Below are 72,089 nucleotides of genomic sequence, written 5' to 3' on the forward strand. Positions count from 1 at the left end.
GTTTGAACTCTGATAGTCGTAGGTTGTGTTTCCTATATCGGCTTACCTATTTTCAATTAACAATAGTGAAATTATAAGTAATTTATGTTGATTACAACTAATAAACAATGCATGTCGATTACAAGTAATTATCGTAGGCTACGATGTTGATTGGGGCTCACCGGTGGTTATGCTTGCTGCAACAAAGAAGACCCATGGAAGCGGAGTTGTTGTTATTTAAAAAAAAAAAAAGAGGAATTCCCCAGAAAGAGGAAAAAAAAGTGAAAAGGAGAGGGTATCAAGTGCACTACCAACCTTTTTTGTTTGGAAACTTGTAATAACGGAGGAGATGGCTCTTCTCATATTCGACAAAGGCTTGTCAGGGTATTAGCTTTCCTGATTGGTGTTTAACCTTCGAATATGTCGATGTGCTTCATCTGCTTAGGATTGTTAGTGATCACTTTCCTATACTACTCAACACTTGACGTTCTGTCCTTAGAATCCAGAGGAATTTCAAATTCGAAGATTTCTGGTGCAAACATCCTGAATTTCTAAACTATGTCTCTTTTATTTGGTCTCAAAATACTAGTTTTGTTCTTCAAAATGTTTAAAAAATTCTCAATTCTTTTCTTGTAGTCTGGAGTAAGAGAAAGATTGGTTGTATCAAAGAAAAAATCAGAGAACTTAAAACAGAATTACTTATGTTCAATCTTTAAGACCTAATAATTCTACTTTTTGCAGGGAAAATATTGACCAATCTAAATGAGTGCATTGCTATGGAGGCTTCTTATTAGGAACAAAGGATGAAAGATTAATTGGGCCAGACATGGAGACAAGAATACAAGACAGTTCCATTTGTATATGCAAAAAAGGAGAAAGAAGAATAAAGTTGAATTTCTACAAAGAGAAGATCAAACTCGGTGCATTAATGTGGAAGACATTCCAATTACTCTTATCAATCATTTCGAGGGTATTTTTAAGCAACTAGAATCCAAGCAGTTAGAAAGGAATTTATTGAACTCTGATTACACTATGATTGGTGATGAAAGCAGCAGAATTTTAAGGGTACCAGAAAAATAGAAGATTTGGAAGATTCTTTATAATATGAAGTCTCTAGGATATACAGGCCCTGATGGATACCCGGTTCTATTATTCAAACATTCTTGGAAGATTGTAGGTGATAAAATAACAAAGTTTATTCAACATATCTTTCTTACCGGAAGATTACCAGGAACTTTAAATCATACCAATATTGTTCTGATAACAAAGAAATCAAATGCCCTCACTGCTGATGATTACATGCTTATATCTCTACGCAATGTGTTATACAAGGTGGTGGGAAAATTAATACCAAATAGATTGAAATCACATCTACAATACTTTATTTCTTAGTCTCAGAATGCGTTTGTGGAGGGGAGACAAGTCACGGACAATATGGTGATTGCAAAGGAGTTGTTACATTCAATGCACAAATGTGAATCTAAAGAAGGATTTTTTGCTCTTAAAATTGATATGTCAAAGGCGTATGCCAGTGTTAATTAGTCTTTTATAGAGAAGATGTTACAGTTACTTGGTATTCATGTGCATTCATTACGGTTAATCATGAATTGTGTTACTTCTGTAAGGTTTTCTATACTTCTAAATGGTGCTTCAAATGAATACTTTGTGGGAGAACGGGGTTTGCATCAAGGGTGTCCGTTGTCTCCAACTCTCTTCGTTATATGCTCTTAGGGCTTGTCTTTGTTGATGAAGAAATATGAGGAAGATGGTTTATAAATATCAAGGTTTAAAAATCAACAAATGGGCACCAATGATTTCACATTTAATGTTTGTTGATGATTTATTCTCTATCGGGAAAAATGACAGAGTGAATGTTATCAATCTAAAAAAGTTGATCAAATAATACTCAGATTGGTCAGGCCAGCAAATAAACTTCAGAAAATCTGGAGTAGTGTTTGGTGGAAGCGTGGAGGAATTCAGGAAAGCAACAATTATGTCTGATTTGGGTGATAGAGAGACGAGGAATAATGAAAAGTGAAAATGTGGGGGGTACAACAACCACACCCAAGAATTCGTTTGGAAATCTGAGATGACTTACTCAAATATGTTTTCTAGAGAATCAACTAGACAGTCAGACTCAATCTATAGAAAAGTATATACGAGAGTTTATATCTCTAACTCTCAATTCAATCTGCAATCAGCAAATAAAAATTTGCGAGTCCGATTGAATATAAGAGGAGTAAACTTGAACGGTACCAAAGACCAATGTTCAAGGATCAATCAATCTCAATCAACAACCAAAGGTTGGATTTCCTAATTGATCGATACAACGCACAACCTTGATATTTCAATTATATAACAAAATATAATGCGGAAAAGAAATAACACAGACACCAGAATTTTGTTAACGAGGAAAACCGCAAATGTAGAAAAACCCCGGGACCTAGTCCAGCTTTGAACACCATATTGTATTAAGACGCTACAGACACTAGCCTACTACCAATGAACTTCGGACTGGACTGTAGTTGAACCCTAATCAATCTCACACTGATTCAAGGTACAGTTGCGTTCCTTACGTCTCTGACCCCAGCAGGATACTACGCACATGATTCCCTTAGTTGATCTCACCCACAACCAAGAGTTGCTACGACGCAAAGTCGAAGACTTGATAAACAAATCTGTCTCACACAAAAAAGTCTATAAAATGAATAAATCTGTCTCCCACAGAAATACCCAAGAGTTTTTGTTCCGTCTTTTGATAAATCAAGGTGAACAGGTCTTATATTCCCGAAGAACAACCTAGTATTATCAACCACCTCACAATAATCTTAATCGACTAGCGAAACAAGATATTGTGGAATCACAAATGATGAGACGAAGGTGTTTGTGATTACTTTTTATCTTGCCTATCAGAGATATTAATCTCGAGTCAATTATTCCACTTGTACTCAACAAGATAGAAACAACAAGAATAGATCATGCAACTACAGAGAAAATAGTTGGGTCTGGCTTCACAATCCCAATGAAGTCTTCAAGTGGTTAGCCTACAGGGTCTCGAGAGAAACCTAAGGTTAAAGGAGAATCGACTCTAGTTATGCAACTAGTAACACACAGAAGCGTGGGGATTAGGTATCCCAATTGCTAGAGTTCTCCTTTATATAGTTTTCAAATCAGGGTTTGCAATCCAAGTTACCTTGGTAAAAAAACATTCAATATTCACCGTTAGATGGAAAACCTGATTCAACCAAGCTAATATCTTTCAACCGTTAGATCGAACTTAGCTTGTTACACACAAATGAAATGTACCCTCGTTTAGGTTTATGTAACCGTACCTAAATGTGTACACCATGTTGGTTCAATAATAGTTAACCGAAGTTAGCCATATTATTACTCCCATATCAACCTTGTTCATCTTAACCATAATTAGCTCAAATGACTCAAATGGAACTAGTTAAATAGTTGTTCAATTGCTATATTCTCATAGAATTATACAAGAACACAGTTGAAGCAAAATCAGTTTGATTCACTCGAATCAATTTTTGAATATTATAGCCACGGTTTGCAAAGATTGCATTCCATATTTTATAAATGTTTAAGTTCATGAACATAACCGATTTTAGAACTTTAACCTTCAAGTATGCAAAGGGGTACGCGAACTTCCAATTCCAGCAGAAATATTCGGACATGAACCTTACGCCAGTAAGCGAACGGGTGTGCATACTTAGGTTCCCGGATTTCTTAAGCCAACAGGTACACGTACGGGTACGCATACTATGGTTCCCGGACACAAATAACATATGTGAAAGAGTACACAACATGATATATCCAATAATGGTTAAGTGTTCTAAACTCTTATTTCAATCATTGAAACTTTCTTAGAGGATGACAATAGTCGTTTCCACACACTATTAGCATCAAAGCAATTTTCAAGTTATTGAAATAATCATAACGAAACATTCCAAGTTTACACCAAATGATTGTATCACACAAACCATGTAAGATGTTGCTTGAAAATTTTCACATGATCATCTTTTGATTTGCGTCAAGAATATAAGATGAACTTGGTCGAAGCGAAAGCTTTGCCAACACAAATTCCGAGGAATCTGTAAGCGAGATAAACTCAACTCAAAATCTCAAATGTGTATAATAGAAAAATATATCGTAATACGACTTATGTATCAATATAGGACATAAAGTATAAATAGACTTTCCAAGTGATAGATGAGTTTCAGTCTCCACATACCTTTTTGTTGATGAAGTTTCACAAGCTCTCCATAGTAGTTCTTCGTCTTCAAATGATGAACGTCGTGAAGTCTAAGGCTCAACTACACAATCTATGTCCTAGTCAAGACATTTATAAGTAAACTAGAAATCAAGACTTATAGTTTTGATCATTAACATTGACAAACATGGTTGAGATAGCAACGCATGCGAGTTCGACCGAGCAGTGCTCTAACAAAAAGTATCTGGGTATCTTTCCTTTATTAGCAGACTCAAAAATTCATAGTTTTGATTCCCTTGTGGATAAATTTAGATCAAGACTTGCTGGGTGGAGGCATTACTTTATCTCCCAGGCAAGTATTACAATACTATCAAATTCAGTTCTCTCCTCAATCCTTATTTTCTTCTTCGGTACTTGTTTGATTCCTAAGTCTGTTATGCACATAATCAATAGAATCCAACGCTCATTTTGGTGGGGTCACGAGAGGGAGATGAAAAAAATTACATTTTATAAGTTGGGAGAAAATTTGTAAATCTAAAGAAGATGGTGGATTGGGTATAAGGAATATGGAGATGGTTAACAAGTCATTAATGTGTAAACTTGTGTGGAGATTCCTCACTGATAAAAATACAATGTGGGTTCCATTACTATCTGCTAAGTATGCCAGGGGTGATTCTTTTTGGAATATAAAGGAGGTTAACCAAAGTTCTTCAACCTGGAGAGGAATGCTGCAAGACAGAGAATATATAGAGAATAATATTTGATGGCTGATAAATAGGGGTGAAAACGTGAATATTTGTGATGATCAATGGGTGCCAAATATTTTGGGTAATATATTAAGGAACCTGGATTTCTTTCCATCTTAATATACAATAGTGTCAGATCTCATTGACCAAAACACAAGGACGTGAGAGGTAGAAATATTATAGGATTTATTCCCGCAGGATATTGTGGCCAGGATTACAAATTTATACTTATCCAATGAGAGTTCTTTGGATGATTCTCTCATGTGGTTCAAAACTCCTTTCGGCAAGTTCTCCACCAAATCTTGCTACAAACTGCTGGCATATAATAATTCCTCCTCTTCTTCAATAAATAGTTTCCCATAAAAGAAATTGTGGAAGATCAAAGATATTTCTCCAAAGATATTATTGTTCTTGTGGAAGGTGGTGCACAATGGGGTGGCAGTGAAGGAAAACATAGTGATATTCAACCCTTCATAGATACTCTTTGTCTGTTTTGTTCAGAATGCATGAAATCGGTTTTTCACCTTCTCTTTGATTTTCAGGTCTCGAAAAATATCTTTCATAACTTTCCTTTTATTTTCCCGGATACAGAAGGAGTGAAAGATGTAAAACAGATCATCACTATATGGTTACAAGTTGAAGATGGTGGTAAGACGTTTATTATGGTTCTTGTTTAATGTGGAACTTATGAAAGATGCGAAACGACAAAGTAAGATTTTCAAAGTAAATGATTATGAAGATGGATTGGGGATGATTATCGTAAAAATGTAACCAGCATACCCTCACAGCAAAAAGATCATCAACAATTTCATCATCAGGAATCAAATATATGAGAACTTCCTCCTGATCGCTATGTAAAGATTAATGTGGATGCTGATTTTAGAATGAATAGAGGTGTTGTTGCAGCAGTGGCTCAAGACAGTGAAGGAAGATTTCTGGGTTGTACCACATATTGCTTCTCTGATACATCTATTTTGAAAGCTGAAGTACAGGCACACATTTTGGTAATTAAGCTTGCTAGACAACTTCACTTGGAGAATGTTATTGTGGAAGGAGATGCTGAGGGAGTATCTACTACAATCAATGGGCCAATTAACCAAGTTCCAGCAAGCATCAAGATGAACATCATTAGAGCCAAAGAGAGTATCTTTTAATTTCAAAACATTGTCTTTAAGTCAGTTATAAGAAATGCTAATGAAATAGCACATGTTCTATGTAAATATGCCAAGGAAGTAAATGTAACTAGGAGTTGGTCTACACATGAACCTCCTCTCTGTATCTTACCTTTTCTCATGACTTGATGAGGGGTAATTGATTTGTTTATAAATAAATGACATTTTATCCTTCATTTTTTTTAAAAGATCCTTGAACAATATGTATATAGACTTTTTCTCTTATCTCTTCTACAATCAATATATCAAGACAATAAGTACGTAAACATGATTGTGTAAAAGCGTTCTTAGACGATCTCACAAATAAATATCCAAGATCAATCTAGTCGTATCCAAATGAAGAGGGTCGAATTCTAGCTTCCAAGTATGAAACAAGATATGAATTATAAAAGAACAAGTCTCGTAATTGATCACAATTAATAAGGACTTAAACTACCTAGATTGAATACGTACTACTTGTGGTAATCTTATCATAAAGATAAAACAATATAATGTGGAAAAGGAAAAACACAAAACACCAGGAACTTTGTTAACGATGAAAACTGCACCGTAGAAAACCCCGAGACCTCGTCCATATTTGAATCCCAAACTATATTAAGCCGTTACAGACACTAGGCTACTGTCAGACTTCAGACTGGAATGTATTTGAGACCGAATTAACCCTCCAAGCAATCCAGCTACAGTCGTGATCCTTACCTCTCTTGAACCTCACAAGGATCTAGGCAATTGATTAGGTCAAGGCTTGGGAATCTATATGGAATAAACAAAGCTAACAAACCTCACGAATCCGGAACACTTAAACTCAGTTAGCTGAGAAACCTGGATTATTAACCACCTTTCAAGAATAATCTTAAATCAAACAATGAAAAACAGTTTTAGTTATTTATCTTGAGTAATAACAAAATCCGAGTAAAAGAGAACTTTACGATTTCTATCTATTTTGTTCTTGATATGAGATAACAAGTACCTCAAAGATCAACAAAAACAAGATCATGATTCATGAACTATCAAGGTAAAGATAGTCATGCCTGACTTCACAAATACCTAAGTGATTTTTTTAATTCGTTAACCTAATTATGTTTCTCATAGGAAGCCTAGGTTAATAAAGGATGATTCTAGCATACAACTAGGACAAATAAGTGTCAGGGATTGGAATTTCCAGTAATTGTTTGAGTTTATTTATTTATAGACTTTCAATATTGTATATAACTTGAGATTCAAGCAAATACTTTCTCAATTTAAATGAAATTCTTGTAAGGAGTTCATGTAAGCATATGGGAAGTTCTTCTTGACACTACATAGAAAAATATATATTATGGTCCAGGGTTTTGGAACCGTGTACGATGATAGTTCATGTCAAATATACCATATGAACGTATAAACATAATCGTGTTCATTTAAGACTCAAGACTTAAATCATGATTCACAAATACTAAGTGATTTAATGATTAAAGATGTCTCAGAAGTGTTTATAAGAGTTGTAGCAATGATGAACGTATTTGTGAAAATACTTATGAGCATCTGTTTAATTTATACTGGGTAGGTGTGTATAGGGGGTACACATAATTATGAACTAGTTTGCGAATTCATAGAGCTAGGGTGCGCGTACTAGGTTTGCAAACCCTAAGCTATTCACGAACTTCAGACCTTGGGGTACGCGTACTGGGTATCCGTACCTCCACCCTTTATACGAATTCATAATCTAAGAGTACAAATACCTACTTATGCTCTAGAACTTCGGTTGACTAGGGTACATGTATTGGCTATACGTACCTACCATGTATCTAGAAACTCGGTGGTACTGATAACTCTCATTCAATTGTTTGAAATAATCATAATCTCTATAGAGATGAAAATATCATTGCTTGGGCAATATCTGAATGATCAACTTGAAACAAATATAGTTCTTAACTAAGATTGCTAAGGATCTGTAAATATAATTGCTTGAATCATATTTCGAGATATTTAACAAGACAAGCTTGACTTGGAACTTCTTTTTTGCGATATGAAATCCACTAAAATCATTCTCATAAAGATGGAATGGTAATGATATGAGTAAATATGATGGTTCGGTCTTCACATACCTCTTTGTTGATGAAGTTATCCAAATGTCTTCATCTGATCTTCAGTCTTTAATCTTCAAGGATTATTCAGTGATGTCTGATACTCAACTACCATACTTTATCATACTCTGAGACTTGACCCTAGTAGACTAGAAATCAAGATATAGTTTTGTACATCTAACATTAAAGACAAGCTTGAGATATCAAAACTCGTGAGTTCGACCGAGCAGTGCTCTTACAATCTCCATATTTGTCAATTTTAGTGATAAAACTATCAATACATATGGATACAAAATAAATAAACCTTTCAACTCAAATCCATATTGCTTGATTTTATTTTGGTCTTTCAACATCGTCTTGAATTCTCCGTTCTTCAAGTTCTTGTATGGTTCTGCATATGATCGTTTCAGTGTTTATGTTGTTGAAGTCCCATAGTGATAACAACTTATGAGAATACTCCCAAGCATCTCCAAACAAGTCACTCAACTCAATGGTTGTATAAGAAAATCATACACCAAGAAGATGGAGTTGGCGATTAATATATATGGTTGTTGTTCTAGATTTTGTGGATAAATCTTTTGGAAACCCTCACGAGAATAAACTCATCCACTATGGTCACCTAGGGGTTTAAAAGCTTGTTGCACATGCTAAGTGTAACCGTGGTTACTACGAAACGTGAGTTAGGTTCTTAATCAATAGTTGCAATTTAGTTGTCTGTTTTGTGGGATTTCAATTTTAGTTATAATAAACTTTAACACCTTCAAATAACGTACCAAGATTTGATTCACATCTGAACTACATAAAGATAAGATGTTACATTCAAATATAATCATCCCTCGGGATTATAGTGCCCAACATCTGATGCATAAATATAAGATATTATATTCAAATTAATTATTTCTCAGGACTATAGTGCTCAAAACTTGATTTCAAGAGCTCATAGCATTCATCATGCGGAAATTCCTTGGTTGTTTTAACTGAGCTGCAAGTTTGTGAAAATTTTAAGAAACATAAGTTGGATATGTTATAGTTAAAATATATTAAAAAATAAAACGAAATATCTTATCAAATTCTTATCGGTTCTTCCTACGTCATTTCAGGTTTGAGTGTGTTAACTTCAGCCTGAAATATGAGAAGAGACATGACCTCCCTGTTGATGGTATTGAACCTAGTTTGAAATTTTTTGTTAGTTCTTTCCTTGTCATTATCGTATATAGTACCGAAATTTCAAAAACATTAATCCAGAACCATTTGCGGATTTGATCTGAAGCAACAAGATCATTTATAACATGAATCCATGCTTGCACAAGAGCAAAATCTTCTTCTTTAGTGAATTACTGCATATTTTTTCTAACAAATAAAATATAATGTTTGGACAATTTTATTTAGAGAATGATTTCTTTTATATAGAGAAATGAAAAGAGTATCTTGAATTAAAAAAACTACGGTGAAAATAGTCGTTATAAAAAACGAGTCATTACAAACAAAAAACCATCCATTATGAATAAAACAAGTCGTCGTGAAATTCTAAAAGTTATTCGTATAAAGATGCTCTAAATGAAAGCAGTTTTCATTTCTAGTATATGGACCCGTCCACTGCGATAATCGTATATCATCTCTTGGATATTCGTGTGAAGTCTAATGGTGTAAATCCTATTTCAAAACTAGGGAAGTGAATTGTATTGGTGGTACCCCGCCACCACCTCTCGAATATATACCACGAGTTCGACCCAACTAGTTAAATTTTGGGTAATGTATTATGAACATTGATCCAAACCCACAATTGTCGATAATGACTCTAGCATATAGATTTTTGCAAATATCGGCATACAAATCACTAATATTGCTTGTGCTACCTCGATATCTCCTTATTTTAAACCTATCATCTTCCTTGGGGGATTTTAACTTATGCTCATTACCACCGTCAAAGAAACCGGATTTGTATAACACATAGTCATATAAGATTATACATATCTAATCCTATAACACATACATAATACATGTTTGTATTCCAACATATTGGTTCAATCAACAATAAAAAAACAACACATTGGTGCAATCAACACTCAACTTTAATCACAAAATTCATCATAAAATAAGTAATAGTCAAGGTTTCTTAACTACATCTATATCGTATAACATAAAAAATCAACCTAATATCAACAATTTCATGAAAATTAAAAACTAAAAATTAACTTCAAACCCTAAATTAGAATGACTTACCTCTGATGCTTTTGTGGATAGAATTCAAACCTAAAATTATAATGAGTTACTTTGATCATTTTGTGGGTAGAATTCAAAATTGCAATAAGATTACCTTTGAGTATTTATCAAACCTTTTTAATTCCCACCAACGAATCATACAATATCGCCTTCAAAATCAAAAGGGGCTAAAAAATGATTGAGAGGGTTTAGAGAGAAAAGAAAAAGAGAGTGAAGAAGGAGATGGCTGATCAGAGAGCCTACTGGATGTTTGAAAACTCAGTATCTGCTTAAATCAAGTCCACGTATTGACCAAACGGTTACTGAGTACCCCTTATCCACTATTTACACGTTAGCTAAGCGATGGCATACACACATGATGAGATGCACTGCCCACCCATTTCGCTTAGCTTCAAATAAGCTATATCTAAAGAAAATCCTTAACCCTTCTGCTAGGCCCAGAAGAGTTTGCCATTTTAACAACTTGGGCTTGGATTATACATACACACGACGGACTGTCCTTGGAGGCTTGGACTAATAAAATTGGTCCGCAAGTAGTGGAACCGTGAATTCTATATAAACTAGGACTTGGGCCAAAAAATCGTCAGGTTCCCATTAGGGTTTACAGAAAAACCAAATAAGAAGGAAACCTTTTGCGACATCACTAACTTCATTCTCTTCTTCTCTCACGGCGCAGCTTTCCCTTCTCTAAGGTAAGTTAGGGTTTCCAGTTTAAAGATCTCATTGAAATCGTATTAGTTTTTCGAGTTTCAAACCTTCAATATCCTCTATTACTAATATTTTGATTTAGTTGTGAAACTTGATATTTTCTTGAGTTTAATTTTCTTACATGTATAGATCTATTTTATCTTTTTCCAGATCTGATTATTCGATTGGTAATATCGTAATCCATGATTTTGAATATCTGCGGTCTTTGCTAGATTGTATTGTTTCGATTCAATACTAGGGTTTTAGCATGTATTGTCTTCTTAATCAATAAGCTACATATATTGTTAGAAGCAAATCTATGATAACACGTTTGTTTCTGTATCTAATGTTCTTCATAAATTAATACTGTTTATCCATTCACGTGTTTATAATCTTAGTGTTTTGATGCTGTATTACTTGAGCTGAGTAGGTTATAATTGAAATTTATTCAAGATTTTGAGTTTAGGATGTAGATTTTGATTAGTGATAGCTGGAACTGTAATTTGACCAGTTTTTCTGTTGTATATGTTTTGTATTTCAGGGATTTGTCTGCTGCAAAATCTGTTCATTGATATTTTGTAGTAGCGGAGTTTTGATTTACAGAAACAAAGATGGTAAGCTTTTCCGTAGACTATTTTTTATGTTTCAATTCAATATGATTTTATAACTGACCCAGTTCTGATACTCTTTACTGTTTAATCTGTGCAGGTGAAGTTTACAGCTGAAGAGCTTCGTCGGATCATGGACCTGAAGCATAATATCAGGAACATGTCCGTCATTGCTCATGTGGATCATGGTATGCAACTGTATAGTATCTATGTTGCAATTTAGCTGTAAATCGAATTTGTCCGTGCAGTTGATTAGTTTATCTGATATTGATATGTTTCTTTTGCAGGAAAATCAACACTTACTGATTCTCTTGTGGCTGCTGCTGGTATCATTGCCCAAGAGACTGCTGGTGATGTTCGGATGACAGATACCCGTGCAGATGAGGCAGAACGTGGTATTACAATTAAATCTACTGGTATCTCTCTCTATTACGAGATGAGTGATGAGTCTTTGAAGGCCTACAAGGGTGAAAGAATGGGTAACGAGTACCTCATCAACCTTATTGATTCACCTGGTCACGTTGACTTCTCTTCTGAAGTCACAGCTGCATTACGTATCACTGATGGTGCACTTGTTGTGGTGGACTGTATTGAGGGTGTTTGCGTCCAAACCGAGACTGTCCTTCGACAAGCTCTTGGAGAAAGGATCAGGCCTGTTTTGACTGTCAACAAGATGGACAGATGTTTCCTAGAGCTACAGGTTGATGGAGAAGAGGCTTATCAGACTTTCTCCAGAGTTATTGAGAATGCCAATGTTATTATGGCCACTTATGAAGACCCACTCCTCGGTGATGTCCAGGTTTACCCTGAAAAAGGAACAGTCGCCTTCTCTGCTGGTTTGCATGGTTGGGCTTTCACTCTAACCAATTTCGCAAACATGTATGCTTCTAAGTTCGGTGTTGAACACAGTAAGATGATGGAGAGGCTTTGGGGTGAGAACTTCTTTGACCCAGCAACTAAGAAGTGGACTAATAAGAGAACCTCGTCTCCCACATGTAAGCGTGGGTTTGTCCAGTTCTGTTATGAACCCATCAAGCAGATTATTGCCACTTGCATGAATGACCAAAAGGACAAGTTGTGGCCTATGTTGCAAAAGCTTGGTGTTGTAATGAAGAATGACGAGAAGGAGTTGATTGGGAAGCCCTTGATGAAGCGTGTGATGCAGACTTGGCTCCCTGCAGCTACTGCCCTACTTGAAATGATGATTTATCATCTCCCCTCTCCCCACACAGCTCAGAAGTACCGTGTCGAGAACTTGTACGAGGGTCCTCTTGATGACCAGTATGCTAATGCCATCAGAAACTGTGATCCCGAAGGTCCACTTATGCTCTACGTGTCTAAAATGATTCCTGCCTCTGACAAGGGTAGATTCTTTGCCTTTGGTCGTGTCTTTGCTGGTAAGGTTGCAACAGGTGCTAAAGTCAGAATCATGGGGCCTAACTACGTTCCTGGTGGGAAGAAGGACTTGTACACCAAGAGTGTCCAGAGAACTGTTATCTGGATGGGAAAGAAACAGGAGTCAGTTGAGGATGTACCTTGTGGTAACACAGTTGCCCTGGTTGGATTAGATCAATTTATCACCAAGAATGCAACCCTCACAAACGAGAAGGAAGTTGATGCTCATCCTATCAGAGCCATGAAGTTTTCTGTCTCTCCCGTTGTTCGTGTTGCTGTACAGTGTAAGGTTGCCTCTGACCTTCCCAAGCTGGTTGAAGGTCTTAAGCGTCTGTCCAAATCCGATCCCATGGTTGTGTGTACCATTGAGGAGTCGGGCGAGCACATTATTGCAGGTTTGTCATCCCTTCTGTAACTGGACATGCTTTCTCTCATGTGAAAATGGATTATATGATATATCTAAGATATTTTTATTTTCAGGTGCTGGAGAACTCCATCTTGAGATCTGTTTGAAGGATTTGCAGGATGATTTCATGGGTGGTGCAGAAATCGTGAAGTCTGACCCTGTGGTGTCATTCCGTGAAACTGTGCTAGAGAAGTCTTCAAGAACTGTGATGAGCAAGTCTCCAAACAAGCACAACCGTCTGTACATGGAGGCACGCCCTCTTGAGGATGGACTCGCTGAAGCCATTGATGATGGTCGTATTGGTCCAAGAGATGATCCCAAAATTCGTTCAAAGATCTTATCTGAAGAGTTTGGATGGGACAAGGATCTTGCAAAGAAGATCTGGTGTTTTGGTCCAGATACTACTGGTCCAAACATGGTTGTGGATATGTGTAAGGGAGTTCAGTACCTTAATGAAATCAAGGATTCAGTTGTCGCTGGGTTCCAGTGGGCGTCAAAGGAAGGTGTGCTGGCAGAAGAGAACATGAGAGGTATATGCTTCGAAGTGTGTGATGTAGTTCTCCATTCTGATGCCATTCACAGAGGTGGTGGACAGGTTATTCCTACTGCTAGGAGGGTTATGTACGCATCACAGCTCACAGCTAAACCTAGACTTCTAGAACCTGTGTACCTAGTCGAGATCCAGGCTCCTGAAGGTGCTCTTGGTGGTATTTACGGTGTTCTCAATCAGAAGCGTGGTCACGTCTTTGAGGAAATGCAGAGGCCAGGAACTCCTCTCTACAACATCAAAGCATATCTACCCGTCGTGGAGTCTTTCGGTTTCTCTGCCCAGCTTAGGGCAGCCACATCAGGGCAGGCTTTCCCTCAGTCTGTGTTTGATCATTGGGATATGATGATGGCTGATCCTTTGGAGGCTGGTACTCAAGCTGCAGAGCTTGTGACGGACATCAGAAAGAGGAAGGGTTTGAAGGCCCAGATGACCCCTCTCTCCGATTTTGAGGACAAGCTTTAAGTCTTAAGGTTCTTTTTTGAATGATGAATTGAGATGGTGAGTTGTTCTAAGTGTTAGGCATTAGGTTTAATTATGTTGGCAAATGGATATTAGTTACTCTTGGGTTTGTAAGTGTTTTGGTAACAGAATGATCCAAACTTTAATCATTTAATCTATAATTGTTGGGGCAATAAAATTCCTTTAACTTGAGTGTCTAATGCAGAAGGAAAGTGTCTTCCTGCAGTATTGGCATGGTTACAAAAGGCAACACGGATCTTGCTGCCAAGTGACTGTACTATTCTGGTAATGGATGTCTTGCCAATGAAAATATTTTGATGAAAAGTTGCGCACGAAATCAGTTTAGTGGCCGGTGATGAAGATGGACTAGAGATCTTCAAGTTCTAATCACATGAGGACAAGGTTCTCTTCTCAAGAAAAATGAGGAAAACTGAAAAACTAGAAGTGAGCCATAACTAACCGTTTAACCAAAAGGTTGACTTAATTGACTAACAGGTCAACGAGGACAAACTTACAACCCAAACAGGGGACCCCGACACTAATTAGCTCATAAATTTTCATAAACATAGTCGAATTGTATTTATCAAAAACAGTACTAATTGTAACAGGAAACTAAAAACAGTTATATATAAATAGGCCTCACTGCTCTTATTATCCTCGCGTTTTTAGGGCCACCCGAAAGGATTTAGGGGCCATCAATTTATATCCAGCCAAAGACTCTAGTTAAGGGGTACCCTATATGATATTGAAGTTACATAAATGCCTTTCTGGTAAAACTGTATAAAAACCAAATCAAAAAAATTCTACTCATTTCAACTCTTCTTCTTCCAGTTTCATATTATCTCCTGATTGTGGAAAAAAAAAACTTTCCCTCGTTCTTGTGTTCAACCGAAACATCGCCGCGAATCGTAAAATCAAAACATCGTCGATTCGTTTATAAAACAATGGATAAGGGAAATGAAACCCACAGAACTAGAACCAAAAACGTTGCTCGGGGTATCGATCCAAAGATTGGGATTTTAGCAAGAAATAAAGAAATTGTTGCTGCAAATGAAGAAGAACGCGAAGAAGAAGTACCCGTCGATGTAGTCGGTGGTGGCGATTCCGATAGTCAAACACTTCGTCAACTTCAAATGACCCCAATTAGGTAAGAATCTATTATTTTGGGGTTTATTTCGCTTTAATTCGACGAATCGAGAAAAAAATTTCTAGGATTTTCGGTTATTTATCCAGATTCAGGCGATATTCATGCTTATTTACTTCCGAATATAGTCGTGTTCTTCATTTCTCAAGAACATCGACAGTATTCGGGAGAAATATTTGATGGTTATCGGCCGAATACTGTTGGCCATATCTTCCTGGATACAAACTGGTAATAATCGCTAGTTTAATGAATTTTTTGGATCCCGAATATATTTAAGTAGGCACACAGTATTCGGAAGTACACTCACTACCGAATATATATATATATATATATATATATATTGAAAAAATCTCAAAATTTCTGATATAGGAAAAATCCCATTTTGGGGCTAGTATTTATTCGGAAGACAATATAATGTTTTATACCTCCGATTGTGTAGGATAAAATTTTAGAGTTTCTGAAATCCAGTTGATGAATATTCGGTTGTAAACATGTTTAAATATATTCCGATTGTTTTTCATTCGGGAAAAATATGTGTCTTCTTACTTCCGAATTTGTTCATTCGGGTTATAGTTGTGTACTTTGTCTTCCGATTGTGTAGGATGAAAAATTTAGAGCTTCTGAACTCCAATTGATGCATATTCCGTTGTAAATATGTTTAGTTAGCTTTCGATTGTTTTGTATTCGGGAACAGTATATGTGTCTTCTTACGTCCGAATGTGTACATTCGGGTTATATTTCCATACTTTGTCTTCCGGTTGTATAGTTTGTAAATATTGTTCATTTCTTTGTTGTTTAGACAAAGTCGAGAAAGGAGGAAGAAAGTGACAGCTAGTGCTAGGAGGGAAAGGAGTGCCAAAGATAATTCAAGTGCTCAACAAAGCTTACAAGAACAAAGCAGTCAACAAGGAGTGCAACCAAGTGCTGAACTAAGTGTAGACCAACAAGGCAGTGAACAAGGGGTGCAACCAAGTGTTGAACAAGCCGTTCAACAAAGTGCAGAACCAACTGCTCCACAAGTTACACCCCACCATGAAATTGAACCAGTTGATCCAGTGCCAAGAGTAGAAGAAGAAGGACAACCAAGTGGTACCCAAAAAGCCAAAAAAGGAAAAGATAGTGTAAAGAAGGATATTGCTAAGAAAGCATCACATCTTGTCCCTCAGCACTTGAAGAAGAAGGGTCCAGCAGGCACAATCCTTGGGCTACCGGCGGATGGAGGAAAATTGCTATTTGGATACAAAGACTCATGGGCCAGAGAAATATACGAAACCGAGGTAATAAAATTACTATTTTTTATTAATGTATTGTCTATGTGTTATATCGTAATATTTGTGTTAAGGATTTTTTTATGTACTTTAATAGGATCATCAAGATGCGGTCCGTCTACTCAAACCTACCGCCGCACCAACAAAAATGCTTGCGTGGCCTTTATCCGGTGAATGTGAAAGGTTCAAGTCAATTGTTGCCAACTCGGGGTTAGATAATGCCGCCGAGAATTCATTGTTGGAACATGATCGTGTGGCCATATCGGCGTTCGTGGAGAGAATGTATCCTGAGACCTATACTTTCCATATGCCGTTTGGGGAGATGACGATTACCCCGGATGATGTTGTGCAGATTCTTAACCTTCCCGGCCAACGCACAGCTGTGAAGTTTAACTACACAAAGTAGTTAAGTTGGGCACAACTTTATGCTCTCACTAAAAAGTGCTTAGGTTGGGATGAAGAGACAACAACAACAGAGTTTAGGAGGCATGCAAGTTACAGAACAAGACAGATCAACATTACAGCTTTGATGAATATGTTCCGAGGCACCTTGGAGAAGGAAAATAATGGAACGTTAACTGATGAGAAAGTGAACCACGCTGCCACCGCATATCTCCTTTGTGTATTGGGATGTGTCATATTCCCCAATACTTCTGGCAACCGGATCGACGCCAACCTTATACAACTTTTGGATCCTCTCCATGAAGTCGGTGACTATTCTTGGGGCACGGCATGCCTAGCATTCTTGATGGAAGAGTTGAGAAAGATTTCGAGGCTAGGAACCTGCCAAGTTGCCGGGAACGTGGCTCTATTGCAGGTTTTTTCTTTAACTCTATAACTCACTCTATAGTTATTCGGTAGACAATACATATGATGCATATTCATAACTCCAAACTATGCATATTCGGGAACATGTTACTTAGTTTTACTTCCGATTGTTTAGAATCGGAGTTTAGTCTTGGGGAGTTACTGCCGAATACATAGGCCAAAGTATTATAGGTTACTGAACTCCAAATGACGCATATTCGGTACGAAATGATCCATCTTGTTCCGAATGTTGGTTATTCGATGGCTAGGTACTTATTTTGTTTTCCGATTATATATAATCGGAAATATACTTTTGATATTAGAACCGAATATACAGGTCAGAAAAACTATAGGTTACTGAACTCCAAATGACGCATATTCGTTAGGAAGTGATCCATATCTATTTCCGAATGTTGGTTATTCGGTGGATATGTACTTAGTTTTATTTCCGATTATATATAATTGGAAATAATGTTTGGAAATTACTACCGAATATACACAATCTATTTACTAAAACTTGGTTTCTTACGTATATAGGCATGGATCTATGACCACTTACCTATCCTGAAGTTGGCCGGAGAGAACCCGGGGTGGTGCAAAGGTACTCCTAGAGGAACAAAGTACATATTTAAAGACAACCGTTCTAGGACAAAAGAGCAGCAGTTGATTCGCATGAGGGAGATTTTGGACCAATTGAAGGCCTCCGACGTATTCTTTGATCCATACAAGGAAGATCGAGCCAGTGGGCATATAAATGTTCGGTCGGACTTGTCCCTTTATTTTGGACCATTGTGGCACCCCACAGGATATGTGATGTATAACCCCTCTAGGATGATGCGACAACACGGGTATATACAACATCAACCTGTGGAGGAAATGGGGGATTACTACAAATTGGAGTTGGAGTTGTGCTCTTCTAGTGGTGACAATCTCACGATTGTTCACACAGGCCCACCTACTGTTCTTGATAACTGGGATAAGAGGAATGACTTCATTATCGACACTGGTAGACGAACCACCCGAGGTGATGAAAATTCTCCAGACTATATGAGTTGGTATAACAACGTATCACATCCTTTGGTTATCCGTGAAATCAAATCCAACACTACTGCGGCGGGTTCAAGTTATAATTGTATCATCAAAGACAAACCAGCGTGTTCTTATATTTTTGTTCATTTTATATTATTCCTATAAATCTTAGGTAATTACCGTTTGATGTTATGTCATTACGTATAAAAAACAGGTGAATAGGTTCAAGCGTGTTTCCAAAATGTTAACCACATGCCTGAAGAGCGGAGATCCCATGCCAGCTGAGAAGATCAAAGACGCTAGAGACCTAGTTGATAATATGGATAACGAAGATTATGCTGCCCAGTTTGGGGAGAAAGTCACGAAGAGGCATCCGCCCAAGGTGGCAGTATCAAAGACGGGTAAAAGAACTCGAGCTTCATCGAGCGCTGAAGGTGCTCCAACTGAAGGTGCTCAAACCCGTAGTCGTGCAGGACTGGGAGGTAGTCACGGTCGTAAAGTAAAGAAGAGCAGATAAATGACAATGATTTGTGTTGTACATTCGGGACTTTACAAGGGCCAATATAGAAGGTTAGACAACCCATATTCGGAAGTTTGGGTAACTGAGTTGACTTCCGATTATTGCAAGTTCAAAATTTCAAAAGTATCAGTTTTTCCCAAATTCTGATTTTTGGGCCATCGTACATTCGGGACTTTACAAAAAAAAATTATCCCCCGAATATTACAAGTTCAAAACAAACCATGCCATGGATCTAGGTGGTTCCAAGGGCCAATATAGAAGGTTAGACAACCCATATTCGGAAGTTTGGGTAACTGAGTTGACTTCCGATTATTGCAAGTTCAAAATTTGAAAAGTATCAGTTTTTACCAAATTCTGATTTTTGGGCCATCGTACATTCGGGACTTTACAAAAAAAATTAGCCTCCGAATAATATAGTCGTGTTTAGAAATACCAACCTAAACGGTAGATAAAAATTTAAGTTCACTACCGAATGTCCTTTTCGGAGGAAATACGTGTATCGTTAGCAACCGATTGTAGCGCATCATTGATACGAAACCTCAACGGCCATATTTTCAGAAACCTCAACGGCCATATTTTCAAAAATTAGAGCCGTTGGAACTCTAATCTATATAAGGAGGGGAACCCCTCTCAGTTATTATTGAGTAAAAAATCAGAATGAAAAACCTTTTCCTTAATATGTTCCATCGGGAATTGGTGTACACTAAATTGCATACATTTCCTAATCTTTACGAGATCACGATTGGTGAATTCATGGATTGCTTCTTGGATCGACACAACTCCATTTTGACTACTAATTAGTATTTTCTTTAGTCGACCATGAGACCCCTCCGCAATGCTTGTCGCCTCGTTTTTGAAATTACGATATTCATATGTCCATGCAAACACAAACCTCTCCTTAATCGTTAATCATTGTTTTTTACAATACTCAACCGGTTTTGGGTAGTCCGTGCCGTATTCATCCTCAAATTTCTTCAAGTTACATTCGTAAATTTCCTCGGTCATCGACCAAACGATTTTGTCCCATGCTTTCATGAACATTTTCCAAATAATTCCATCCTCCTTGCACTTTTCTTCAAATAACCTATCCTCTTCCTTACGTTCTTCCACGGTTAATTTACTAATGCCTCATCATCTTCCTTTGACCTCTTGGTACCCTTCCTTGGTCTTTTATCTTGGAAATGATGATGACAATTGGTTTTGAGATTGCATTGAATGTGCCACGTACATTGCAAGTTTTGGGCTTCCGGAAACACTACCGCTATTCCATGCATTAAGGCTTGATCGTTATCCGTTACAATAACCCTTGGAAAATTATCACCGTTATAAATGAACCTCAACGTCTCCAACATCCAAATGAAACTCACATTGTTCTCATGATCCATTAAACCTCATGCAATCGTAAACGTGTTTTTGTCCGAAGGATGGCAAGCAATGTTCAACAACGGCATGTTATACTTGTTTGTCTTATAAGTAGCATCTATCAACAAAATTTGATGAAAGCATTGAGCCAATTGGATCATTTCGGGATGTGCCAAGAAAATACGAACCACTATACCATCCTTTTCTTCCCTTCTCAAGGTGTAGCCGTGTAACTCCGCTAACCACTCCGATTGTTGCATGACCGTTCTACCATCCCATTCAGTCCTTTTGATCGTAGCTAGGGCCGACTTAATTGTAGACAAAGAAGACAAGTTGTCGGGGTCGTCCGCCTTTATTTTACTTAAGATCACACTCGCTTTTTGGATCCGCATAGACCTCACTGTCTGCATTTGATGTTGTTTTAACTTGGCAACCATTACATGTCCAATTAAATCCAACGGATCATCATGGCTGTGATAACCGTTATCAACTTTATACATTTTATACTCTTTACCTTTAATACCATCGGGCTTATAGAAGACAATCTTAAATGGGCATCTTGTCTTCTTGGTATTGCTTCGGTATTTCCTATTCGTCTTCCGTACGTACTTACTATTCTTTCCCTCGTGACTCTTTCGCGTCCCACCTCGCTCACAAATCATTTCAAATCGAGTGTCACTAACATGATTATTTTGAATTACCACGCACATGTTATCTTTTGCCTTGTTCATAAGTCATTCCTTTGCCTCCTTCTTACATCCAAATGTCTAAACGTGCATAAAACAAAACAAATCTAATAAGCATAACCATTTAACATATAAATTTTGAAAAAAAAAAAGTAGTAATGAGTATACCAAATCGTTTGCATAGTATAGGGAAGTGTCGGGCCTCAAATAGAAATCATCAAAAAACTCTTCAACGGCCTGCATATGAAAGCAACAAATTATTATACAATAATCGGAGGTTATTAAATAAGTCAAACTGCCGAATATACTATATTCGGAATCCTATCGGTTAACCAAAACACCCGATTTATGCAAATGAATGTACACAGTTTACTGAGTGCAAAAAATGATATAATCGGAAGCTAAAATATATAGTAAAACAATCGAATATAAATAACCGGGAGATAACTTTAATCGATAAACATCCGATTTTCAAGTTTTCGGAAATTTTATTTTGAGGCCACTATTATATTCGGCAGTCAAATAATGTTAAACTATTACCGATTGTAAAGGATAAGAATACTGAGTTTTGAAATTTTTTGAGGAATTCGTTTTTGGGGCCATTCGGGGGTAAATAACTCTACATAACTACCGAATGTAGATTTTTTCGGAAAACCAATTTGGGGTTTTTTCTCATATTCGGCAGTAAACTACTATCTTGGAACTACCGAATATACATATTTGGTACCCTGTGTGTTATATATTCGTAAGTTTATTCGAGAAATTATCTACCGAATATGGGTAGTTCATGGCATTCAATGCTTGCAATAATCGGTTTTTCTTGTTTACAAAAGCACACAAACGCATGCAAATCGAGTATTTGAGTTTCTTAACACAATACCGTGTTTTACATGCATCGTTAGCTTCAATATCAGGCGATTCTCCATTTTCTTCCATGAAAGGGTCGTCTAGGTTTTCCTCTCCACAAAAGTTTGGATCATTCAACATATACCCCAAATCGTCTTCGCCATGATTCTCACCTTCTTCTTCATATCCATCCATTTTTGTAGTGATAAAATGGGTTTTCCCTTTTTTCCTTCACCTTCTTCTTTATAACTCTAACAACTCAAAAATGAAAAAGAAATGGAAAAAATGAAACAAAAATCATTCTAATACTGCACCGACTACAATCGGAAGTCTGGGTAATATTTTGGCTTCCGATTGAAATCGGAGGATAAAAATGTTATCATATCCTCCGAATATATAAGAGTAATTTTGCCATTACGAATTACGCGAGATAAGGGCTGGCTACATTTTTCCTTTGGGTGACATTTTTTGTTTTATTGTTGACCCCTAAATTCTTTTGAGTGGCCCCTAAACGCGAGGCTTATTATCCACAAAAACTTTTCTTATTCTTTTTCCGATTTCTCGCTTGGTTCAAATTCATCACGACTAACTTTGAAGAATCTACCGAAACCTTTGAAGTACCGTGGTACACATATTAAGACTCTTTGCCATCAATCTCTTGGGTTTGATTCTCATGTTCGGACTCTTGTTCATCGTTGAGGCCATGATTCTCAAATTAGGACTCTTGGCCACTATTCTCCTAGTAACAAGTGTGAAGATTATATCAAGATATGTGATGCCACCATCTTTAATAAAATTTTTGTGGATTGTACCAAATTATATTAGAGCAGCTTCCATAGAAACTAATGACATGTTCTTGAGACAATCTAATAACATATTATCAAGACGTATGGAAGCATCAAGGAGACTTGATTGCACGGTAACTTTAGTGTCTCAATTTAGAAATATATATCTTTTCTTAATTAGCAAGTATTTCAATTGTGTTAGGAAATTTAGGGTTTGTTTGGTTGTGGAGTTATCTATATAAAGAACTCCATATTAATACTATGATTTTATTTGTCACTGTTTGAAGGCATTCCAAACTCAATTTCCAAGGTAAACTATATTAGGCGTTTTGGGACACCAATATCAGTTCGTCTTCTTCTTAACAAGGGTTACCGCACAGACAAAATTACAAGTACAGTGATTCATGATAAAAACTAAGTTCCACTTTAGCCACCACTAGTTACAACTATAATCAACCAACTGCAGCAATGTTAAGATATTAACTACCACCATGCCCTAAAAGAGAATCACTAGGCTTTGAATAAAACAATGTCTCTGCACTCTGTAGAACCACCAACTTTTCAAGCAGTTCTCCGAATATTGGTCGGCGTTCGGGCTTGCTGAATTGACAATTTGTGGAAAATATATAAACAAAAAATGGATGGGTCACAGAAGAATATCAATATACCAATTTCTGTTGAGTAAAGATGAGTACCTTTGCCAGCAATTCTCAAGTAAAGATGCCCATTGTGGGTTCATGTTTTTCGGAATCTCCAGACGTTGTTCCATGAATCCTACAGCTGCAATCACCTGCACAACTCGCATTTGTTACTTGAATGATGTTGCGTTCTACAAAACATCAGTAGACTAATTTTTGGTGTGGGACAAAATATGGCATTGCTGTTGAAGTGGAAAATGTATCTTTTCAGTGTTTTTGCTGTTTCATGATAATAATTCAACAACAATTTGTGTTATACACTTTCTCAATACTCTTAGGTACTTGTCACATTCACATATATTTTAAAGTTTAGGCATTGCGACCAACATCACTACAGATATGGCCATTCAAAGAAGATTGAAAGTTCATGCAAAGTTTTATGTGTTGGTTTTTCTGTGCATCATGATTAATTAAAGGTAAACCACACAAAAGTATCATTAACGTTTTATCATATAATTAAGCTAAGTTTCACATGTGCAGGATGAGGCGTCCCTAACTCATGATGTCAAGTTTGGAGGACACATCAAGCAAGGCATGGATCCTCTTCCAGCATTTTGCATAAATTTAGTTTCTTCCATCAACTAAGAATGAGGGAATACATATAGAAGAGTCTAAACTGTTTTTTACATATAGAACAAGTTAACCCTAGGCATTAAGTTTAATTTACCATAAACTGAAATAGTAATCATGCACAAGCGCTAAGAAACCATGTTAAGGAACTGAATTTCTAACAACGCGGACCTGGCATTAGGTTGAGCAAGAAAATACCTGCACGGGTGTTAGGCCATACCAGGGGATCTTCAGTGTGGCAAGCTCCCACAAAACAACTCCAAAGCTATATACATCAGACCTAAAAGGTTTCTCGCACACGTAAGAGTTTGCTGAGCATCAATGATGGAATAATCAATACTATCCACAAAAAATCTGAAAAGGTTCAAACATACTTCTCATCCACTGGCTCGTTACGAATAACCTCCGGCGCCATCCACTGTGTCTGCAAGAAAGATAGGGGCAATATTAGGTCAATTAAATAACTCAAACAATCACATATAGGACTATTTAAAAACAAAAACCAAAAACAAGAACCAACTGAAGTAAAACTACAAAGTGCAAATGAACTGAAGGCAACATTATGCAAGTATTACCGTTCCCCTCCATTTCTTTGTTGTAAGAAAGGTTGCATGTTTGAGCCGCGAGAGACCAAAATCACCAACCTAGTAGCCGGAACAAATAAATATATGAACTACAAACATTTCTTTTGCAATTTTATTACGTGCATCTAAAAAAAAATGTAAGAAAAGGGAGAGCTGCTCACCTTCACAGTCCAGTTCTCGTCAACCAGCAGATTCGATGACTTCAAATCACGATGAACGATTGGTGGGTTCCATTGATGAAGATGATTCATTCCTCGGGCCTACGGAAGGGTACATGCGAATAATTTGCATAACCAACTTTCTATCATATAAACAATAAACTTTTTAAATAAGTTGTGGCCAAGAAGAGTACTCACAACATCTAAAGCCATGTTAACACGCCGCCTCCAATCCATCGTAACAAAGTTATGCTGAAGCAACTGAAACAGACTTCCACTGAAAACCAACGAAAATTACTATAGAGAAATAAACTAAACAAGAATAACGGCAAATAAAGATGAAAAATGAAAATGAACCGTGGGAGGAACTCGGTGATAATGCAGGGATGCTGAGGTGAAGGCACTGCTCCCAAAAAGAGTAGTAAATTCGGATGTCGGAGTCTCTTCATGAGTAACACCTTCATAAAATAGTAATATAAAGTTTACATTAGATTTATACCTATTCTAGTGGTGTTTTTGGTTTCATTGAAATTCAGTACTGAAAAGGATTAAAAGATTAAAGAATGACGGGAATGGATACATATATTGCTGAAGAGCCATTGGTGTTCTACATCGTTTTATTGATTTTTTTTTTTTTGCACGTATTTATAAACTTCTTCAGTTTCAAAGTGTGCTCAGTAAGAGTCTATTTGTTAAATTGTAACAGACCTCTCTTGATATCATAAACTTGCCTCCTAGTCGACACAATACTTGAGATCAAAAAGTTGTTTCCTAGTTTAAAATTTTAACTTGAGTTTAACGATACATATTAGTTATATAATTACGGATATGGCATTTGCACCGCTTATTGGTCTCTATAATCTACTACTGGTGTACCATTAGATTTAAGTGTACAGTTCCAAAATAGATGCCTACCTGCAGTCGTGTCTTACTGTTACGCTTAATAGCTTTTATCATTTCAAACACAAAAATGATTGCCGCTCATCAAGGAATATCAACCTTCTACAGTTCAGCAACAAACCGTGCCTAGCTCTGAGTTCTAACAAAACTGGAATAATGACTATCCTAATCAAAGTGCAAATAGAGTTGCTGATCATGTACTAAAACCTAACCTGTGTTTCTAGTACATCAAGTCTAAAGTGCAAGGTGCCTCTCAAATTTGGGTGGATAGAGGTTGGAGGACACATGCCTTATCCAAACATCGAAGGTTGACTCTCTTCTAGATAGCACTAATCCGTGAATGAAAATAGTCCATGAGTTATTCTTCCATGACATTGATATGGTTTAAGAATTAGAATGCAATCCATGTAAAAGTGTTTTTCATAATATTGCTGCGGACAGAGAGTGATAGATTAACTACCATTGTAACAAATTTTGTACTTAATAATCTGTAGCTTGAAATGAAACCTACCTCTTGTTGGAAGCAACTTAATAATCCATCCCAGTTCTCGAATTTGAGGAATACCTTTATAGCAACATCCTCCAAGAAAGTAAACGATAGCACGTTAACAAAACAAAAATGAATAGCTCAAAACCTTCTTACTAGTGCCTGCTATATAACAGCTTCCTATAATAGGAAAACAAACAAGATAAGTCATATCCACCCAAACAGGACATGATTGACAAGCCAGGGTAAAAAATTGGTCAAAACTACTATTTACTGGTATAATCATGGAATAAGGTGCAGCATGGTGGAAACCGAAAGTTTTAAGGTCGGGTGTTTCCAGGTCTAAACTCCTTCAGCCTACTCAAGTCTCAAGAAGAACAATAATGGTTATAATTGATGGAAAGACAACATACTGAAACCACAACGGTCACAAAGTGATATTATGAAACATATATACATGCTAAATTTTAGCCCATTTACAAGATGCTGACCATGATCAACAGATTAACAGCGCAGTCGGTTCAGGTTTTTCAAATCCCAGGAATTCAATTCTGGGGTAATCCTTTTCCTACGGAATTGAATTCCATTCCATTGGTTCGTCAATGTAATAGAAAAGGCGAGTTTTGAGGGAATTGGATTCCCACGAAATTCAATTCTGAAATTTTTAAGTTTGTTTGATTCGAGGGAATTGGGTATATTCCCTAGCAATCCAATTCCAGGGGCCCCAAACACCTGAACCGAACGCGCTGTAAGGGTTTTCAGAAGAAACATTAAACATACCAAGCCACACCACAGGCCATGATACACGGTTGCAGATGAACCTGAAACCAATTAAAAAAAAACTAAATACCAGAAGAAGAAAAATCATAATGGAGAAAGCATTAAATATGAACAAAAAAGAATTTGCGATAATGAACACATACCCTGCCCTATTTGTTCACCAAAGGTCAAATCTTCCCACGAGACATCATAATTCAATGAGTCTGCATCCATACCGAAGTTATAAAGAGGACATATACTGCTATTACTAATGGTTACAGTGCCCGTGCTGTCAAAAGAGGATATAGAACCAGAGGCTTCATTTCCACCGAATCGGCTACGTTGCACTATCTGGCTTTCAGGCTCAGTACTCTTCTGACAATTGAAATCATCTTCCTGTTCATCATACAAGATACCACTGGCGGTGGGAATCCTTGTTACGAACCTATGTTGTTTGGTTCCTTCCCATACCCGCGAATAAGTCACCATCTCGTGAGCAATCTTACCTTTACCCTTGTCATCAGAATCTCCGCGGGAGTTTATTGTGGATGCTTCCTGCAGAGCATCATTCCATTTATCCAAGAAACTTGTTTCTCTGAAACCTTGAGAGTTAGCATATAAGCTTCCCCCATGAAGGATCTCATGCTTCGTAGTTTTCACACGAGGTATCAATTTTGAGTACAATATCTTGGTCATTCTTGATGCCTGCATGTTTCATGATTCATAACCAAAATGAGACTGCCATAAAAGAGACACAAAAGACATAGTTAAGATTAAAGAAACGTAGTTACCAGCTTCCATATTTTTGAGCAAAACACAACATGCAGAATCTCCCCAGTGTTAAAACAAGGTGTTGTGAAACCACTTCTAGGCTTCTGACCAGCATTAGTGTGGGCGTCTTCCGGAAAAGGACTTGTTTTAGAGAAAACTGGAGCTATATCTCGAAAGGGCTGTGAATCGCACGATACACAGACAAACCCAATGATCTCACCATTATCATCATATAATGGCTTAATGGTAACAATGACTTGAAATCGTCTCCCTTGTTTGTTCCTGACAGGAAACTGCCCAGTGTAGCATAGCCCAATTGCAACCCTGCTTCTGATTTCGTCTGCTTCGTTAAAGTCTTGATCCTCAATAATGAGGCCAAGGGTACACCTACCAAGCGCTTCTGATGCAGAATAACCATAAAGTTGCTCAGCAACACGATTCCTGTAACAATGTATCCAAAAGAAAATGTAATGATGGATTTCTAAAGTCTGACTACGAGTTCGCAAGTGTATAGTAGAGAATTGCAGTGTAGCATTGCATGACAAGTATAACTACAGATTCAGACAACAATTTCTTCCAAGTTTCTACTAGACATAACACGATGTTAGGCGAAAGTTAAAAGCTCAGCATAATCACAACTTTCTAGAACATATAAAAAATTTAATACAAAAAAAAAAAAAAAAAAAAAAAAAAAAAAAAAAAAAAAAAAAAAAAAAACAGAACCAAACAACAGGAAATAAAAAGCTTACCAGTAATATATTACATAATTGAGATCATTAAAATGAACTGCCTGGCCCATTGACTCCATGATATTCAAAGAATGCATCTCCGTCAAAATTAAACTTTGTGTTATGGGATTTAAAGGATCGGCATCACTATTCTCTCTCAATCTTAATGAATTTGAGCTTGCCGCACACCCTGCCATGGTTCCGCAATAACCTCCACCACCACCCTTTCTCCTTGAACCCGTGAATCTTGATCCCGTAGTTGAATTTGCGCAACATTTCTGGTCACTGTAAGCCAATTTATCTGCAGAATCGATTCTGCAGCCTGTAAGGCTTCCAGGAAGGACTAGTTTCAACATTTCTTGTTTAAGCTTGCTATCTCCTGCTTCAAGATCTTGGGTCTTCTGCAACAATTGCTTGGCTAATGTAGTGTCCATAAGGTTAGAAAAACACTGTAAAAAAAAGCTTAGATAGATACTTAAAAAAAAAAAAAACGAACAGTTTTACGTATATATATTCTTTCTTCACCTTTTATTTGTTATTAATGCTGTATCAATGAACATAGTCATTTATAGGTTACTTATTTTGTTTTTGACAGGTGCTGCCCCTTCAGTAATTGATCTTTCCAAGTTGTATTCTTTTTCTATTTCTCTGAACTCTCAACTCTTAAGTTTTTTTTGTCATCTATAGGTTATGGTTTTTCTGTCTTAACCCTTGCTTATTTTGTTTTTGGCATCTATATTTTCTGTTTGTTTCTTTTTTTGTCTTAACTCTTGACTCTTATTTTGTTTTTGTCACCTATATGTTACTTATTTTGTTTTATGGTTATCTCCAAAGAGACATGTCTCTAAAAACGGTTGTCGGAGAATGCTTCTTGGATAGTTCATTCAACCCATAGATGAAGGTATGCCAACTGAAATGAGAATAACTTTTAGAATGGGTACATATATTTTAAAGAAGACATAACTCTCGCATAAATGGCAAAATAAAAATAAAAAGAGTTGTCATGAAAGCGGTTAAGTGAGCCTATGACACTGTTTAGTGATATTTACAGGTATAAATTTGTTTATTAGAAAGGACCGTGTGCCCAGCTTAGAGTACATACACGAATTATGCTAAAGAAGCTCAATATTTCGGCTTCGACCAATCTCCCGGAAGCGAAGTTTTTGTGGGTGCACGAACCCTGTCGCAGAACGGACCATAAGTTCCGTTCAATGGATCTGGGTAAAAAAAAATCCTACATTTGTTCAATGGCAATTCACATATAAATGACACTACAATTTGCAGGTATGACTAAAAAAACAAAAACAAAAAATTATGAGAATAAAGTAACAAAAATGCACTTCACACATGTGTCCTCCCATCACCTACATAACGAAATTAACGAATAACAGAATTTTTTGTATCAAACACGGTTCAAAATAGGCTCCATCATGGAAGAAAATCAGCATTCTGAAGGTTTATGCTTGTACATACTACAATAAACTATCCTAACTAAAAGTGTTTGGCCTCAACAGGACATTTGACTGAACTACAAAAGTGAATAGCAGCATATTAATCTCTTATCTGACCCTTGAATTTTACAGATAAACAAGTTCAGGAAACAGTAACTGAGAATAAAATAAAATAGTTCATTAATCTAGATATCCAAGAGAGCAATGGGGAAACCACACACCTTGCATAAGCGATCCAAGTTTCTCTCTTCCGGAAGTGAAAAGCCCATATGGGAATTCGGGCAGGTTGTAAACCGAAAACCGAGTACTCAGTTCTTTTCATTATGGACCTTATTCTTCAAGTCTTATAACATCTGAATGGTCCAAGTGATGATTCAAAAGAAATTTACGTTTGAAATCTTTGCACCATCTTAAGAGTATGTACTGAGACAGGATTTCCTCCCCAAATTCATTCAAGACAGATAAAGCATGCTTGCAAAGAATACCTTTGTATACAAATAAACAGCAAGAGGCATCCAACTTGTATTTCAGATACATTATACATAACTTCATACACCTTGTGTTCCAGATTGACCACTAATCCATTCTTTGACAGCGTAGGTTAAAAATACCCTTTCGTTCTAAAACTCCTGGAAACTCCTTCAACAAAGCCTTCCGGTTATCAAACCAAGCTTCGCCATGCCTATAAAATGTTAGTTAATACCCCTCTTTGTCACCACCATCTTTCTTATCAAGTGAATTTGACAGTAGAGTATCACCATCTCTCTGTTATAAAAGAAAACAACCACCATGAATCATCTAAAACCCTAAAAATCATCTCAAGAACCTTAAAAATGATCTCAAAAACACTAAAAATCAACTCAGAAACCCTAAAAAATATGTTAAATGTACTTAAATTAGTAAGAAAAATTATCTGCTAATAAGTGAAATTAGGGTTTAAGATTTTAGTTACTGAACCTGTGAGAAATGTTGCTGTTGTTGTTGATGAGAAATTTGGGGATTGAATTCTTCTTCGTGACTATCCATTTTTGTTGATGTTGCTGCTGCTACATCGAACAGTAAATAGACATAGAACTAAGAATGCCTGGCTGATGCCTGGCTGCCCGTCCCGGCTACGAGGCCACGTAGTCCGAGTACGCGGCCCCTTTTCCTTTCTCGTCATGTCCCGTATTCAACCGGAATTCTTTTGAATCGGTAGATATACCAACTGCTTATACGAAAAACACTAGATTTTTGTGCCCGTGCTACGTCCCGGCGGCTTTGTAAACTTGGTTCACCAATTCAATTTACAACTACAAATAGAATGGCATAGTTATGCACCAACTACAAATACAATGCATCACTGCCTCTTTGTTTGAACCATATTTTTGATTTGGTAAAGCTCGGCTTCGCCTCGCCCCGATATGATTTGATAAAGCTAGGCTTCGTCTTCGCCCAGTCCCGATATGATTTGGTGAAGCCGATAAAGCTCGGCTTCGGCTTCGCCTCGCCCCGTCGCGATATAATTTGGTAAAGCTCGGCCTCGCCCCGTCCCGATTTGATCCCGATGCATTTTTGATTTAACGTCACCAAGCTTATGCACAAAATTGGAACGCCTAAATTCGGTTTCGCTAACAGTTATCGTTAGAATAAGTCATCTGACTCATATCCTTAGTTCATTACACAAAACAACTTAATGTTCCAAGCATGAAAACAGATACATACTTATTTGACAACTTAGGTAAATACCTTAATTACTTTTTAAAATGTAGATTAACATTATCAACTTAATTACATTATTGTCTTTGTTTAGCCAATTCATATGAAATGGTTTTGAAGATCAGCTACATGTTAGTCCTTTTACACACTAATATCTAAACAACCAAGAGCTAAGCCTTATTTTCCTTAGCATCAGCAAGGAAAACTGCATACGCAATTTGCCTGACTATTTTTGATTCCTACACCGGCCTTAACCTCCTCACCAACCCCCCGTTGCATTGCTTCTGCTCTAAGCCTAACTATTTCTGATTCCTTTTTCGCATGGTACTCTTCAATCTCTGTTCGGATCATAATTTAGCTCTACAATAATTGGGTTCTTCGTTCGGATCTTCCACCCTCAGACTCTTTTTTATACTTGGGAAGCTCTAGCGTTACATTCTCAAGCTCTTGTTGTATGTAGATACATACCTACATCTCTGCAGCCTGGATACAAAAAATAAGAAAGCAAAATTATTGCTTGATGATCATTTCAAAAATTATTATATTAGAAGCACACAAAGGAACCGCTCAAGAAAAAGAAAAAAAACATGCAAAGGAAACTTTTGCATCCCAAGTAGATTTCTTCCTCCTTATTGCTCGGATTTTTAAAGCTTTCCAACTGGTGATCCCCCAAACTTGGTTACAACTTCATCAACAGACTTAAAAGATCGATATTTATAATTTTCATGTGCTTTGTAATGGATCAGATAATGAGACACGATTATCTATCTCTGTGCTTTGTATAGATATTTATAATTATTGCTTGATGATCATTTCAAAAATTATTATATTAGAAGCACGCAAAGGAACCGATCAAGAAAAAGAAAAAAAACATGCAAAGGAAACTTTTGCATCCCAAATAGATTTCTTCCTCCTTATTAGTATACCGTGTTTAAGAAGCTGTTTGTTGACGATGGCAGCATTACATATTATTCCATCTGGTGAAAAATACACATCAAGCAAATTATTCATGCAGTCACATGAACTCATCATGTGAAACCGTCCACAAAATTCAATGCGTTGAGTATAGGCAGACAATAAAACAGAAAAGGCATCTTTCTATGAATTATCATGATTCAATCAAGCATCACTATTATACCAGTGAGCACATTCCACCAGCAACTTCCACACCTAGCAGTCGAAATTCATCATACAATTGAACTCAGAATAGAGTCATTCATAAGAAAAACACGAATTGATTGTACCATTCAAGTTTGGATATTATGCATCCCTTTTCAATCACGCAACACAATCAGCTGCAGCCAACATACACTAAAATCAAAGCAGATTCTTATATTAAGAAGTAAAATTCAAATGTATAAAATGACTACACAGCAGAGAGTGAGATCACCAATTTCACTCCATTGAAACACTACAGCAGTATTTCCATGTATGCTCTGCAACAAACAAAGCAAAGTTAGGGAGGCCAAAGTACAATTGGTTATTTTTTGATTAATTTAGCAGTTGGAGCTATGCTGTCTTGGAGCCAATGAACTAACGAAAAATATCCAGTTGGCCAGTCATTTATATTCCATCAAAGAGATGACATTTTATCTGAGAAATGGCAATATATAGTCACACCAACGTGCTCCCACTCTGTAAACTTATTTGACAAAGACGGTTTTGAAAATAATGTAAACCATAATGAAAGCGGTACCTGTTGTGCATCATAGGCTGCATCCAGTGGTAGTTGTACTGCAATAGTCACTAATAAAAAACCATATTAGAAAAATGAACTTGACCAATAAAAGAAAAACAAAGTAATAATAAGAGAAGCAAGTATCAGTTTATTTGTAAAGTACTAAAGAGTTACTTGTATTATTTTGCGGACTTCAAACACATCTTTAACGTGTCTGCACCAAACGCTTGGGGACAGTTCAAATGAAAATATTTCATTAGTCAAGTCCTAAAGTATATACATGATCAAAAACCTCAGGCATACCACGTTTGTTATTTGCTTTTCTTTGCAGCCTCTAACAATTGTCAAGTTTAATTCACATTTCATGTACTTGTATTAGTTGAATTATAAAAAAGTGGCTACCTTCTACTTGATAAGTGTGACCCTAACTTTTTCCCTGGAGACCATTCTTCTCTTTAAAATTTCTTGTAAGCATGTATAAGTACGAATGGTGCATATAAACAGGTTGCATAGCCACCATATATAGGAAGAGGTTAATTGACAAATCAAGATGAAGTAATGCTTGAAAGGGTTATTACGAAAATGCATTCAGGATTATTGAGATAATAAACCTCTGGTTTTTCCTCTTAGTAGTTATTGCACAACAATCAAATTCACATAAACCCATATTGAATCCTAATAGCAGTCACAGATTCTTCGAATTTACTAACCCTAGAAGTAAAAAGAAAATGTCAAAACTCAGAGGAATAAGATAAAAAATTCAAAATCAAACGTTAAATATACATTGAGCAAGATAAAATTATAATCTACAGAAACATTAGAAAAGAATTTCAAAACAACGGCTGGAAACCCTAGAAATAGAAAATTAAAAAGAGAGAAAGAGGATAATACGTTAAGCACAAACTACCTTCCTTTGATCCTCAGATCTATGGATTTTTCAAGCTTTCGTTTTGTCCATCGTCACTGTGTATATCATCTTCAAAAACTTCTCACAGTTTCTCTTTCTATTGTCCGAACCTGTTACAACACTAATGAACCTTAGATGAACCTAAAACTGAATAAGATGACCATAGAACTTCAATAATCAGTAATCACCAGAACCAATTTGATTAAAAAGAGAATCAGTTAAAATAAAAATACCTGAAAAAATCAGTAAACAAACGGCATTAATCTTATCAAAGGGCTTTCACAAAAACACCAAAAACTCCAACAATCCAATGAAAGCAAACCCAAAAACCAAACAAAAATTGAAGACATCAGTTTTACATGCATCCGGATTCTAGAGAAGGAGAACCGAAAGTGGGAGAGCGGCAGACGAAAAGAGATTTAGGTTTAAGTTTTTGACGAAAAGCGTCGACAGAAGGACTTGAACCACCTTTTTCTTTTATTCATTCGTCAAAAGATCTCGGGGATTCGATAGAAGGAGATCATCGAGAGGAAGAGAGACAGAATAAGGATGGTTTTAGGTTTAGCTTCTTTTTTCTTTTTTTTCCATGAGAACTAAAGTTTTTTTTCGTTTCCGAAAAGACAGTTATATGCGTGAGGCGTTTTTTTCATTAAAAACCGCTATTCACTGTTACATTCATATAATTTGAGGAAAAGTGGAATGGAGAATTTTCAAGGGATCGGGGACGCTCACCCAAGGGTGGATATTCTCACCATGGACGCATGGCCTCGCATGGCTTAGGAGTTTAAAGGGTTTGATAACTGCTAAAAATAGGGACACATTTGTCAAGTGAATTTGATCGTAGAGTAAAATTTTAAATTCATCAAATTTTGAATTAATTATTAATAGTTATTTTACAATACATAAAACCACGATTTATAAAGGCTGATACCAACATTACTAAGGGCTAATACCATCTCAAAATTTTAAGCGATCCTGACCGCTGGATCGGCTAAATGGTATCAGCCCCAATAATACTAGTATCCGCCCTTATAAACATGCATAAAACTAGACTATTTTTATGTATTATAGGACGTACGGAATGCCAACTAACTAATACTCTTAATAACTTAGATTATATATATAGTAATAATAACGAGTACATGAAGGTCGTATATGGCAGTGGTATATACTGACCACTAACTCTAACTATTGACTCTGATAGATAGATGAAAGTGGAAAAGGGAGAATCTTATTGCTTCTCTATTTCACAGTGTTTGTTACATTTAAAGTGGGAGACTACGCGGCTATTTATAGCCAAGACTATTAAGGGGGTAACAAAGACAGTCTACACGTGTTCAAAATTTAGGATTTACTTAGCTATTAAGCTGATGATGTTTATCTAGTTTAGGCGGTTAATTCTTAACCGAGAAGAAAATCCGGTACTTGCTGGATGGTTCCGTAAAATGGTGGGCCTTCCTACAAGACTTGTTTACATAACACTTCTCCTTGGACCACCATTTCTAAAATGTTGGCTCGTTAAAACTTTGCCAGAAAAATCCGGTTGGGATAAAAACTAGTCCAAAGAAAAATAGTGCAATACTCGTGGCTTTGAAACAATGGTGAAATGGTTTTCTCCCTTTGTCAAGGTGGTTCGGGAAAACCGTTTGGGACAAAACCCGAACACTTGAAGCTTAAATTTGAGGTGGGTCGCCGCCATGAAATGCTTCCTCCATCAAAATTGCATCAGGAAAACCACTAGGGACAAAACCTGAGCGTTAAAAGTTCATAATAATGCCGACGTTAATGAGCAGGTTGCACCGATAAGATGTCGCCAAGAAAAACCATATACGGTAAAAACCCGAACCAAAATGTGATCATCTGATACCGCATTTTAAGAACCTCTATGGGCATGCATCTCATTAGATGGTGATCACCTTTCTAAGATTGTTATCTCATTAAAAACGGGTCGAGATTGGGTTATACCCAGATTAATTGGGGTATACCCAATTTTAAAGGGTCTCTTTTTAAGAATTTTAGGGGGAGTCCTAATGGGTAAGTTACAAAACTACCCTTACCCTTTAAAAACCTATTACCTTAAATCAGTTTTAATCTTTTCATTTCATCTTCTTTTTCTCTTCTTCTTCTCCTCCACAACCACACCGGCTCCATCACCCCCACCACCATCAAAACTCGTCGATTAATTCATTGAAATCGTCGATTCGAAAACTCCGATTAATCTTCATCAATGGATCCACCACGGCGGAAGGTAACTCGTACGAAAGGCGCTAATCGAAAACCCAATGAGTATAACCCTGGAATTGCAAGTTTGGTTCAAAAGAAAGTGAAGAAAAGAACTGTCGAAGAAGGAGAATTCGCAGCCCCCTGAAACACGAGAAATGGTGCGCTTAAGAAAGTAAGGGCTTACTTAAACTCATTCTAGTACTTCTATTTGATGTTTTCATTTCAAATTAGGTCAGAAAAATCGAAATTATGAATTGGCAGTTGCGACGCCGGGAAGGTATTATGTTATCGACCTTTTTTTTTCCTTAATTGTTCTTGTTCAGGTTGGAAAAGGAAAATAAGAAATCTATGAAAGCTCTTAGTCCTCCTTCAAGACCTCCTCGTGTTGGTGATAAACTCTTGACTTCAACACATCAAGGGGCATATGTTGTGCCGGGAACGCTCAAGATCCGTGTACCGAATGATTCTCAACCACCATCGGAACCCAGTGATTCAGACGATACTCCAGATGAAGACCAATCAATTCCATCTGGTAGAAGAGGTGGTGATGATGATGTTGATGAAAGCACTCCGGCTGCTGGAGGAGGTAACAATGACGATGATGAGGGTGATGAAGAAATGCCTAATGTTGGAGGAGGTAATGATGATGATGATGATGGTAATGGAGATAAAGATAAGGATATGGAGGATGAAATTGTTGAAGAGGCAGAGGAAGAAGAAGAAGAAGAAGGTGATGGAATCGGAGAACAAACTCTATCTATTGTTCAACAAACCGAAGCTTCAACTTCAAGTGAAACCGGAAAGAAGAAGAGGGTGATCACTAAACCAGCTAATTCCCACATGCCTCCCCCTTACTTGATGATTACACTGAAGAAAGGTGAGCGTCCAAGGGGGACCCCAAAAGATGATGGAGAAGTTATTTTTGGATACAAAGACTCTTGGGCATGTACGATCCATAATACTATCGTAAGTAATCTCAATCCGTCTTTGTTCTTTATTCAAGTGTGTAACTATCTTAAATTTGCGTCAAGTGTTTGTATTTCTTTTCATTTTTTTTTTTTTGGTATTTAGGATCACATGCATATCGTCCGTCTCATGAGGCGCCAAGCTTCGTGTTCAGTGACTAGTACTTGGGATCTTGACAAGGAATGTGAGGAGGTAAAAGTGATTGTCAAGAACTCCGGGTTGTGGCCTGCGGTGGAGAGTTCGAATATTGAGCATGATAAAGTTATCGTATCTGCATTATGTGAGGGGTTCTACGGAGAGACCGATACAATGTTATTCTCATTCGGTGAGATGTCGATAACTCCCAATGATGCTCAACAAATTATAGGCCTCGAGGTTGATGGAAAAGCAGTAACTGAGGGATTCAATAATAAGTTTCCTTTCAAGGATATTTACGCATTGACCCAGAAATTGTTAGGTTGGAATCAAATTGAGACGGAGTCTGTTCTTGAGATGAAGGATGGTCGTCTAAGCAAGAAGTTTAATCTGAAGAAGTTGAGGGACAAATTATGGGAGACAAAGAAAATCTTTGATAAGGAAGGAAGGGTGAACCCGGTGCGAATCAATGCTACGGTGTCAGCTTATTTGCTATACGTCCTGGGCAAATGTATTTTCCCCGACAGTTCCGGAAGCTTGGTCGAGGCAAGTTACTTGCAACTATTGGATCCCTTAGATAAGATGTGTGATTATTCTTGGGGTACTGCGGTGGTCTCCTTCTTTAATAATGAGTTGACAAAATATTTTAGGCCACTCAGTAAGCAAGTTAACGGAAACACATGTCTCTTCCAGGTAATTTTATTGTCTAAATCATTTATATTTGCAAAATTCTCGTAAGATAAGATTCTTACTAAACTTTTTTTTTTGCATAGGTTTGGATATATGATCACTTCCCTTCTTTGTTCAAAACCAACTCCTACATCAAAGTGGATGCGAATGTTGCGGTTGATAATCCAAGAGCGCAAAAGTACAGTTTTAAGGGTACTCAGGATAAGGACATGCCGCAAAATCTTATCAAACTCCGAATCGCCATCGACAAATTGACTGCAGATGATGTGTTATTTGATCCGTATCGAGATGCTAGAAATCAAGGTTTAATCCAAAGGACAGATGAAGTTGCATTATACTATGGACCCTTGATGACCATGTATGACGAATATTCAATGTACGATCCACATCGGGTAATGCGACACCGGTTGTGAAGCCACATGGCGTGGTACTTGGGTTGGGCTCGTCCTACTGTGATTAGGGAAATGACTGCTGAAGAATTGGCCCGTAAGAGGTGGATGGCATCAAAAGACCCAGCAATAAGTCTTAAGTTCTTTGTAAGTATTTTAGAGTTGCTCTTACTAATTTAAGATTACATTATCGAATCAGTCTATTAATTGTTTGTTGTTTAATTGAAAATAGAAGGACCAATTGAAGACCTTTGTGAAGGTATTGTGCAGCGTGAAAGACAAAGGAGAGCCTTTGTCGATTGAAGAGAAAAGCAAACACATTGACTATGCTTGCAATGTTTAGGATGCCCATGAATTATTCAAGCAACTTGAGGCTTAAGTAAAGATGGAAGAAAAATCTAGGAGGGAAGCACAAGCCAAGCTGAATGCTGACAAAAAGAGGGCTCGTAGCGGTCGTGGTGGTGAAGGTAGCAGCAGTGGTAGTGTTCCTAAATGGGGCCGTGGTCGTGGTGAATGAATGCTTTCCTAGTTTATTTATTTATGTTGTGATGGACAAATGTTTAAGTTAATGGTGTGGAAAAATGTTTTTTTAAGGTTTATGGGACATGTTTTCGTATTTTGGACAAAAACTGTTGGATTTATAGTTGTTGAATGAATGGTTTATTTAGTTATGTAAAGTTTTGATACTTATGTCGGCATGCTTTGTTTAAGTTACATTTCCGACTGTTCCAGGGCCGTCAAGGTTGTGAATTGTCAGAATGCCGGCTCTGACAACGGAAATTGTGTAGTTACCAGGATCGGCAAGGTAATACGACTCCTACCTAGCCGGCTATTTACTGGCCGGCAAGGTAATATGTTATCAACCATGCGGGCTATTTATGGCAAAAAAAACTTTCTCCTGATGCCTAAAATCATATAAGGTCGGCATGGTGTAGATGGTGGATTTTCGACAAAGGGTAGAATTGTAAAACTATACTCCAAATTCGGCAACCGGATGAGTATTGAGACTCATGTCTCTCATTAAAGCATGAAAGCTCATGTCATAAATCTCTGACTGAGAAGGATGTCTCTCAGAGTACGTGTAGATGTGTAGTCTCTCAGCTGAGGCCACGACACATCTCATGAATACTGAGAAATTTCAGTAATTACTCCGGATCCGACAATCGGATGAGTATCAAGACTCATGTCTCTGTGCATCTAAACTCATGCCACCTCTGATGGAGAAAGTCTCTCAGAGAAGATGAAGATGTGCAGTCTCTCAGCTGAGGCCACGACACATCTCATACTGTATAGAATCGAAAGATTGGGAGGCTCCTAGACAGCATGTCTGCTAGTATAGAGCGACAACGTCTTCGGGATGTAACCAGATTTTCCCCGACTATGCAAGAGGAATATGACGCTCCAGCAAGTTCATATTGCTCAACCCTAAGATAATTAATGCTCCTAGACAGGAAGCCCTTCTAGTATAAAGCCAGCAATTAATTATCTTAAATCGTCTGAATATCCAGCAATATTCTACGAGCCATCGTCTGAATATCCAGCAATATTCTACAAGTCGTCAATTAATCGCCTGAATATTCAGAAATATTCTACGATTCCTCGTTATATTTCGTTACTTCAATCTGTGGTTCTTCCCAGCAGAATTCCACAGGTTAGTAATAAATATTCAACGAAACAGGTATCTGAGCATCGAATAAGCCATGACAAAATGGTGCAAGTGTAATTAGCAGATAATACACAGACCAGCATTCTGAATGCACGAACGGTCATTTTAAAAATACGAACGAACGAGGAACCTATGCAAAATAGGAAGGGAAAATAATAATAATAAAATATTAAACAAAAGCGCCAGAGGACTAGGCTTACCAGCCGGCCAGTCATGCCGTGACTAGTCCCGCGCCCAATTTTATATTTTACCATATTTTTACTATTTTCACGATCTCATGAAAATCCTCTCGTTCGAGCAAATTTCCTTTATTTCAAAGAAATTATCTAAATCACATGATTTTATCAAAAAATAATAAAATTAGGGAAAGGTGTCGCGGGACCGAGCACCAGTCGGCCATGTCTTGATCGTGGCCGGTCCCACACCTCACTCTCCATTATTTTATTATTTCTCTCAAATTATGAAAATTCCTCGATTTTATGAATTTTCCCTAAAATCATGAAAATTACCTAATTTCATGTATTTTTATCTAAATCACATGATTTTATCAAAAAATAATAAAATTAGGGAAAGGTGTCGCGGGACCTCCGACCGGCCGGTCATGCCTTGGCCGTGGCCGGTCCGACACCTCACGTCCCATTATTTTATTATTCCTTCTCAAATTATGAAAATTCCTTGATTTTATGAATTTTCCCTAAAATTACCTAATTTCATGTATTTTCTATAAAATCATGGAAAATATTAAAAAAATTAGGAAAACTTGTGGGACCGGGCTCTAGCCGGTCGGCCATGCCCTAGCCGGTCCCACACGCCCATTATTTTATTATTATTTGGTGTTTGGTTTCCTGATTTCATGAAAACTCCCTGATTTCAACAAAATATCTTGGTTTTCAACAAATCCCTTTGATTTTATGAAACATTATCTAAAATAATCAAAATTACATAAAATAGGGAAGAGTGCCTTGGGGCCCGCGCCCATTGGCCGGCCGGCCATGCCACGGCCATTGCGGATCCCACACTCCCATTCCCTATTTTATATTTTAATTTATGTCTCTCATCTCATGGAAGTTCCCTAATTTCGCCAAACTCTCCAGTTTCATGGAATTTCCCTTAAATCAGAGAAAAATACATAAAATCACATAAAATTGGGAAAAGCATGTGGGACCGCGTGTCAGCCGGACGGCCATGCCCTAGCCGTGACCGGCCCACACCTTGTGATTCCTTGTTTATTTATGATTTTCATCATCTCATGTATTTTTGCGGTTTCAGCAAAACCATGGATTTTGCATATTTTCTCCAAATGTTGCTCAAACGTGCATCAGAAAATATCAAAATTCTCAGGAATGAAGCATGGACACTATGGTGACACGGGAACATCCCCTTGACCGACCAAGGGTGACCCCGAGGCTTGCAAACATCTGGTCCCGCATGTTTTAATGATTTTAACCTAATTTGCTCAGTTGCTCATATTAGGTTCGAACTCTTTCCAAACAATTGGAAGTTCGCTCAAACGACCATCTACTGGTCCCACGACCATCAAGAGTCGGTCTCATGACCTCTTGGTCGGCCCCTCATATTTTCTACATCAGGTTTTATGATTTGTTGCTCACACGAGCATTATTTCAGTAAATGATTAAACCAGCATTTAATCATTCTTTCACCAACTGGTCCTCAAGAGACTTTGGTATTTTTTGCTCATTCGAGCATCTGGGCGTTATATGATGAACCTGTCATCCCATGTAGCCGGTCTCGTGTTGATTTGCAATAAATCATCATTTCGGTAAAATTAGGGTTTTGAATCCAGAGCTCTGCAGAAACGTGATTCTGTGCAGATTCGAACACTCTGATAATTTTATGTTGATTCCATGATTGATATTCATATTTATTTTGCTCGACCCAGCAGTCAGTAACTTAAATTAATATTTTATTTGGTCCAACTACCAACAATTCATCAAAAGAACAATATTTTCTCGAACTAGCAATATTCGCTCGAACCGGCAATATTTATTCAATTAGAAATATTCGCTCAGACTAGCAATATTTGCTCAAATCAAAGAATATTGGTTCAACTACCAATATTCAACAATTTAGTAACACAGTTTTGCTCGTCTTAGGTTATAATGATACCTCGTCTCAGCAGACACATTAAATTCATGAGTTTCGAAACATTTTCTAATCATGTTCAACTCAACGCTACATGGACTCATCGTCCCATAAAGTCAGCAACTGATTCCACAATCACAAGATTTCAATCGTGTCACATGGGGGGATATTAACTAGGGTTTTGGTCTGGTGGTTTACGGCACGTGTGTTCACCCACGACGAGAATGTGAGCAAGTCGTGCAATCAGTTGGAAGAGTCAGCAAAGTAGTGGGTGGAAAGTTAACCAAGTCTCCGCACGACGAGTAATTGGTTTTAACACGATTTCCCCACTTCCCACTATCTGATTCCAGCAACTGTCACACTTCATGGGATCATGATGTTTTCAACTCTGGCATTATAAAATGTCTCTGAATCCTGATTTAAAAAAGGAGGTTTTTCGAACAATCGAACAACATTCGCCAAAACGAGAAATTTCTCATCAAATTTCATACAGACAATCTTTCGTCTACACGAACTCACAGAAATTACTCTCAATTGAGCAAAATTCAATCATTCAGAGCATTTTCACGCTGAATTTACAACACACCTACAATCTCAGATCACCATTGATCTCACGCATTTCTCAGCTTCCCTCCTACAGATCAACCCATCCTCTCTTGTGACCGAATTGACTCTGGAACGGCCATTGTTCTTGGTTTAGGCCGGGGTCTTACAGATTGATCTCTCGAACTTAAAGCACTCCCTTCTTGCAGTGCATCTGTGTGAGGTTCAACATTTCCCTCGGTTCAAGGAGTCTCCACACTGTCGACTCTTCATTTACGTAAAAACCAGCAAATCGTTTTTCCCCACTCACAGATTGGCGACCACAGTGGGAGGTTAATCTCTCGGTTGCGATCTCACGATTTCACAAGACGGATAGTCTTAGGTCTGGGTTAGTTACAGGTTCCAACACAAACGACGCTAGTACTAGCAACAACAACAATGACAATCAGAATATCCCGGAAACGATTCCGGCCTCCAGCACTGATGGTGGTGACATTACTCCTCCTCACGCTGAAGGTCATCCCCTGTTCGGTCGACACCCTGAAAAAGTCAGAGGAAATTCACTACCTACCATTGATGATCTTATCAAAGTGCAGGAGACTCTTGCAAAGAATCAGACTGACATGGCTGCTACACAGAAGGAGCTGTGTAATTATCTCAAAAATCTTACTGATAAGATGACAGAGAAGACTCAAGAAAAGGGAAAAGAGAAGGAGAAATCCTCAGATGCTGCTGATCCTGAAGTAATCCCAATCCATACAGTGGATGATGATGAAACTGACAAAGTTGCAGATTCGTCAGCAAAGGAACCATCAAATTTCATTACTCGGGAAGACTTGGAGCACCTTCTGGAGAACCGTGGAAAATACAAGACATCACATGTCCATCGTCACTAACCTCCTTATCCTGCCGCTACGCAGAGGATTCCCCTTCCAAAAGGTTACATTTCTCCAAATTTTACTCTGTATGACGGAACTGGCAATGCTCGAGAACATGTCTCTCGTTTCCTCGAAGCCTTGGGAGAGCATGAACAAAACCATGTTGTTCGCCTCAAGGAGTTTTCAAAATCCTTGAAAGGAAGAGCATACACCTGGTACAACAACATCGCACCGGGGACTATCAACAATTGGGTAGAAATGATCAACGCCTTCTACAGGAGGTACTTTTTCGTGTCAGAGCAAGTCACTCTTTCTGATCTTGGAAGAATGTTCCAGAGGGTCAGTGAAAATCCCAATGATTACGTGAAAAGATTCAGAGTCCAGGCCCTGGACTGTCATGACCCAAATGTCACAGAGCAGCAGCTGGTATATTTGTGTATCAACGGAATGCTCCCGGTTTACAGAGATCTATTGGAGAATCTTCGATTCCAGACTTTCTCAGAGCTTCACGAAGCCGCGAAGAGATCAGCAACCACTGCACCTGCCCTGTTAGAAAGAGCAAAGTCCACAAAGATTGAGGCATCACGTGACACTCGAGGAAGCATACGCCTGATCAACAAGCAGTACAACCTGCAGCCCTCTGCAAACGCTGCTGAAGGGAGCAAGCGCAAGGCATAATCCCGAACAAGCATACTGCAGCTCCTCCAAAGACGCAAAAGAAGGACAAGCCATAGACACAGACTCCTGGCCACCGCACATAAGCTCCTGATGATGCACCTGATTTCCCTCTCCCCATTGGAGAAGTGCTCGAACTATTAAACACCTGGATCCAAGATGGTGCAATTAAATTGCCATATGTCAGGAGAGACCTAACTGAGGAAAACATGGAAAATCCTCGTTACTGCCGATTCCAAAGGTTCGTCAATCACCCCACAAGTAGCTGCAAAGTTTTGAAACGCATATTCAGAGAAAAAGTTGAGTCAGGAGAACTTAACCTTGGAGCCGAAGGAGTACACAGAGATCCTCTTCCTGTCAGGACTTTCTCCATTTCTGAAGCACTAGTCAAGGAAGCGGTTCAGTCATTGATAGAGCATGTCTGTGAATTTCTCTATCTGTCAAAAGCACAAAGGGGAGACATGTTCACAGCTTTGAACCACATAGTGACCGGGAAACGCCTATTGATTCCAGAAGTACCTTCTGAACCTTCAGCCACCGACAAAGAAATGTATGACTGGGGACTGCTCACCACCGTGCATATTAAAGGAAATGAGTTCAAAAGAGCATTCGTTGATGTCGGCACCGCCGTCAACATCATCCCTCTGAAAACTCTCAGAGCTGCTGGCATTACTCGACAAGAGGCTACTCATGCTCCCATAGCAATCAGGGACCACGAAGGAATCTCCAGAGATGCATACGGCTTCATCATTCTCAAAGTCACAGAGAATTTGGTCTGCACTGAGACCAAGTTTTACATAATTCGAGAAGATCCTGGATATGACATGATCCTTGGAAGAACTTGGATTCATGCTGGAAGGGTAATTTCAAAGCTTTCAACACGCTCTGTCGTTGACAAAGACTCCAAGTTGGAAGAGGAAACAGAGGACACCCCACCGTTCGAGCATCTGGAGGAAGTAAAAACCTTGATGGGACTTACCCGCAAGAACCTGGGGAAAATCCACATACCTTTGTCAAAAGGTTTCGAGCTCAGGCAAGTCTTATTCCTTTTCGTGCTCCAATATTACCAATGTTCAAATATGATGCTTTGATTCAAGGACTTCTCCCTACAAACGATTTAGCAATTACCAAAAGTTATGAATGGACAACTTCACCACGCAAATATTATACCCAATGGTTGGGTTCAGAGCTTCTCAAAGTCGGTCATTCTATCAAGAGGTTTATTGCTGAAGACCTGGCTAAGCACGACAGACAGTATGCTGGGTACTCTCCTCTACATGAGTGCCCATACGTGCCACAACCATGGAATCATCAAAAGATATTCAAAGAGCGAACTACTAAGCCGAACGAATTCGAGGAAGAGAATTTGGTTCTCAAGGCGGCTAAACGAGATCTCCACTCCGCAAGGAGATCCAATTGGGAAGGACCATTTATGGTTGCTAAGTCCATAACTGGAGGATGCTACAAATTGGTCAAAACGGATGGCAGAACCCTGCCAGTAATTCACGAGAATTAGCTTAAGGCGTTTGTCTGAAATTATTGGGTATTTGAGGTACTGAGCGTTTGAGCACTCATGATGTCTGGATTTGGCATTTAGGAGTTTCTTTCATTGTATTTCAATTCCTCCAAAATGTTTGCAATACTTGCAATCAGTATTTGAATTCAACAATTTATCAAAAATTCAGTTCACTTTACTTAAAGGAAAATCTCAATCAAATCCAAAAGAAAATCCTTAGCCATCTAGCAATCCAAAACCAGCTAATATCAAAATCCAAATGAAAACCTCACATCTCTCAGAAGTTCAGAAATTCATGGGATTATGGAAAGGAAACTAAAGAAAACCATCGAAGAAAGATTTCTGCTCCTCTGTCTCATCCAAGACTTTCAGAGCCGCATTTTCCACCTCCAGCTCCCTGGTTAGATCAACAACTTCATTTATCTTTTTCAACACGGCATCACTGGTAGGGAAGGGAACATCTCCCTTTACTGCTTTCCTGATAACTTCAAGTCTTTGACGGAGCCACTTCAGATTGAAGCCAAGATCTTCAGCATTCTTCAAGTTGTATTCCCAATCAAAGAGTACATCTTGAGTAACAACATTTCTGGCAGTAATCCGGATATCATCTATGACACGCAAGATAGCCTCCACTTGTTTCGTCATAAAATGACTGCGTTCTGGATCCCGAGTGACAACAATGTGTTCATACATTTCCCACAGTTCCTTGTACATAGATCCTCCAACAAGCTGGTGATACGGGAGTAACTCACCAAATTGAGGATCAAAAGAAATCCCTGCATTCGGATACTCATGCACTATCATCTGGTTCTCAACTACTGGAGCAGCATCGGTGATCATAGAGACAATTTCAGAAGAAGTAGCTTCCGTTATTTCGGGTTCGGGTTCCACCTTCTGAGGCACAATTAGAGTTTCTTCTACCTCCACGGCATCAACGACCAGCGCTTCATCATCTTGAGGCACAGATATGGAAGTCTTGTCACCGACAACTCCTGGATTGCCCAAACCATCATTACTGGATTCATAATTCCCAACTTCGTTATTCGGCACCAAATGCGAAAATTACATGGGATTAGAATGATTCAAGGATGGAAATCCAATACGATTATAAAATTAAGAAATTAAGTGAACTAACATCATCTAATTTCCTTATCATGCATCTAAGACGTGTACAAGTAGCATCAAAGTCATGAAACACGTTTTCAAAGAAACTCAGCTGAAGAAATTTTACACTTCCCTGTGTTTAATGACGAACTGGGAGCAATTGGTATGGAGTCTAGAGTTGGGTCATATACCATTCTCTTCGTATGGAAGTCCTCTACAACATGTCAAAATATTTTGGCAATTGGGCGAACGAGCTAGGAGATGTGGTCAAAACATCGGGCAACATGCAATCTGAAAAAAGTTCTGAAAGTCTCCTGGAAGTTTACTATTTCGTCTTTTTCAGGCCCTAAACGTGCTCAAAACTTAAAAATCTTCTCCAATAAAGCTTGGTAATTTCTTGGGCTTGAGGATACATATACAGATATTTAAAATCCGACTCCAGGTGAAGATTTTACGGCGTTTTTGGTAAAAACCTGGGTTCTGAATTTTCTGACGACGAAGTTCGACCAAGTTTTTTCATATATACACATTGATTCTCATTCATTCATTCATTCACAAATCATCACTTTCATACTTATATGAAGAGGGTACAGGGTATATACTTACTTTGGAGGTCTCTGAAGTACTCGAGGAATTATGATCGTCCGTATTAACGACAAGGGGTTCATTACTTCTATTTGGCTCCGAATCTTTGGAAGCGCCTTCATCTATATTCTCAGAGGAAGGTCGAACATCAGCACTTTCCGCCTCCATGATGACATCCTCCTGGACATATTATCAAGTAATTAGCATCTTCACATGAAACTTTTATATCCGATGGTAAAGGAAATTACTCACGACGACTTCTTCTTCAACGCTCAAATCAGAAGTCGTCTGCCCAGAAACAGAGAATCGAAGACCGTCAATACTAGACGGAGCAAAGTCCTATAACCACATAACAAATATTGGTTTTGAGATCCTGATAATGCGGGTGGAAGAAGTCACAGCGGAAAAATATCAACAACTCACCAAAAAGGCGACTGGGGACTTTATGATGTTGGGAAACAACTTGCAATTCTTGCTCCTGCCTTCTCCACCGTGGGCAATTGCCTCCGCCTATGAGAAATTCACTTCAATTCGAGGTCTCACAGCACGAACCTCCTGCAAAAGAAATTGATGTAGTAATTAAAGACGATTATACGAGTTGTATGAGGAATATGCAAAAGAATACATACCGGTGAACCTCTTGGATATGTCTTTCGTTTGTCACCACCAGAAATATTCCTTAGTCTGGGACGAGAGGCACTCATCTCAGAAGAAGGGGGATCCTTCACTAAGGGTTGGGAGGCCGTCACATAATCATTAAGACGCTCAAGCTGCTGATCCCAGAATTCCATGTAACCTGGAGTCACGTACGTGGTTTGATCAATACAAGGGAACCAATAGGAGCTCTCTTCATCATGTTTGTGATCTAAACAAGTCTTAAGTTTTTCCACTGATGGTCTTCTCCTTCTGAAGGTTGGAACACATTGGTCCATACCCATCTGACGGGCGGTTCTGTCAATATTATACTCCTCCACCGAAAAATCTCCATACGCTGCTGATATTATGTGACCGGGAGTACAACTCAACATGAAAGATCTTTCGCCATCACTCAAATCAGCACCGGATTTCAAATACTTACTTTCTCCAGCATTGAAAGTCTTCAATTAAGAAATGCGAGGAGGAACCACCACTCAAGGACGAAAGTCTAACTCAGACTCGTCATCTAATACGTCGATGAAGCGTGTCTTGGACTGAATTTGCTTCGTAGACCAGCGCATAATCCTAGCGTTGTCTTTCTCATGGAATATACGTCGAGCATCAGCAGAGTTCAGACTTTGTAAGACACTACGGGGAATGGTTGCATAGTTTCCGAAACGCTCCCACATCAGAGCTTGGAGGAACATCATATTGGCGTAGCATTCAATCTCCATGAAGCCGTTCGAAACACTGGAGTTTTCGACTAAAGAGTCCATGTTAGAATATAAAGAACCCAAGAATAATATACTGAGCGGAATTTGTTCACCTTGAGCCAATTTAATAGCGAAAGGAATTACAAACGGCTTCAACAAGGTACCAGCATCTTCAAACACATCTCTGGACAGCCATAATCACAAGAAAGCAGCAATAGACAACATACCATCGGGTTCATCAAGAGGGGCGTCTCGTGACCACCAATGTGTCAACCAATGAGCGTAACAACCTTTACCAAAAACCTTGTTGATTCTCTCCATCTCAGATGTTAAATTTTTGGAAACTGCTTTCTCTTCCGCCGTCCAAAGTTCTTCAGGAAAGTTACCTGTAATTGGAAGATGCAACAAAGCAACTACATCTTCCAAGGTAATAGTGAACTTTCCCCAGCTGCATATAAACGTATGAGTTGAGATGAACCAGCGAGCAAGAAGAGCTACAATACCTCGTGTGTCATGAAGATATACAAATCTCCAGATGTTTGAACGGCCCTGGTAATTTGTGCTCTATCCAGCATAGCTCTAACAGGAGAAAATCCCAGCATGTGTCTAGACCATCCCGAGAACTTCTCTAAAGGGCGTCGAGAAAGCTTGAATTCAATCATTGAAGCCTGGAATAATCCTCGTTCAAGACAGAACCAAATAGCAGCATGAGGAGTCATCAATTTCTTTTGAGTGACCGTCTTGGGATTTATCAGAAGGCGATATACCGGGGACTTGAGACGATTTTCGGGCTCCTGAACCTCAAAGAAAGCGTCATCTATGTTTGGGACATTCATGATTCCAGGTGTTTCGTCTTCCTTACCAACGGAAGTCTCATCCGTGCATGTTTCCTCTATGGAGATATCATCATCTGCACACCTTTCATCTCTGGAAGCGTCATTGGCTGGAGAATCAGACATCCTCGCAAAGCTGCTGTGAAATCCACACAATGTTTCAGTCATCCGCGAATTCAATAAGATGATGGAATCATGCAAATTAAAATGCCGGTGTCTACAAACGGTAAATCTTGAACTCTTACCTCTTTCAATTTCACTAACAATAGTGGTTGCAATACAAAAGTTAACACACGAAATCAATTCGTTCCTTGAAACCTGCAATAACGAACAACACTTCATTAGTTCATGGAAAATGATTTTCTCATAAAATCATGTACATAATTTTCATAATGTGAACATTCACACAACTGAACTATGATATTTACAATAAGACATGACTTCATCACAAATAAGTTGTATAGTTTGAAGGTTACTCAAAACCCTGTCTTGATTTTACAAAACAAAAATTAATGCAATTTGTTCATATAAATTTTCAGAATTTATCTAATAAGAACAAATCCATGTGAATAAAATACGTCATCATGTTTCACATAAAATATGTCACGGCTACATGTAAAAAAAAATCTATTTTCCTTCGTATTAGTGTTTTATTAAAAACGAAGGTTTATGCTAGTTTTGTGAAAGCTCACACCTATTGTGATAAAATACCAACTCTTATGAAAGCTCATAAATAAAGTTTTATCACTGGACATAAGTTTACATACATAAAAATATATATTCCTTGAATAAACATTATCCTTTAAAACGGAGTTTATTTCGGTTTTATGAAAGCTCACATCTATTAAGGTAAAATCTTGGTTCACATGAAAGCTCATAGACTAAGTTTTATCACTGGACCTAAGTCCACATATATAAAAAAAATCTCTCATAAATCAGGGATTTTTATTAGTTTTCAAAAGTAACGATTGAACGAACATACGTTTGATAAAACAAGGGTTTTCTACAAAAACCACATCAACATATACACATGTATATGATTTTGATATGGTGAAAGCATGAAACACTCATGGAATCATCAAACATCTAAAAAACAAAAATTGGACGCACCTGGTCGGCGCCGGCCGGAAGTTGGCCGGACGGTGCTAGCTCCGGTCGGACGGACGGTGACGCTCCGGCGAAAATCCTTCCTGCTCCTGTCAAGCTCGGACGTGAAGGTGATGAAGAGGATAGTGGTCGTGGGAAGGAGAATAAAAAAAAAGAATTAATCCCTTTTATACCTAATTTTATTTCCAAAACCTAATTCCATAAGGATTTCCCTTTTGGGCCCGACCCGTGAATCCTAAACCAACCAAAGTTCCACCATTGAACCAGCGGTTCTACACGGTTTTATGTTCACTGGATGACGCTCTATTATGCCACAGAGGTTTCCGCTCAAACCATGGTTTGCTCATTCAGTCGAAATCCGATAATATCTTATCTTATGACTAAGATCAATTACTTATTTTCATTTATACCTGGAAAATCACCATTAAATGCTGAATGAGGAACATGATTGTTCCTCACTAAGCAGGGGACTTAATGTAGATGGTGGATTTTCGACAAAGGGTAGAATTGTAAAACTATACTCCAAATTCGGCAACCGGATGAGTATTGAGATTCATGTCTCTCATTAAAGCATGAAAGCTCATGTCATAAATCTCTGACTGAGAAGGCTGTCTCTCAGAGTACGTGTAGATGTGTAGTCTCTCAGCTGAGGCCACGACACATCTCATGAATACTGAGCAATTTCAGTAATTACTCCGGATCCGGCAATCGGATGAGTATCAAGACTCATGTCTCTGTGCATCAAAACTCATGCCACCTCTGATGGAGAAAGTCTCTCAGAGAAGATGAAGATGTGCAGTCTCTCAGCTGAGGCCACGGCACATCTCATACTGTATAGAATCGAAAGATTGGGAGGCTCCTAGACAGCATGTCTGCTAGTATAGAGCGACAACGTCTTCGGGATGTAACCAGATTTTCCCCGACTATGCAAGAGGAATATGACGCTCCAGCAAGTTCATATTGCTCAACCCTAAGATAATTAATGCTCCTAGACAGGAAGCCCTTCTAGTATAAAGCCAGCAATTAATTATCTTAAATCGTCTGAATATCCAGCAATATTCTACGAGCCATCGTCTGAATATCCAGCAATATTCTACAAGTCGTCAATTAATCGCCTGAATATTCAGAAATATTCTACGATTCCTCGTTATATTTCGTTACTTCAATCTGTGGTTCTTCCCAGCAGAATTCCACAGGTTAGTAATAAATATTCAACGAAACAGGTATCTGAGCATCGAATAAGCCATGACAAAATGGTGCAAGTGTAATTAGCAGATAATACACAGACCAGCATTCTGAATGCACGAACGGTCATTTTAAAAATACGAACGAACGAGGAACCTATGCAAAATAGGAAGGGAAAATAATAATAATAAAATATTAAACAAAAGCGCCAGAGGACTAGGCTTACCAGCCGGCCAGTCATGCCGTGACTAGTCCCGCGCCCAATTTTATATTTTACCATATTTTTACTATTTTCACGATCTCATGAAAATCCTCTCGTTCGAGCAAATTTCCTTTATTTCAAAGAAATTATCTAAATCACATGATTTTATCAAAAAATAATAAAATTAGGGAAAGGTGTCGCGGGACCGAGCACCAGTCGGCCATGTCTTGATTGTGGCCGGTCCCACACCTCACTCTCCATTATTTTATTATTTCTCTCAAATTATGAAAATTCCTCGATTTTATGAATTTTCCCTAAAATCATGAAAATTACCTAATTTCATGTATTTTTATCTAAATCACATGATTTTATCAAAAAATAATAAAATTAGGGAAAGGTGTCGCGGGACCTCCGACCGGCCGGTCATGCCTTGGCCGTGGCCGGTCCGACACCTCACGTCCCATTATTTTATTATTCCTTCTCAAATTATGAAAATTCCTTGATTTTATGAATTTTCCCTAAAATTACTTAATTTCATGTATTTTCTTTAAAATCATGGAAAATATTAAAAAAATTAGGAAAACTTGTGGGACCGGGCTCTAGCCGGTCGGCCATGCCCTAGACGGTCCCACACGCCCATTATTTTATTATTATTTGGTGTTTGGTTTCCCGATTTCATGAAAACTCCCTGATTTCAACAAAATATCTTGGTTTTCAACAAATCCCTTTGATTTTATGAAACATTATCTAAAATCATCAAAATTACATAAAATTGGGAAGAGTGCCTTGGGGCCCGCGCCCATTGGCCGGCCGGCCATGCCACGGCCATTGCCGGTCCCACACTCCCATTCCCTATTTTATATTTTAATTTATGTCTCTCATCTCATGGAAGTTCCCTAATTTCGCCAAACTCTCCAGTTTCATGGAATTTCCCTTAAATCAGAGAAAAATACATAAAATCACATAAAACTGGGAAAAGCATGTGGGACCGCGTGTCAGCCGGACGGCCATGCCCTAGCCGTGGCCGGTCCCACACCTTGTGATTCCTTGTTTATTTATGATTTTCATCATCTCATGTATTTTTGCGGTTTCAGCAAAACCATGGATTTTGCATATTTTCTCCAAATGTTGCTCAAACGTGCATCAGAAAATATCAAAATTCTCAGGACTGAAGCATGGACACTATGGTGACACGGGCAAATCCCCTTGACCGACCAAGGGTGACCCCGAGGCTTGCAAACAGCTGGTCCCGCATGTTTTAATGATTTTAACCTAATTTGCTCAGTTGCTCATATTAGGTTCGAACTCTTTCCAAACAATTGGAAGTTCGCTCAAACGACCATCTACTGGTCCCACGACCATCAAGAGTCGGTCTCATGACCTCTTGGTCGGCCCCTCATATTTTCTACATCAGGTTTTATGATTTGTTGCTCACACGAGCATTATTTCAGTAAATGATTAAACCAGCATTTAATCATTCTTTCACCAACTGGTCCTCAAGAGACTTTGGTATTTTTTGCTCATTCGAGCATCTGGGCGTTATATGGTGAACCCGTCATCCCATGTAGCCGGTCCTGTTTTGATTTGCAATAAATCATCATTTCGGTAAAATTAGGGTTTTGAATCCAGAGCTCTGCAGAAACGTGATTCTGTGCAGATTCGAACACTTTGATAATTTTATGTTGATTCCATGATTGATATTCATATTTATTTTTCTCGACCCAGCAGTCAGTAACTTAAATTAATATTTTATTTGCTCCAGCTACCAACAATTCATCAAAAGAACAATATTTGCTCGAACTAGCAATATTCGCTCGAACCGACAATATTTATTCAATTAGCAATATTCACTCAGATTAGCAATATTTGTTCAAATCAAAGAATATTGGTTCAACTACCAATATTCAACAATTTAGCAACACAGTTTTGCTCGTCTTAGGTTATAATGATACCTCGTCTCAGCAAACACATTAAATTCATGAGTTTCGAAACATTTGCTAATCATGTTCAACTTAGCGCTACATGGACTCATCGTCCCATAAAGTCAGCAACTGACTCCACAATCACAATATTTCAATCGTGTTACGTGGGGGGATATTAACTAGGGTTTTGGTCTGGCGGTCTACGACACGTGTGTTCACCCACGACGAGAATGTGAGCAAGTCGTGCAATCAGTTGGAAGAGTCAGCAAAGTAGTGGGTGGAAAGTTAACCAAGTCTCCGCACGATGAGTAATTGGTTTAAACACGATTTCCCCATTTCCCACTATCTGATTCCAGCAACTGTCACACTTCATGGGATCATGGTGTTTTCAACTCCGGTATTATAAAAATGTCTCTGAATCCTGATTGGAAAAAGGAGGTTTTTCGAACAATCGAACAACATTCGCCAGAACGAGCAATTTCTCATCAAAGTTCATACAAACAATATTTCGTCTACACGAACTCACAGAAATTACTCTCAATTAAGCAAAATTCAATCATTCAGAGCATTTTCACGCTGAATTCACAACACACCTACAATCTCAGATCACCATTGATCTCACGCATTTCTCAGCTTCCCTCCTACAGATCAACCCATCCTCTCTTGTGACCGAATTGACTCTGGAACGACCATTGTTTTTGGTTTAGGCCGGGGTATTACAGATTGATCTCTCGAACTTAAAGCACTCCCTTCTTGCAGTGCATCTGTGTGAGGTTCAACATTTCGCTCGGTTCAAGGAGTCTCCACACGGTCGACTCTTCAATTCCGTAAAAACCAGCAAATCGTTTTTCCCCACTCACACATGGTAACAAAATTCTTACCTTGCCGGCCGAATCCTAGCCGGCATGCTAATGACCCAATACGGTTCCGGCGGATACACAGAAGAAAAACCTTCTCCTGATGCCTAAAATCATCAAAGGTCGGCATGTTATAATTTCCTACCCTGCCGGCCATATCAATGCCGGCATGCTAATGACCAAATACAATTCCGGAGGATACACAGAAGAAACTGGTCTCCTGATGCCTAAAATCATTATCAGGTCGGCATGGTAACAAATTTCAGACCTTGCCGACCTGACTTAGTCGGCACACTGGGGAAATAAAACAGTGCCGACGGATTTAAGTTTCAAATTTTTTGCAAGTACAATTGCATTGATTGACTTGTACATATACACTATAACGACCAAATTTGGGCACCATCCTATAAATACACTGTACTTATCTTCACAAAACAACACACAACTATTTGCATATACTCTCCAAAGCTCATATCATCATACACTCCATCTAACTCACCCAATAGCTCTCTACATACATATAACAATGGCTTCATTTGATTCTAATGAAGATTTGGCAATCACCAAATCTTGGTATGCGGAAAAACGACTTAGACGTCAATCCTCCGAAAGGGTGGATTCCACAACCTTTTGGGCTAGGGTACACAACAAATTTAGCCAAGAGTGTGGGAATCCTAATGCAAGAAGTGTTCAACAAGTGCACGATAGGCACCTTGTCATCGAAAACGTGATACTTTCTTTTTTAGCTCTCCAACCTCGGATTTTTAACACTCGGACCTTCACCTTGTCCATTGCGCAATTTGTGAGTAATTTTGTGTTTTTTTTTACGTAACCCATGTTGTTTTATCTTCCAATGAAACACCACTAACAAATGTAAGTTTGTTTTTGTAGCACGAAATCGTGAAAGCGCGCTACTTGGAGGAAAAAGGGGAAGCATTCGCGTTCTATGCAAGCTATCACTTCTTGGCCGAAAGAATCCCGGAGGATAACCCGGACTACTTGGATGCTGTATCGTCTTCGCCGGAGGAAGATTGATGGCTTTAGAATTTTTAGTGTAGGTTTTGTGCGTATACCTCTATGTAAGCCCTCACGAGACTATAACTCGTCCACTAGGGTCGCCTAGGGGTTCAAAGGCTTGATGCACATGCTAAGTGCATTCGTTTTTCCGTTGACAAGGATTAGGTTTTATGTTTCAATAAATGTAGTAACCAAAATTGAATGAATAAAGTGAATTGCATCTATTAGAATTCAGTCTTTTTGGGGGGATAACCAAAGTCGGCAAGGTTATAATATTACAACCATGCCGGATAACCGCTGGCCGGCAAGGTAAGAAAGTTAATAAATGCCGACGATAAGGAAACCGGCAAGGTAATAAATCAATACCATGCCGACTACCTGCGCATTTATACTGCGGTCCATCCCTGTTCTAAGAACTCATGTTTTCCTACATTCAGGTTTTTATCCCACTGGATTTTCCTTATGAGATTTTTTAATCCTGACTTGATTGGGGTATACCCAATAAGACAAAATATGATTATTTTGAAGTAAAACCAAGCCACCCCTTAACCTTGTATTTTCTAAATGGCTAATATGCCCTTGTTTAATTAACACTAAAAATTCTGATTAGGTTAATTAATTGAGTTTAGATTGATTGAGTAGATTAAAACTTAGGAATTGAAGTTATGAAATTTTGTTTTTGATTGAACTTTTGTGGGATGATTTTTGAAAGGAATTTTTTTTTTTTGAGAATATCTCTTGCAACGAAAATGAAGCACACAACCGAAACACTTTTAAAAGGTGATTGCAAATATGTGGTATGAAATCATAATCAAGGAAGAAATCCACACTTTCAGTTTTGAAAGTATTAAAGGTCGGCAGGGTCGACTAATGAAGATCATGCCGACCGCTCTACGCCGGCAAGGTATACGGTTGAAGATTTTCTACGGCTGGCAGGGTATACGAATGAAGAAGATGCCGACTGAAATATTTTTGACACACATGAGACTGTTCATGTTGCCTCGTTAAAACCTTGCCCGGAAAAATCTAGAGGGACAAAAAACCAAGACGAAGGAAAAAGAGTACAACATGTCAAACTGCGGATAACGTTGGACTCGCATGCCTCGTTAAAACCTTAACAAGGAAAACCCGGTGGGACAAAACTGAAAAAGCGGGGGTCTAACAACCACACCCAATATTTCGATTAGCAATCTGTATGGACTAACTCAAATATACTTTTAAGAGAATCAACTATACAGTCAGACTCAATCTTAATAAAAGTATATCAAAGAGTTATATCTCTCTTCTCGATTCAATACTTACTCAAGTAAATAGAAATCTGCGAGTCTAATTGAATACAAGAGAATTCACTTGAACGGTACCAAAGACCAATGTTCAAGTATCAATCAATTTCAATAAACAACCAAAGGTTGGATTTCCCAATTGATTGATTTAACGCACAACCCGTGATATTTGTATATAACAAAATATAATGCGGAAAAGAAATAACACAGACACTAGAAGTTTTGTTAACGAGGAAACCGCAAATGCAGAAAAACCCTGGGACCTAGTCCAGATTGAACACACACTGTATTAAGCCTATACAAACACTAGCCTACTACAAACTAACTTCGGTCTGGACTGTAGTTGAACCCCAATAAATCTCACACTGATCCAAGGTACAGTTGCGCTCCTACGTCTTTGATCCCAACAGGATACTACGCACTTGATTCCCTTAGCTGATCTCACCCACAACTAAGAGTTGCTACGACCCAAAGTCGAAGACTTTAATAAACAAATATGTATCACACAGAAAAGTCTAAGGTAATAAATAAATCTTTCTCCCACAGAAATACCTACGATTTTTTGTTCTGTCTTTTGATAAATCAAGGTGAACAGGAACCAATTGATAAACCAGACTTATATTCTCGAAGAACAGCTTAGTATTATCAATCACCTCACAATAATCTAAATCGTATGATGGCGAAACTAGTTATTGTGGAATCACAAACGATGAGACGAAGGTGTTTGTGACTACTTTTATATCTTGCCTATCGAAGAAATCAATCTCAAGTCAATCCTTATGATTGTACTTAGTACGATAGAAACAACAAGATCAGATCACACAACTACGAGAAAGTAGTATCGGTCTGGCTTCACAATCCCAATGAAGTCTTCAAGTCGTTAACCTACAAGGTCTCGGTAGAAACCTAAGGTTAAAGGAGAATCGACTCTAGCTAATACAACTAGTATCACAAGAGGTGTAGGGATTAGATTTCCTAGTTGCTAGAGTTCTCTCTTATGTAGTATTTCAAATCAGGGTTTGCAATCAATATTAGCTTAATAACAAAACATTCAATATTCACCCTTAGATGAAAACTTGATTAGATTCAAGCTAATATCTTTCAACCATTAGATCAAAACTTAGCTTGTTACACACAAATGAAATGCACGTTTATCTAGGTTTGTGCAACCGTACCCAAACATGTACATCTAGTTGGTTAAACAGTAGTTAACCAAATGGTTAGCCATATGAGCACTTTCGTATCAACCATATTGTTCTTTTCCAAAACTAGTTCAAATGACTCAAATGAACTAGTTAGAGAGTTGTTCAATTGCTTAGATCTTTATAATAGACACAATTGAAACAAAAACGATTTCATTCACCCGAATCGATTCATGAACTTTATAGCCACAGTTTGGAAACTTGCATTCCTTAGTTTATATAAGTTTAAGTTCACGAATAATCGTTTTTAAATAACCAACTTAAGTACGCGGGCTGGTAGCGGACTTAAGTACCCGGAATAAATTTGTAAATAGTTCACAAACTCCAGCAGATTTTCTCGGGAAGAGAACCTACGACAGTACGCGGACTGGGTTCGCGGACTCTGTTCCGGTTTTCCTGATCAACAAAGTACGCATACTTTGGTTTAAAAAATAAGGACTTATACATGTATGAGTTATCACACAATGCTTATATCCAACAATGGTTATATATTCTAAACTCTCATTTCAATCATTGAAACATTCTTAGAGGACGTTATATAGTTGTTTTTCACAAACCATTTTTCGTCAAAGCCATTTTCAAGTGATTGAAACTTAACATGACTTTCGTCACTAGTAAAGATGAACTTGGCCAAAGCGAAAGCTTACCAACACATATTTCGAGAAATAGATAAGCGAGATAAACTCGGCTCGAAATAGCAAATGTGTATAATCAAAGTCTATATAGCAAAACGACTTTTGTCTCAAGATAGGAGATAGAATAGATAGACTTTTGAGTGATAGATAAGTTCAAGTCTCCACATACCTTTTAGTCGATGAAGTTCCACCAGTTCCTTGAGTAGTTATTCGTCTTTGTATGATGATCGCCATGGAGCCTTGAGCTCAACTACACTTTCTATCCTAGTCCGAGACTTAGCTAATAGTAGACTAGAAATCAAGACTTATAGTTTTGATCACTAACATTGACAAACATACTTGAGATAGCAACACATGCGAGTTGGACCGAGCAGTGCTCTAACAATCTCCCCCTTTGTCAATTTTATGACAAAACTATCAATACATATGAAATACAAAAATAGATAAACAAACTTTTGTAGCTTCTCTTCCACATGCCTGATCTTCTTGGTTCTTCAATATTACTAGAAATCTTCGTGACTTCCAAGTACTCCAATGATCCCAAAGGTTGTAAGTTTAGTATCACCGTTGTTGAAAATCCGTAGTCATAACAATGAGAAACAAGAATTCTCAATCATTGTTATACAGTGTCATAGTATTATTATACAACATCAAAGTTAAATTGTATCACAACTTCGACAATAATACTATGGTGATATGTATCACTCCCCTTAGTCAATACTCCGTCTCACATGGAAACCACTCCCCCTTACATAATGATCCGAAAACCATATGTATTTGTAGTGTGAATTACACATTAATTCCCCCCCTTTTTGTCAATAAAATTGGTAAAGGTACGAAAACTAGTGGGATCCTAATGAAATTTCCATAGAGACATTTCATGACCAAAAGCAAGCACATATCAACTTTTTATATTCCATCATATAGCCGAAGCTAAATGCATTCATCAAGGAGTTTATAAAGATACAATATAACCCCTATAATATTCCACAGCCGCACTCCCCAAAAAGATTTGGCAATTAAGCACAAGTTCAATTAAGAACTCTTCCCCATAAAATGTCATTCCCGAAAGAACAACAAGTGCGACCTTACTTTCACAAGAAAATAAGGATTTCTTTGGACATACCAAATCACATACGAATATGAATTTGAATCCAAAAAATAATCAATTAAATTAACCACAAGAAAACCCATGTTTAATTCAATCGTAATACACAACTAAATTACCACAAGTGTGTATCAATTCAATTGGTCATGCTCGACATAAGAGAACTTACGGAGCCGCACAGTATATACATAAAATATGGATCAGGGAAGATCAATACTGAAAAATATACAAGGATTCATTATATTTCCTATCACTATTTGCACAATGACATACAATAGACACAAGCCTTGTAAACAAAAGTTCATCCTATCTTCCATTAATATTTGCATAATGACATAATAGGCTTAACAATTTTGTAATGTGAAAAGCTCATTCATTCTTTTATCAATACATGCATATCGACATATGAAAGACTTAAACTTTTGACGAAGTATGGGATAATCATAGTTCACGGACGCAAACACACATATCCCATAACAAGTTTGCAATATATAAAACCATAAAGATTAATACTGCAAATATCATCTTCCAAACAATTTTTTAGAATTTAAACAAATAAATCTAAAAAAAATAAAGATGAAAACGTTGGACATAGCTATGTGTAATCACAATAATGGCTATTCCAGACTCTAGTTATTCTTCCTAAAAACACAAGAATAAAATTCTCATAAGAATATTTACTAGACATTAAGACCTTTGAAGAATTCTTTATCGTCCCCGAACTCCTTGTCATCAACAATCATTGGGAAATAAGGTTCATGAATATAGGAGTTAATATCAACAAAACTTCTTGACTGATGTCGAACCAAGGCCTTCTGAATCTCAAGAGTCTTGATTACAACAACCTTTATCTGTTGAATCTCCTTTCATGCCTCCTTCAATACATCAAGAACATCAAAAAATTTCTGAGAATTTGAAGGAACAACTCTTGGTTTCCTCACATTCCTTCTTTTTCTTTTCAAAGTTGGAGGCAACGGAGATTTATTTTTTTCCTTCATGATTGATAGCTTGACAATCATATTAACATCTTTTCCATCAGAAGACATAATACTTGGAGTATCCATAAGTGTATGGGTTTGTGAGAGGAAATCACAAGTCAAATCAACAAGCAGTCTTAAGATAAAAGAAGTTTCAGGGAAGGAAAAAGGAATGTAGGGTTACGCAACCTTTAATAGGTTCGTGCACGCACAATTCTGAACCCTAGAAAGAGTAGAATTGTCGAGAATAACCCTCCTTTATTGATAGACAGGAAATTTCAATTTTGCATCAAAACAAAACTACGAAAAGAGAAAAACTTTTCTTAAAGCCTGAGAGGTGCACAACCTTGTCTCTTTTGATCATGCACATGAGACAAGATCTACAAAACAACACAATCAAGTTGTGTTGCGGTGAACAATAATCTGTCCATCATGTTCCTCTTGAGAGAAATCTATAGACCTCTGTATATCAAAACGATTGAACCATACGTTCATCTTTAATGGTCTTGTTTTATCCTTGGAAACTAACTTCTTAGACGAAGATAAAATCTTACATACCTCAGCGGTCTTTTGAACAAGTTTGATCTTGTTTGCTAATCGATTTGCTCTTCGTTGAAGTTTGTTGACATGTCTCAATTTGTGTTTTTACTTGTAACACTTTGATAGTTCATGGCCTTTGAGAGAACAATATGAGCACGTCAACCTTGAATATAACTCAGGCATCTGAGATGTGCAAGCTGCTAGACACATAGTTGAACCTGAAACACTATTCAAGAAGTTTCTAATACAAAGGTCAGCTTTATCTTCCATATTGGTTGAGTTTTCTTCTGAAAGAATATCAAGATTGATGTATGTATTGATACAATTATCAAAACCAATATTTTCACAAAGAAGTGCAACACTGGATTTTTCGTCTTCATTAGAATCATAGTTGTCAGACATTTCATCAAGAGTTGCAGCAAGACCTTTGTTCCCAGTGTATTTCTTTCTATTTGGACACTCATTTGAAAAATGACCAAAGCCTTTACACTTAAAGCACTGAGTGTTAGAGCATTGCTCGGTCGAACTCGCATGCGTTTCTATCTCAAGCATGTTTGTCAGTGTTAGTGATCAAAACTATAAGTCTTGATTCTAGTCTACTATAGCTAAGTCTCAGACTAGGATAGAAAGTGTAGTTGAGATCAAGGACTTCATGACGATTCATCATACAAGTAGAAGAACTACTCAAGGAACCGGTGGAACTTCTCGACAAAAAGGTATGTGAAGACTTGAACTTATCTGTCACTCAAAAATCTATCTACTCTATCTCCTACTTCTTGAGACAAAAAGTCGTATACTATATATAGACTTAGATTATACACATTTGGTATTTTGAGCCGAGTATACCTCGCCTATCTATATCTCGTAATATGTGTTGGTAAGCTTTTCGCTTCGACCAAGTCTATCTTTACCTAGTGACGAAAGTCATGATATGTTTCAATCACTTTTAAAATTGCTTTGATGAGAAATGGTGTAACAAATGTATAACGTCCTCTAAGAATGTTTCAATAATTGGAATGAGAGTTTAGATTATATAACCAATGATGGACATAAGAATTATTGTGGAAACACATTTATGTATAAGTCCTATTCCTTGAACCAAAGTTTTCGAACTTTGTTGATCAAGAGAACCGGAAGAATGACAAGTGCCAAGTACGCGAACTCAGTCCGCGAACTGCCGAAGTTCTCAAACCCGAGAATTTCTGCTGGAGTTGACAAACTACTTGCGTGAACTAAGTCCGCAAACTCAGTCCGCAAACCCAGTTCGCGAACCGGCGAAGTTCTCATCCCAAGAATTTCTGCTGGAGTTTGTAAACTCTGTCCGGTGTCTTAAGTCCGCGAACCTTGTATGCGAACTTGAGAAGGTTATATATCTGAAGATGATTTCTGAACTTAAACTTTTAAAAAGACTAAGGAATGCAGTTTGCAAACCGTGGCTATAAAAGTTCATGAACCGATTCAAGTGAATCAAATCACCTTTGCTTCAATTGTGTCTTGTGTAGTTACATAAGATTTCCTTGAAATTGAACAACTCTCTAACTAGTTCATTTGAGTCATCTGAACTAGTTATGGTGAAGAAGAACATGGTTGATATGAAATGCTCATATGGATAACCTTTTGGTTAACTATTGTTGAACCAACAATGTACACGTTTCGGTATGGTTAACAAACCTAGAAGCGTGAAGTTCATTTGTGTATAACAAGCTAAGTTTTTGATATAACGGTTGAGAAATATTAGCTTGAATCTAAATCAGTTTTCATCGAACGGTGAATATTGATTGCTTTGTTACCAAGGCAAAACCCTGATTTGTAAGACTATATAAAGGAGACTTCTAGTATTGTGCAAAACTAATCCCCACACCTTACATGTGATACTAGTTTGCATACTAGGGTCGGTTCTCCTTTAACCTTTGGTTTTTTTCTTCTAAAACCAGGTTAACGACTTAAAGACTTCATTGGGATTGTGAAGCCATACAGATATTACTTTTATCGTAGTTGTGTGATCTGATTTTGCATCTTATATCATACGAGTACAATCAGATTGATTGGCTTGAGATTTGGTATCTCCGATAGGCAAGATATAAAAAGTAATCACAAACATCTTCGTCTCATTGTTCGTGATTCTACAACATCTTGTTTCGCTACCATACAATTAAGATTGTTGTGAGGTGATTGATTAATCTAGGCTGTTCTTCGGGAATATAAGACCGGATTATCAATTGGTTCCTGTTCACCTTGATTATTATCAAAAGACGGAACAAAAACTTTAGGGTTTTTCTGTGGGAGACAGATTGATCCTTTGATAGACTTGTCTGTGTGAGATAGATTTATTTATTTTCAAAGCCTGCGATTTTGGGTCGTAGCAACTCTTAGTTGTGGGTGAGATCATCTAAGGGAATCAAGTGCGCAGTATCCTGCTGGGATCAGAGGCGTAGGGAGTACAACTGTACCTTGGATCAGTGGGAGACTGATTGGGGTTCAACTACAGTCCAGTCCGAAGTTAGCTTGGAGTAGGCTAGTGTCTGTAGAGGCTTAATACAATGTGTGTTCAATCTGGACTAGGTCCCGGGGTTTTTCTGCATTTGCGGTTTCCTCGTTAACAAAATTTTTGGTGTCTGTGTTATTTCAATTTCCGCATTATATTGTTTGATCTTTATAATTGAAATAAGGGGTAATTTGTGTTACCTCCCCTGTAAAGATTGATAATTTGCATTACCTCCCTGTAGATGGGGAAAAACGATTTGCTGGTTTTTAAGGAATTGAGGAGACGACCGTACGGAGGAGACTCCTCGGACCGAGCGAAATGTTAAACCTCACACAGATGCACCGCTGCAAAGGGGGTGCTTTAGATTCGAGAGATCAATCTGTAGTACTCCGGCCTAAATCAAGACAATGACTGTTCCAGAGTAAATTGGGTCACAATAGAGGATGGGTTGATCTATAGGAGGGAAGCTGAGAAATGTGTGGAATCAATGGTAATCAAAGATTGTGGGTGTGTGAATTCCGAATGCAATAAGCTCTGAGTGATTGAAATTGCTCAATTGAGAGTAGTTTCTCAATTGATGAGTTGATGATCTCGTGTTGTCAGTTTGACGTGAGATTGATGATACTGATGATGATTCCATCATGATTCAGAGACTTATTTATATTGCTGGAATTGTAGACACCATGATTCCATGAAGTGTGACAGTTGATGGAATCAAGGAGTGGGGAAGTGGAGATCGTGTTTGAAACTAGTTGCTCAACGTGTGGAGACTTGGTCGATTTTCCACCCACTACCTCGTGAATTCCTTCAACTGATTGCACGACTTGCTCACATTCCATCGTGTGTTTGAACACACGTGCCGTAGACCTCCAGACCAAAACCCTAAGTGATATCCCCCCAAGTGACACGATTGACGTCTCGTGGTTTGTTAGTCAATTGATGACTTCGTGGTTTGATGGGACGATGAGTCCATGTAGTCGTTGAGTTGAACATGATGTTCTGAAACTCAAGGATTGAACATGTCATGAGACATAGGTACAGTTCTTACAATGAAGTGATCAAGTATTGCTCATTCGATGGATCGTTGAATATTGATTGTTGAACCAATATTCCTCATCTGAGCAAGTGCTGCTCATATGATGAATTGTTGAATATTTGATCGTCTGAGCATGTGTTGCTCGTCTGATGGATTATTGGTAGCATACCAAAAATATTAATTAGAATACTGGTCGTTGAACCGGGCATAATTAATAAAATTAATGACCATGAGGTCGTCATAAAATTATTAAGGTTAGAATCTGGAATGATGATCCTTGAATTCAAAAACCCTAATTTGATCAATTCATGGTTCGTCAGAATTTCAACCATGGGACGAAGGAGAGAGCGACTACGTGGGACCGTGGATCAACCATGTAGTGTCCATATGCTCACGTGAGCAAATACGAAGAACTCCTGAAGAGTTGACGATTTGTTGGTGAAAGAATGATTAAATGTTGGTTTAATCATTTATTCGAAAATGCTCGTCTGAGCCTTAGGTGAGAATACCTAATTAATTATGAAAAGGCGAGGGACCGACCATGGAGTCATGAAACCGGCCCTGGGTTGACCCGTGACCGCCTGATGATCACTTCATGAAAATCCAAAGTGTTTGGGAGAGTTTTGGACCTAATACGAGCAATTGTGCAAATTAGGTCAAAACTGTGAAAATTGATGGGACCGGTTTCCGTGAGCCAAAGAGCCAATCTTGGTCGGTCAAGATAGCGTGCTCGTGTCCCCAAGGCTTCCGCGTCTCAGTCCTGAGAATTTTGATATTTTCTGACGTGCAATTGAGCATCCATTTGTGAAAATATGCCAAAATTAGGGTTTCGACGAAACTGAGGAAAAACACCATGAGATGATGAAAAATAATTATAAAATAAGGAATGAGGAGGCGTGGGACCGCCGTGGTCAAGGCATGGTCGGCCGGTCATGACCACGGTCCCGTGGTGCCTTTTCCTTAATTTTATAATATTTTGATGATTTTATGAAAAATTCATGAATTTTGAGAAATTTGATGAATTTTGGGAGTTTCCATGAATTGAAGGAGTTTTCATGAGTTCAAGGAACCAAAAGATATTAAAATAATAAAACAAGGGCGTGTGGGACCGTGGAAGGCATGACTGGCCGGTCAGGGCCCGGTCCCACAAGTTTCCCTAATTTTATAATGATTTTATGAAAAATTCATGAATTTTGAGAAATTTGATGAATTTAGGGAGTTTCCATGAACTGAAGGAGTTTTCATGAGTTTAGGGAAGTAAAGAATATTAAAATAATAAAAAAGGGCGTGTGGGACCGTGGAGGCATGGCCGGCCAGCTTGAGCCCGGTCCCACAAGTTTTCATGATTTTGTAATATTTTTTAGGTATTTTTGATGATTTGAGGGAATTTTTCCTAATTTGAGAGAAATACCATGAAATCAAGGAATTGATGAATTCAAAGAAAACTAATAATAAAGTAATAAAACAAAGGGGCGTGTGGGACCGGCTACGGCATGGCCGGCCGGCCAAGGCCCGGTCCCACAAGTTTTCATAATTTATATTATTTTATTATTATTTGATGATTTATGCAAAAATACCATGAAATCAAGGAGTTTTTTCATGAAATTAGAGAAATAATAATAATAATAATAAAATAATAAGGAACCATGGGTGTGGGGCCGGTTGGGACCAAGGAATGGCCGGTTGGCCAAGGGTCACGCCCCACACTCCTTTCCTTAATTTTATGGATTTATGGAAGTACCATGAAACCGAGGAGTTTCCTCGAGACGAAGGAAATTTGATAAAATGAGAGAATTTTTATCAAATCATGAAAAATAATAAAAATGCATTAAAATATAAAACTGGCGTTGAATTGACCACGACACGGTCGGTTGGTCGTGTGTCCGTTATCCCAGCACTCTGGTCAATATTTTAATTATTTATTATTTTCTTCTCTATTTTGCATAGGTTCATCGTTTCGTTGTATTTTTGAAATACTCGTTCGTGCGGTGACTGTTAGTGTATCATCGTTGAATACACTTTTACCATTTGAATCGGGGCTTACTTAGAGGTAGCTCAGACGCCCGGTTGTTGATTATTTATTACAAATTATGGAATTCGATGGAGAATAATTCACAAAACTGAGCAATAAGTTGTTTATTATTAATTCATAGGATCAACTGAGGATTCGACTACGAATTCAGAATAAAAAAGTGAGCATTACCATTCCATGGGATCGTAGATTTGACCATAGAATCAGAGTAATTAAGGTTTATCTATTACTATTTATGAGACCAGTTGTGGATTCGATCATGAAATCGGAGTAATGAGATAATATAGTTATTGCTATTCTATGAGATCAAGTCATGGATTCGATCATAGAATCAGAACAATTGTTATTGTCATTCCATGGGACCAGTCGTGGATTTGACCATGGAATAGGAGCGATTGCAATTAAGAATAATTAACTTTGTGGCTCTATACTAGCAGAGCAAGCTGTCTAGGAGCATTAATTATCCTGATACGAGCTTGCCGGTAAGTCATATCCTTTATATAGTCAGGGTAAACTTGTTGTTTGTTCCTGAAGACGTCATCCCTTTATACTAGTAGAGCAAGCTGTCTAGGAGCCGTCCATCTCGTGATGCTATATAGAAATAATCACTGAAAGTATTCAGTATTTATGAGATATGCCGTTGTCTAGTCATGAGACTACATATCTACATGTACTCTGAGAGAAAGTACTCTCCGTTGAGAATTCGATGAGAGACCCGTGTCTCGATACTCACGTCTGATTGCTGAATCAGAGCTTCGTATAATTATGAGTTTACGAATTTAGCCTTTGTCGAAAATCCACCATCTACATTAAGTCCCCTGCTTACTGAGGAAAGCTGTGTTCCTCAGTCAGCATTAAATGGTGATTTTCCGGCCATAAATAATAATACCAGTAATTGAACTTAGTCGTAAGTTGAGATGTTACCGGATTTAGAGAGCATGAGAAAACCACGACTTGATGAAGGCTTCAATGTCATGATTGGAGCATCGTTTGATGAGCATAAATTGATGTTGAACCGCTGGTTTGGATGACGAGTCCGTGGTCGGTTAGGATTCATGGGTCGGGCCCAATAAGGAAATCCTTGTGAAATTAGGTTTTGGAAATAAAATTTGGTATAAAAGGAATTAATCCTTTTCTTTTTTTTTGATTTCTCCTTCACACACGGCCAGCACCTTCATCATCTCTCCCTCACCTTCATGTCATCAACGAGTGGAGGACTTTCCCGCCGGAGCCGATCGCCGCCGACCGTCGCCGCCACCGTCCGGCCAGTTTCCAGCCGGCGCCGACCAGGTGAGCGATTTTTTTTTTTGACGTTTGCTGTTGTTTACATGAATTTCATGAAGTGATCATGTTAAAATCATATACATGTGTATACAATTGATGTGAGTTTTATGAAAAACCCTTGGTTTTGTAAACGTATGTTCGTTCGATCGTTAGTTTTGAAAACTAATTATAATCCCTGATTTAGGAGAGAATTTTTTTTTAATATGAACCTAGGTCCAGTGATAAAACTTAGTGTATGAGATTTCATGTATACCAAGGTTTCATCATAAAAGAAGTGAATTTTCATGAAATTGGAAAAAAAATCCTTCGTTTTAGAGACAAATAATGATGACACGAAGGAAAATATGTATGATGAACTTGTGTCCAGTGATAAAATTTTGCTTATGAGCTTTCATGTAAATACAAAACTTTATCATATGTATGAGATGTGAGCTTTCACAATATTTTTTGAAATAAACCTTCGTTTTAAAGTAACGATGATACGAAGGAAAATAATTTTTTTTATATATATATGCAGCCGTGACATATATTGTCCAAAATATGATGATATATTTTTTTTTTCATGAGTTTGTTTTCATTAAATAAAATCCTTGAGAGTTTATGTATGCAAGTTGCATTAATTGTTGTTTTTTCAATAAATCAGAAATGTGGGTTTTGAGGAACCTTCGAAGATAGACAATATATTTATGATGAAATATTTTATTGTTGTAAACTTCATGGGTCAGTTGTGTGAATGTTCACATTATGAAAATTGTGTCCGTGATTTTATGAAAAATCAGTTTTGAAATTAACAAAGTTTCGTTCGTTTTTGTAGTTTTCGAAGAGACGAACGATTTTGAGGTGTTAACTCTAGTATTACTATCACCATTGTTAGTGGAAGTATAAAAGGTAAGAGTTAAGAGTTACCATTTTTTGCTTGTATTTCCTTGATTTATATATGGACGGCATACTGAAGTAGAATATAGTGTGAACCTTTTCAGCTACTTAGCAAAGATGTCCAATTCCCAAGCTGACGACGCCTCGAGGGAAGAGATGTGCGTTGATGATGGTATCTCCACAGATGAGACATGTATGGATGAAACTTCCGTTGGGGGAGACGAAGACGAAATCCCTGGGATTAAGAATGTCCCGAACATAGATGATGCATTCTTTGAAAAAGATATCCCAGGAGCTGAGCAACATTTGAAATCCCCAGTGTATTGTCTTTTGATAAATACCACAACTGTTACTCAGAAGAAGTTGGTCACTCCTAAGACAGTGATTCGATTTTGTCTTGAACGAGGGGTCTTCGCCTCATCAATCATAGAGTTTAAGCTTTCTCGACGACCTTTGGAGAAATTTGTCGGCTGGGCGAGGCATATGTTGGGTTTTCCTCATGTGAGGACTATGCTCGACCAGGCGCAGGTGACGAGAGCTATTCAAGCTTCTGGAGAGTTGTTCATTTATCATGACGCAAGAGGTATTGTGGCTCTGTTTGCTCGCTGGTGCATTCCCACTCACACTTTCATATGTATATGTGGAGAGTTTACCATTACCTTGGAAGACATGGCGGCTCTGATGCATCTCCCGATCACGGTCAATCTTCCTGGGGATCTTTCAGATGAGGAGACCGTCGTTTCTCATGTCTTGACAGCTGCAATGGAGAAAGCGAATAAGGCTGGTAGTAAAGGATGCTATGCTTCCTGGTTGACACACTGGTGGCCCAAAGACGAGGTTTCTGATAAACCCATCGACGGTATGTTACCCATTGCTGCTTTCTTATGTTTATGGTTGTCCAGAGACGTTTTTGAAGACAATGGAAACTTGTTGAAGCCTTTTGTGATTCCCTTTGCTATTAAGATGTCTCAAGGTGAGCAACTTCCGATAGGTAGTTTATTCTTAGGCTCCTTGTATTACAACCTGGACTCCTTGATTATAGACTCCAGTGTGTCGAACGGCTCTATGAAGATCGAGTGTTATGCCAACACGATGTTTCTTCAAGCTTTGATGTGGGAGCATTTTAAGAATTATGCACCTACTCCACGTAATGTTCTGCAAGGACCGAATACTGATGCGCGCCATACTTTCCCTGAGAAAGATAATGCTAGGATCATGCGTTGGTCCACCAAGCAGCCTCATTCTAAAATACGTTTTATTGATATGTTAGATGAAGAATCTGAGTTCAATTTTCGCCCGTGGGTGTTAGTCCCTGATTATGTTTCTCAGCCGATGACTTTCAATACTGGAGAAGGCACGAGTTTGACGTCTGGTGTGCATCTGAGTGATGGAGAAAGATCTTTCATGTTGAGTTGCACTCCTGGTCATTTGCTATCAGTCACGTTTGGAGAGCTTTCAGTGGAGGAGTACAATATTGATAGAGCAGCTCGACAAATGGGTATGGATCAATGTGTTCCAACCATACGGAGAAGGAAACCATCAGTTGAGCAACTCAGGACTCATTTGGATCATACTCACGTGGAAGGGAGTAGCTACTGGTTTCCTGGTTCTGATAGATTCGTCTATGTAACCCCAGGTTATGTAGAATTCTAGGACCAGCAACTTGGGCGTTTGCGTGGCTTTGTAAGATTTCCCAGACCTCCATTCAAGGATCTTCCTTCGGCTGAGATGATTTCCAGTCGACCAAGATTGAAGTATCTTTCTGGTGATAAGCGAAAGTCGTCTCCAGGATGCTCTAAGGTATGTTTCTTCATATAATCTTCACGAAATTATAAGAACTGTATTCTGATTATATTACTGGATTTCACCACAGGACGGTCATAATATAAGACCTCGAATCGATGTAGATTTCTCAGAGACTGAGGAGGTTATTCATGGCGGAGAAGGCATGCATAAAGGTTATAAGCTGTTACCTAATACCGTAAAGTCCCCAGTTGGTGCTTTGGTGAGTTCCAAATATTTCTCACTGTGACTTTCATTGCTATTAGCATTAGAATCATGAAGCCAACGTTGTTAATTTTGTTGCAGAATTTTACTCCATCAAGTCTTGAAGGTCTTCAATTTTCTGCTACTGAACAAGCAATTGCTGATTTGAATGACGAGGAAACTGTAAGTATTTCTTCACATGTTCAAATGTAGTGCTTCATGGATGAAAATATTGATTGTAAAGGACGTGTACAGGAGGATGTCGTCATGGAGATGGAGAATTATGGAACTCAATCATCCTATGGGAAAGGGAATGGAGGTAATTCCCAATATTCGGAACCGGATGGAAGTGAT

At 38.1% G+C, this 72,089-nt stretch overlaps 2 protein-coding genes and 1 long non-coding RNA gene across 14 annotated transcripts; 1 reads left to right on the top strand and 2 right to left on the bottom strand.

Moving 5' to 3' along the window:
- The first annotated feature begins 10,986 nt into the window (after nt 1–10,986).
- Nucleotides 10,987–14,707, top strand: LOC113318273 (elongation factor 2-like). Its single transcript, XM_026566422.1, has 5 exons — nt 10,987–11,097; nt 11,634–11,706; nt 11,801–11,888; nt 11,988–13,490; nt 13,576–14,707. The coding sequence occupies exons 2-5, from the start codon at nt 11,704–11,706 to the stop codon at nt 14,511–14,513; spliced, it is 2,532 nt and encodes an 843-aa protein (XP_026422207.1). The 5' UTR covers nt 10,987–11,097; nt 11,634–11,703; the 3' UTR covers nt 14,514–14,707.
- Nucleotides 14,708–23,259: 8,552 nt separating this feature from the next.
- On the bottom strand, nt 23,260–31,158 carry LOC113318853 (mitogen-activated protein kinase kinase kinase 2-like). 9 transcript variants are annotated; one of them, XM_026567118.1, is made up of 17 exons: nt 31,021–31,158; nt 30,549–30,828; nt 30,285–30,416; nt 29,715–29,829; nt 28,634–29,013; nt 27,905–28,325; nt 27,278–27,818; nt 27,135–27,175; nt 26,379–26,447; nt 25,325–25,425; nt 25,166–25,244; nt 24,971–25,069; nt 24,801–24,869; nt 24,600–24,649; nt 24,424–24,505; nt 23,653–23,747; nt 23,260–23,557 (listed from the first exon to the last, which is right to left on the bottom strand). In XM_026567118.1, exons 3-17 carry the CDS (start codon nt 30,383–30,385, stop codon nt 23,437–23,439), a joined length of 2,364 nt encoding a protein of 787 aa, XP_026422903.1. In that variant the 5' UTR covers nt 30,386–30,416; nt 30,549–30,828; nt 31,021–31,158; the 3' UTR covers nt 23,260–23,436. The 9 variants fall into 9 exon arrangements, with proteins under 9 accessions (XP_026422903.1, XP_026422907.1, XP_026422904.1 ...); XM_026567122.1 differs by lacking the exon at nt 29,715–29,829; XM_026567119.1 differs by having other exon boundaries at nt 28,634–29,010; nt 30,285–30,828.
- A 638-nt stretch (nt 31,159–31,796) lies between these two features.
- On the bottom strand, nt 31,797–35,584 carry LOC113319532. 4 transcript variants are annotated; one of them, XR_003345575.1, is made up of 5 exons: nt 34,580–35,584; nt 34,347–34,456; nt 33,458–33,507; nt 33,152–33,197; nt 31,797–33,056 (listed from the first exon to the last, which is right to left on the bottom strand). It is a non-coding gene; the product is annotated as an uncharacterized LOC113319532 (long non-coding RNA). The 4 variants fall into 4 exon arrangements; XR_003345576.1 differs by having other exon boundaries at nt 31,797–32,244; nt 32,688–33,197; XR_003345577.1 differs by having other exon boundaries at nt 31,797–33,197; nt 33,458–33,495.
- Between the last annotated feature and the right edge of the window lie 36,505 nt (nt 35,585–72,089).

This window comes from Papaver somniferum, chromosome 10, assembly GCF_003573695.1.
Source record: "Papaver somniferum cultivar HN1 chromosome 10, ASM357369v1, whole genome shotgun sequence".
Taxonomy (NCBI): domain Eukaryota; kingdom Viridiplantae; phylum Streptophyta; class Magnoliopsida; order Ranunculales; family Papaveraceae; genus Papaver; species Papaver somniferum.

Coding starts and splice junctions, on each gene's coding strand:
- LOC113318273 (XM_026566422.1), top strand. Junction 11,889..11,987: donor CATTGCTCATGTGGATCATG/GTATGCAACTGT, acceptor TTTCTTTTGCAG/GAAAATCAACACTTACTGAT. Junction 13,491..13,575: donor GGGCGAGCACATTATTGCAG/GTTTGTCATCCC, acceptor TTTTATTTTCAG/GTGCTGGAGAACTCCATCTT.
- LOC113318853 (XM_026567118.1), bottom strand. CDS start 30,385: ATGAAAAGAACTGAGTACTCGGTTTTCGGTTTACAACCTGCCCGAATT. Junction 28,326..28,633: donor AATTATGTAATATATTACTG/GTAAGCTTTTTA, acceptor ACATTGTTACAG/GAATCGTGTTGCTGAGCAAC. Junction 24,870..24,970: donor ACGAGAACTGGACTGTGAAG/GTGAGCAGCTCT, acceptor TCCGGCTACTAG/GTTGGTGATTTTGGTCTCTC.